At 36.4% G+C, this 71631-nt stretch overlaps 15 protein-coding genes across 15 annotated transcripts in view; 7 read left to right on the top strand and 8 right to left on the bottom strand.

The window, feature by feature from the left end:
- The window catches only part of EV154DRAFT_481893 (uncharacterized protein), a gene marked incomplete at both ends in the record, with an annotated part of 850 nt that extends 309 nt beyond the window's left edge, over positions 1-541 (top strand). Inside the window, 2 exons of the mRNA XM_051598439.1 lie at positions 1-64; positions 456-541. The exon at positions 1-64 is cut by the window's left edge and continues 309 nt beyond it. Of these exons, the coding sequence (XP_051457178.1) occupies positions 1-64; positions 456-541 (150 nt within the window). The remainder of the gene's footprint in view (positions 65-455) is intronic.
- An 8164-nt stretch (positions 542-8705) lies between these two features.
- On the top strand, positions 8706-9236 carry EV154DRAFT_421526 (uncharacterized protein; the record flags this gene model as incomplete). Its single annotated transcript, XM_051596034.1, has 1 exon — positions 8706-9236. A coding segment is annotated over one exon (531 nt), but the record flags the coding sequence as incomplete, so codon positions are not given.
- An 11430-nt stretch (positions 9237-20666) lies between these two features.
- On the top strand, positions 20667-21182 carry EV154DRAFT_564035 (uncharacterized protein; the record flags this gene model as incomplete). The annotated part of the gene is made up of 1 exon (XM_051605817.1): positions 20667-21182. The coding sequence occupies one exon, from the start codon at positions 20667-20669 to the stop codon at positions 21180-21182; it is 516 nt and encodes a 171-aa protein (XP_051457176.1).
- A 594-nt stretch (positions 21183-21776) lies between these two features.
- On the bottom strand, positions 21777-24805 carry EV154DRAFT_481888 (uncharacterized protein; the record flags this gene model as incomplete). The annotated part of the gene is made up of 3 exons (XM_051598438.1): positions 21777-22033; positions 22112-23414; positions 23465-24805. 3 exons carry the CDS (start codon positions 24803-24805, stop codon positions 21777-21779), a joined length of 2901 nt encoding a protein of 966 aa, XP_051457175.1.
- Positions 24806-27975: 3170 nt separating this feature from the next.
- Positions 27976-28627, top strand: EV154DRAFT_481887 (uncharacterized protein; the record flags this gene model as incomplete). The annotated part of the gene is made up of 4 exons (XM_051598437.1): positions 27976-28036; positions 28099-28141; positions 28187-28232; positions 28292-28627. The coding sequence occupies 4 exons, from the start codon at positions 27976-27978 to the stop codon at positions 28625-28627; spliced, it is 486 nt and encodes a 161-aa protein (XP_051457174.1).
- Positions 28628-29822: 1195 nt separating this feature from the next.
- EV154DRAFT_481886 (uncharacterized protein) lies at positions 29823-30361 on the bottom strand (the record flags this gene model as incomplete). Its single annotated transcript, XM_051598436.1, has 2 exons — positions 29823-30135; positions 30279-30361. 2 exons carry the CDS (start codon positions 30359-30361, stop codon positions 29823-29825), a joined length of 396 nt encoding a protein of 131 aa, XP_051457173.1.
- A 4611-nt stretch (positions 30362-34972) lies between these two features.
- On the bottom strand, positions 34973-36399 carry EV154DRAFT_481884 (uncharacterized protein; the record flags this gene model as incomplete). Its single annotated transcript, XM_051598435.1, has 3 exons — positions 34973-35172; positions 35626-36137; positions 36170-36399. The coding sequence occupies 3 exons, from the start codon at positions 36397-36399 to the stop codon at positions 34973-34975; spliced, it is 942 nt and encodes a 313-aa protein (XP_051457172.1).
- A 639-nt stretch (positions 36400-37038) lies between these two features.
- Positions 37039-37626, bottom strand: EV154DRAFT_421538 (uncharacterized protein; the record flags this gene model as incomplete). Its single annotated transcript, XM_051596036.1, has 1 exon — positions 37039-37626. The coding sequence occupies one exon, from the start codon at positions 37624-37626 to the stop codon at positions 37039-37041; it is 588 nt and encodes a 195-aa protein (XP_051457171.1).
- Positions 37627-40764: 3138 nt separating this feature from the next.
- Positions 40765-42329, bottom strand: EV154DRAFT_564025 (uncharacterized protein; the record flags this gene model as incomplete). Its single annotated transcript, XM_051605816.1, has 5 exons — positions 40765-40889; positions 40950-41224; positions 41378-41596; positions 41649-41901; positions 41978-42329. The coding sequence occupies 5 exons, from the start codon at positions 42327-42329 to the stop codon at positions 40765-40767; spliced, it is 1224 nt and encodes a 407-aa protein (XP_051457170.1).
- Positions 42330-42982: 653 nt separating this feature from the next.
- Positions 42983-44409, top strand: EV154DRAFT_481881 (uncharacterized protein; the record flags this gene model as incomplete). Its single annotated transcript, XM_051598434.1, has 4 exons — positions 42983-43084; positions 43339-43412; positions 43589-43698; positions 43874-44409. The coding sequence occupies 4 exons, from the start codon at positions 42983-42985 to the stop codon at positions 44407-44409; spliced, it is 822 nt and encodes a 273-aa protein (XP_051457169.1).
- An 8779-nt stretch (positions 44410-53188) lies between these two features.
- On the bottom strand, positions 53189-53920 carry EV154DRAFT_481880 (uncharacterized protein; the record flags this gene model as incomplete). Its single annotated transcript, XM_051598433.1, has 2 exons — positions 53189-53646; positions 53743-53920. The coding sequence occupies 2 exons, from the start codon at positions 53918-53920 to the stop codon at positions 53189-53191; spliced, it is 636 nt and encodes a 211-aa protein (XP_051457168.1).
- A 2221-nt stretch (positions 53921-56141) lies between these two features.
- On the top strand, positions 56142-56825 carry EV154DRAFT_481879 (uncharacterized protein; the record flags this gene model as incomplete). The annotated part of the gene is made up of 1 exon (XM_051598432.1): positions 56142-56825. One exon carries the CDS (start codon positions 56142-56144, stop codon positions 56823-56825), a length of 684 nt encoding a protein of 227 aa, XP_051457167.1.
- Positions 56826-58568: 1743 nt separating this feature from the next.
- On the bottom strand, positions 58569-59747 carry EV154DRAFT_481878 (uncharacterized protein; the record flags this gene model as incomplete). Its single annotated transcript, XM_051598431.1, has 5 exons — positions 58569-58633; positions 58704-58768; positions 58797-58967; positions 59505-59544; positions 59576-59747. The coding sequence occupies 5 exons, from the start codon at positions 59745-59747 to the stop codon at positions 58569-58571; spliced, it is 513 nt and encodes a 170-aa protein (XP_051457166.1).
- A 2659-nt stretch (positions 59748-62406) lies between these two features.
- Positions 62407-62817, top strand: EV154DRAFT_421545 (uncharacterized protein; the record flags this gene model as incomplete). Its single annotated transcript, XM_051596037.1, has 1 exon — positions 62407-62817. One exon carries the CDS (start codon positions 62407-62409, stop codon positions 62815-62817), a length of 411 nt encoding a protein of 136 aa, XP_051457165.1.
- A 2254-nt stretch (positions 62818-65071) lies between these two features.
- EV154DRAFT_564018 (uncharacterized protein) lies at positions 65072-67400 on the bottom strand (the record flags this gene model as incomplete). Its single annotated transcript, XM_051605815.1, has 3 exons — positions 65072-65145; positions 65208-67309; positions 67372-67400. 3 exons carry the CDS (start codon positions 67398-67400, stop codon positions 65072-65074), a joined length of 2205 nt encoding a protein of 734 aa, XP_051457164.1.
- Between the last annotated feature and the right edge of the window lie 4231 nt (positions 67401-71631).

Genomic DNA, 71631 nt, shown 5'->3' with positions numbered 1-71631 from the left:
ATAAATAAAAGAAAGTCGTCTTCTTCTGTCTCTTTGGAGGCCCAACGCAACAAGAAACAGAAAAGTATGTTTGCTTGCTCTTTCTGCGACTTTGTTTGTAACCGAAAATACAACTTACAAACTCATGTTGTATTACACAATAAAAATCGTATAAAAAAATACCAATGTACCGATTGTTTTCGTGCTTTTGACCGCAAAGCTGACCTCAAGCGGCACAACACAAACGTTCATAAAAAATAATAAAATTTATATTTTATCTATACCAATCCTATGTTTCTTCAATCTTGTGTCTGCATAGTTTTTTGTTCTTTATTTTGTCTTAAACCCAAAAATTCGAGAAGCCATAGCAAAAATAATATCTTCGGTATGTTTCCCTGGGTTTACTTTTCGACGAAAGGCAATGAGTTTTGCCTCTGTTTAAAAAAACTGTTTGAGAGGTTTATGAACAACCATAGATCATATAGAATCAGAAGATAAACAGTACTTAATATGGATATTGGTCGATGTATTGTATTGTTTGCTGTCCCATGCCAATGTCTAAAATATGACGTTCGAGGGAGAACGAATTCAAAGTAAAAAATTTTTGCTTGCTACCATTTCAGAAGATCTTGCAATAAATAAAAATACTAACAATGATATAATGTCATTACTTCGTTAGACAGCCCTTGTTCGGCAATAGGCCAACTTCAAGTTTTATGGCTTTTTTAAAATGATGCTGATTATTCAATGAAAGGTAGGAAAACAAATACAAATGTTCACAATTCTATTCATTGCAATGTGGTAATTTACTAATGATGCCCGGGAATGTTCTTTTCTAAAAGGGTAAGTTAAACGCAGACTGTTTTCACGAAAAATATTAGCGTTATGAAGGGACAGAATTTAAAGCGAATTTAATATTTCCTTTATGGTTTCCTGTCTTAAATATCACAGTTGACCAAAGACGACATTATTGCAAAAGCTCTAATGTCAACATGCTAATTTAAAGGTCATCTATGGATAAACTTATTAGAGCAATTGGAGTTAGATAATATGTGGTATACTTGTATCTCTATAATACTTACGTATGCGGAGTCTACGTGACAAAAGTAACCCCCGGTCCTTTTTTCTTAAAAGGTTTTGCACAACAGTCTCAAGGGAAAGGAATTGGGAAAACAAGTACAATTAACCCATTTAACACTCAAAGAAACTAAAAAACCGACCCAGGGCATTTGGCAAAGGTTGTTCAAAAAAGAAATAACTGTCAGGTAGTGAATAAATTGTTGGGCCTTATAATCGTAATTTTTATTAATGCCCGAATTTACCGTACAAGTTTAAAAAATATCTAGAGTTAACACAAAAACGTTTCTAATGAAAAAAACATTGAAAGCTTCGATTACCTCGATCCCAATGAGTGTTAAAATGCGGTCCAGAATAATTTGAGCTTAGCTAATATTACAGAAGCTGACCTATGACGTTAATTATGAGACACGAGTTAACCCCAGTATGAACGTAAATCTTTTTGAACCTTGGTCCCAAATCATCAAACAGTTACAGACGACGGCCGGAAGGAATTCCATAGCCTTTGCCTTCCTCCTACTTCACTGAGCGGCTATAAATTAGATAAATCAAAGCTTACTTGTTACGAATAAAATACGTTTTATTTTGTGTGTGACTTAAACCTAGGGTTTGTGCGATCTTGCTTGGGAGTCTTGATACTAGGGGAACATCTATTCATTATGACAACAAGATTGGCAGGATTCCAAACCCTAACACAGTAGCTCCAAAGCAACCTTCCGTGCGAACAGATCGGATATATGTAATAGCAGCTAAAATAGCAGTAACACTGCATAGATTGTGGAAGATCCGTCAAGATGCAAGCCACTTAGGAATTTGACGTTGATGGAAGCTTTTTATAAATTGCCTCATATGGCTTTGTGCTCTGAGTAATGTCGATAGCTCTCTTAGAGCTGCCATTTCGCTTCATTAACAATTTCTAATTATGTTTATGCCGATATACCAACTGCGCTACAAATCATGTTTTTCGTAAAATGATTCAGACGTAATGACTTCGTTCTATTGATTTGCTAGTGATGTCTAGCACTGTCTACGGTTAATCTATGACGTTTCAAAAAAATAAATGTTTTGTCTCTTTTCGCGATATCAAACGATGCCATACGTGATGAATACAGTTTGCTTCATAGCTTCAATGCCTTCATCTATACTAGAGCAAGAATCTGAGACTTTTACCAAACTACAAATGATATAGACTTCGGGAAAGGGAGATTCATAGGGGACGAATGACCAATTGGTTAATTTGCCTAAACTTTGCAGATTATCAATGGGAATAATTGTCGAAGTAGGTCTCTTTCCATAACATTTTCTGAACATCCGGATCTTAACATTTGGAGTAGTAGTAGAATGTGACCTCTGAAAAGGCCTAAATACAGCCACATAAAAATTCAAGAGTTTTAAAGAATTAGAGTAAGAAACGAGATTTCATTGAATGAAGATTCGATAACGTACAATTACTCTTCTAGCAAGGCGCGGCATGTTACCTTACTGAAAATTAACATGCTTCTGACCTATTACTCAGGTCATTTGTTTCGTTCGATATGTCTCGACTTTCAATTCGTTGTATAATTAGCGGAAAATAATACGGCTAGACTTTTATTTTGAAAGGCCTTGAGTAATGCTTTGACATGTTGAGTAATTGCTAGAAAACAAATTAAAAGTCAGTGTCTCTTCTCTTCCAATCGGAATGTGATGATTTTTTTCTGTGATGATTGTTAATAAAAGTTAAATTATAGAGCAGTGCTATTTTTCTCACTTTTTTCTTTATTTTTTGTTCAGGATCAGGTAGAATGAGCATAATGGAGAACATTGAACTTTTTCCCAGTAATGCGGCGTTGTCGGAAGAGTTTTTCTAGGAGTCGAGTATGGCAAAAGATTGAATAACTCGATAAGTCTTGCACTTTCGCGTTTGAAACCACCATCCGAGGAAGTCCAGGACCTGTTGGATTATTCAACCGTTCCTGCTTGGTCTCGTGGGGACCCCTCGGACGGTAGCGCATTTGAAGATGATTCAATTTTTGAATTTTTTAACTTGTCTTCCAGAGCTGCTCTGGTAAGAAATTGTGTTGGCATAAGAGAAAGAAACAGCCGTAACATCGGGAAAGATCAGGGATGTAGTGGCCACATCACCTGTTGCCATTAGAGCAACATCAACGGCATTCACCTCCGAAACAGTGAACTCCAGCACAAAGGCTAAAAAATGAAGATCCGATCCTTCTTCCGGACCAGAAGGACCTAAAACAAAAATCAGACAATGGCTATAAATGCCCTCTTTGTCAATGGTTGTTTCAAAAAAAATTTAGTTTAGATACGCACATCAAAACCCACGATGAAAACAGGGTAAAAGACTTCAGTTGTACTGATTACAGTATGTGGCTTGCTAGAAAATCCCACTTAGCAAGACATACAACAGCAGTACACTAGCAAATAAAAAGATACGGCTGCATCCAATGTGGAAGTCAATATACACGGGCCCACAAATTTGCGAAAGCATATCGAGAAGAAGCACGCAAACAATTAGCGCTTTTTTTTCCAACTTTCTTTTCCCCTTTGTTTCGGTTTTTCATTCCTTTTCTTTTTTTTCCAGTTCCCCACCCCTCTTATACTTATCCCTTTTGCTTAAATAAAACTTAAAAAATACCTAAATATATCGTGTTAATCTATCAAGTTTGTCTCTTCTCCTAAAAACAACAACATACCAAAATGTACATACTGTAGTTTTAAGTAATTGGGAATGGGTTGCTATTTTGTCAAATCAAAGGAAGCTCGCGCAAGTTTGCTACGATTGTAATGTACACAAAAATTAGAAAACGAAATTAGGGACATAGACAAAGCAATTTACAAAAGAATTTTTGAATGCAACGCTTTGTTTGGTTTGTGTAATCTCATGACAGAGTTGGTGGGCCAAATATTTAAAATTTAGCTACTTAGCTTGGAGCTCATACAATCGTATCTATACAAACCTGATTTGGCAGTATCCAGGATTATTATCTGAAGGAATCTTATAATTATATTTGGGGTCTAGTACCCAAACCAAAAAGAAATGATTCATCGGTTATTTCTATATTCAAAACAAACCGTATAATAGCAAACATATGAATATGGCTGCCATTAGATTTTGCCTCACCCGCGCATGCTCAATAGAATACAGTTTTGCTACTAAAACAAACAAAAAAAGCATATCCACACCATATTGTTTCCCTAGTATAAAAGAATGGAGAACCAATTGCTGTTCGTGATCTTCTATTAAGAATGGCAAAATATATGCTTAGTTAACGGTACGAACTGACTATAGTGCAAGCTGGAAGAGATATAGCCAATTGGTTTTTTACAGACTGACATCGACTAAAACAATCATCCTTTGATTTTTGAAACTAACCATGGACAAATGTTTCAATAATTTTACGACCAAAAATATTGGTAAATATCGGCAATTACCACGAGCCAGTAACGTTGGTGCATTCCATATCGAACGGCTAGGCCTACCTTGATCGCAAGCTTGGTTGTACTTTTAGATCATAAAACTAGCTGCATTATTGAATCATCCCAGAGGCAACACAGCAATCAGCCATAGTAATACAGTGAGTGGACGAAACTGTTCGAGTGTTTAGAAAGTTTCAGTCCCATCTTTGTCAACAATGTGTAAACTCCTCGAAATAATTTCCAATTTTGACAGACATTAGTGCACGCGTTGCTACACCAGCAATAACGTTTATGGATTTTTTGTGTCACAAGAACAGGGGTTATTCTGGGTTTAAAACTGCCTATCACTCGAACAGTTATGTCCAATGCTGAAATTTATAGAAAACCATAAAAATCTTTGGGAAAAACAGTCATATAAGCCCCAAAAACATTTTTCGGACAGGTTTTGGTGGGTAGTCCAAGTGTTATTTTTTTCTCTTTATTTTCCTAATATAAGACTTTACTCATTAAGATGACCAAAAGCATTTCTTTGACATTAAAAAACAAGATCATTAAATTACTAAACGACCGGCTTTCTTTTCGGGAAATAGCAAAAAAAGTGTCTGTTAGTTTGTCAACCATTGCAAAGATAAAAAAACATGCTAATCTTGACATTCACAAAAAAATTGGTGGAGCACCTCGCAAGATTTCAACATCAACAGGCCGCTCATTGATTAGGGGCTTCAAAACAAATGTGAACAAGACTGTCAATGATGCTGTCGAGGCTCTAAAAAAGGAAGAAGTTTTTGTCTACGGAAGGACTGTTCGTCGCATGTTGAATTCAGCCGGGATGAAAGCTGAACATAAGCATAAAGTACTGCCATTATCACCAAGTCGTAAAAAGGCGAGACTTTCTTGGGCCAAGGTCCACCAAAACTGGACTGTTGATGATTGGAAGAATGTTGTTTTTAGTGACGAAACGAAAATAAACCGTATTGGCTCAGACGGGGCTCAGTGGTTTTGGAATGCCACAGACGAAGAGATCCGAGATTGTCATATCCAACATTTGTACAAGCATGGCGGTGGAAACATAATGTTGTGGGGCTGTTTTCTTTGGGAAGGTCCTGGATACATTGTTCGTATCGATAGTACTATGGACAGAAAGTTATACTGTGATATTTTGAGCGACGATCTAACGGCCAGTGTTAGTTACTACAATGGAAATATCAAGGATGTCTTATTTCAGCAGGATAATGACCCAAAACATACCTCGAAAATGGCAACAAAATGGTTTCAAAACAATAACGTACGCGTGTTAGATTGGCCCTCATATTCCGGAGATCTAAATCCGATCGAGAATCTCTGGGCGATAATAAAAAAACAATCTTGCGCCTACGAAACGGCCCCAAAAAGCTTAATCGAGCTATTCGACCGGATCACCCAGGAATGGGACAAAATTACACCAAAGTTGTGTCAAGACCTTATGATATCTATGCTAAAAAGGATTGAAGCGGTTATCAAGGCCGAAGGAGGAAGAACCAAATATTAGTCGTAAAATTTTCCATTGGACAAAACCGTTCTAGCGTCCATAACATTTTATGTGATTTTTGACACACCAAAAATGGGACTGAGTTTAAATAAAACCAATTTTTATTTGTAATGGTCAATTTACTATTGTACGTAATTTTGGCCGATTTTGTATGCTATTATGATATCAAAATAAGAGGAAATGTAGCTTTTTAAAAACACTCGAACAGTTTTGTCTACTCACTGTAATATTGCCAGTGAATACCATGTTATGTTGGATGGAAGTGTTGCGGGCGTGCTTGGATGTTGATTGTGGTAGTTCCAGGCCTGCATATCCATTTCTAGCAAACATTTCTGCAATACAACGGGTGATTCCACAGTTAACAATGTTGCCAAACTCTGACAAAGTTTTCTGTAGGTCTTCCCTGAGTTCATCAGCTCCTCCTGATGAGCGACCATACTGAAGGGGTAATTAGGAGATTGAAACTTTAATGATTCTCGAATCACTGGATAGTGAGTAAAAGCCCTTGAAGGCTTGGTCAAACGAAGGAAGTTTGAAACCTGATTTAATGAGTGAGTCAGCTGCCACTTTCGCCATGAGAATTCAGCAAAACGCCTTTTGCCTTCAGTTTGTGGTTTGGCTTTCAAAACGCACACATTGTCCCCATTTTTGAACAGGGTCATAAATTCTGTAAAAAACATTTTTTGATTGGTCACAATTGAAATATCTACTAAGATTGTGTTAGGAAAGGTTCCTTTAATGAAAGGATGGCGTGACGAACTTGTAAGAATTTGTTCAATTGATGTTGCTGTTGATAAGACAGATATTTTTGTGGTATCCGTCCCACGTCCGATTGAAGCACATGCACCTGCCTTGATTTGTTTGGATTTTTAACATCGTTAATTGCCTTTTCGGTCGGGTTTAAATTTTATCGGAAAGAGTCATGACACAAAAGAGTGAGCAAGCAAAGCCCGCAAAAATTATGACTTTGTTGTAAATTTGACATTTTGTTCGCAACACTATAACGATATAGCGTTTTCGAATTATTGCTTAGAGCGCATGATTTGCCCCTTCCAAAATTAATTTCGTTAACATGAATATTATCAAAATGTTAAGGACTACCATTGATGATGACGGAAATAAAAAAAATTTAAAACCCTGACAAACCACACAGGCAGACCCTATAATGTCTATCAGTGTTTAGACTGAAATGACTCTGAAATGGCAAAGGAGTGAAAATGTAATTAAAATTCTCTACGCAGTCTATTATGATGTAATAATACTAAAAGTATGGATTCTGGATATGATTTCAAAGACAATAACGAACTGCGTTTTTTTTGCTTCTTTTTTTTTGGTGTAATGATTGAATTATTTAGGGACTATTGTTAGTAAGATATAGAATATACATTGTCTTCATTGAATAAATGTTCCATGTATTGATATTGTTCATAATTCTTAAAAGGCCTAAGTAGGGATGTAATAGTTTAGATATAGTTGTCATAGTAGCTCGCATGGATGGCGTATAGTGATCTTATCTGCAAAATGTTTTATAGCGATAGTAGTTGATATTTGAATTACCACAAACCTGACTTGTTCAACGTTAGAAAGCTCATCCATAACGGCAGCGGGTACCCATGACCGAAGATGATTTACATTGGCGGTTGTTCGGCTCATAGCAACAGAAGTGCCGTGTGCCAAACCACATAACTTAGACGTTGTAAGATCCGGTGATCTAACGTGACTCCGTTTCATCGTACAGACTATCAGCCTCAACTCTAATTCTAAACTTATATAAATAACCCCCCTTTTTTCGTCTTTAATAAAAACTTCAGCAAGCTTTTTAGATCAAAACTAAAACAACCAACAAAATCCAAAAACCCTAATCATAAACCACAACTTCTTAAAACTTTTAGTTCATTTTTGTTTTATTTTTCTTTAATTTATCTTCACTACTTTATACAAGATCATCCTTTTCCTTTGGAAACGGAATAATTCATATAAAACTCAGTTTTTTTGTCACCGAAGCATCTTACAGCTGTTCAGGCTATACGAATACCTCCTCTGAAACACCATTGTCTGTTTATTAAGATCATGTTTAAGCTTATAGCCTAAAGAATAGTTTAATTTATAACTCAACTCTAAAATATATCATCCCCATAACGGAATACCATCTTTAAGTGACTCTGTCAAATATAATACTGTTATCATTCTTTCTTTTTGAACGGAATACCGACCTATTATCTATCCTACTTCGTATATAAGATCATCCTTTTTAATTCATTCAATCCATAAGGAATAGTTTATTTACTCTGTTAATTTTACACATTCGATATAATTTAAAGACTCCGTCCTTAAGAATACCATTGTCTCGTCCTTAAGCTCACTCAATAATCACGTACTCTTCATCATCTGGTACAATAAGTTCAAAGAATATCGAAAGTATATAGGTTTAATCCACTTCACTTCTCTTCCATTCTGCTCTTATATTAAGATCAGACACCGAATTCGCTTAGTTAAAAGCCTTATTTTACTACACATTCGGATCGCAACCTACTGCTTGGTTCTCACTTAAACTACATATTAAATCGCCTTCCATAAACCCCATTACTGTGCACGTGGTGCTCACTAACAGGGACCTTACTATCTAAATGAACACCAAAAATACTGTGCTGGCTCAACCAATGGAGAACTATTCCTCCACGCAGAAACTTATCAACTTCGTACTGAAGGAGAAGACTTTGAATATTTTATCGAATCACTGTATGAATACTTCGGTATCAGAACCATTACAGTAGAAAAGCAAGCCATATTCCACTTAAAATCACTCTTACTTTGCCAAGCAAAGATTATCTTTAACCACTTCTTCACGATGGACCTAGAAACAGGAAGCTACGCTGAAAACGTCGTGGACATGATCAAAATATTACAAGAGGAATTCGTAAACTCTCGTAATCTCACCGTCAAACACTATGTAACATTCAACCGTTTGACACAATGGCCAAGAGAATCCCAGAAGGAATTTGTTGAAAGACTCGTAGAAGCAGCCAGAATAGCTGGTATTACGGACTGTAAGATGGTAAAACCAGGATTTATCATGGGGATGCACCATGAGGTATATGAACTCGGTGTGTCATTAGGAGCTCGAGACCATGCAGAATATTTAAAATATGCGGAAGGTTATTCCAACGCTTTCGACGCTTCATATCCCCCCCGTTATAATTACCCACCCAACAATGAACAACCAACAATTTTTTGAAACAGAAACCGCCAGCACTACCGAAGCTAACCCGAATCCCACTCCTGCGAAAGAACCTACTGTCGTATTTGAGCACGATTCACTTAAGAATAAATAACCAAATCGTTCAGATAGTTAAATTATGAAATAAAAAGAACCTTCAATGTTCCATACCAGCATACACATGCGTACTGCTATACAACCTCTTCTACTACAAGTACATATTTCTATATTAAAGATTACATCACCATGGGAAAATCCAAGTGTTTATAGGTGTGATTCGGGTTATCATTTTAACACTTATTTAAAAACCTAAAGTAAGTGTTTTGCGCCATCTTTTTGAGTGCTTTCCGCCGCTTAAAGAATGGTTAAAATCACTTTAATATCACTTTAATATAACTTAAAGCCACCTATATTACACACCCTAATATCACGTTAATACAACTCATTGTCACCCATACAACTCACACCTTAATATCCCTCTAGATCCACCATAAAATCACTTTAGAACCACTTTAATATCACTTTAGATCCACCTTAATATCACTTTAGATCAACCGTTATATTACTTTAGATCTACCTTTATATCACCTTTGATTTCACTTTAAAACTACCTAAAGATCACTTTAAAATGAACACTTTTACTGTTATAAAAAACTTTATTTGAAGAAAAAAACATTATTTGGAACTGGTGAAAAAGGTACTGTTGTCGATACAGCTATGCAACAGCAAGAATCGCTCACTATCATTGGAGAATATGACATGTTAATAATACTATCCAAATGGTTATATAGTAAGCCTTACATTACATTATTGGTTAGAAGCCGAGTGCCGTCTCTTACGGTTTTTGTTCATTTTTGAGGGAGCCTTGTTTGACCAGCAGCACTGTAACATGAAGTAAATGGCCCAATTATCTTTACAAAAATTGACAATGTCTTTAATGTTTAAAAGATGACCTTCCCTGGAGGCTCTTGATATCAACTCCTTCTTGATAACAACCGATAACGTTTTCCAAGGTACATATTCATCCATGCTTGACCTTAGGACAGAATTGCAAATGGAGTTAATATCCTTGCTTAGCAAACGATACATACATTCTGCTGTTTTGGGCTGGCCAAGAGGATTTAAAAGAAACATTCCGTCATCACTATTCATTAGTATGTCAATGATATCGGTAACATGAATAGTCTCTGGCTTTTTGATCACGTCAATCTGTTCATAATCAAATTGCATTTGGTCTTGAGAAACTTTTTAGAGACTTGTAGTAGCTATCTTATGTAAAATGGTCTCTAATCGATCAAATCTTTCATGAATATTCTTTATAGCTGAAGTTTGCTCTGCGATGATAGTTGCTTCCAACTTCTCCATTCTTTCAAGCAATGCTTTTGCTGATGTAGCTTGTCTAGACATATTGATAGTATCTCTTAACAGGTAATTTTACTGATTTAAAGTAGTTAAAAGAACACATCACCCCCGCTTTCTTTAATAAATTTCATTATTATATTTCTTTTGGAATGCTTATGCTTGGCCTGTTTATTGAGGAATGATACTTTTTAACTAAACCCCATTTTAAACCGGGATAACAGGACATATAGCTTAACGTTTTAAATCTCATCTTTTTTTATCTTTAATCATTTTATATATTCTAAAAAACATGCGTTGCGATACTTGCCCAAACAAACAATGCGTTCGTACTCGTGATATAGAATGTCATAAAAGAAAACACAAAAATATGGAATTGGGAATTGAAATGAAGGTTAATGGCATTAGACGACGACTAAATATAATAGATGACAGCACTGCTGAGTCATGCATCAATGGTTTGCCCGTAGAAGAACCTGCCAATATTCCTGATCTTGGATATGGTTTGACTGACGATAAAATTTTTGATCCCGTTCCCGCTTCTAATATTGCTTTTATGGATATCAAAGACGTAACTGAACTACAAAATCGATATGAAAGTGATAGGGGAAGCGACTCCAACATCATTCTCGAACGTAGTAGTGTTTTAGAGACAGAATACAATAGATACTTGACTGACAGTGAAAGTAATATCGAAATTGATGCTGATGTTCAAGACTCAAATTATGCCAGAAATCAGTTACTATAGTACTCCGAAATGGCAGTCAAAGGTAATCCTGCGGAGCTATCTGCAATTCGTGATTGCAATTTGGAATCATTGGATGATAAAAAAAGTTTTGAATTTCATGCATTGATGGAAAAGTTGAATCTGAAAAGAATTCAAAAAGAAGAGATCATCAGATGGATAAATGACAACTACAATGATATTCATAATAACCAGAGTAAGCTATTTTATGCGTACTCACTACAACAGTACATGATAAATAATTCTTCTGTAAATTCGACGTAGCAGAAAAATTAAAGTGCACTTATTTAAATAAAAAACAAATGAGTGTAAAAGGTGCCGCTGAAAAAAAAAGTTCACGATATGTGTGTGAATGGGTGTCAAATTTTCATCGACGAGGATCAAGAAATGTGTTCTCACTGTGAGGAACCCAGGTTTCAACTAAACGACAACAGCGTGTTAGAAGCTCGTCAAAAAGAAAAGCTTCTGGACATTGACGATTTCATTGCTTCATACTTTGTCTCTGATAAAAGCATGAGATCATTGTTGCACAGATCAGAGAAGGTCCAAACAAGCGACGATATTGTAATGGAAGACTTTTTTGACGGCAAAAAGTACCAAGAGCTTTTAAGAAAAAATTGCTTTCAAAACCAGTATGACATCGCCCTGGCGTTGTATATAGATGGATTTGTTCGTGGCCAAAGAGGAAACCAGAGCCTCACCATTGTCAAAGCTGTGAACATGAACTTAAGTCTCGATGAAAGGTATTTTAAAGATTAAAATAATTCCATCAAAAATACTAATTGTCATTGTCTGTTACAGAGCAAAAAAAGAAAATCAATTTGTTGTCTGCATCATCAAAGGACCCAAAAAACCAAAAGATATCTATAGCTTCTTATATCCTTTATTAATGAAGTTAATTAAAATGGAGTCTGCTGGTGTGATTGTCAAGGCTCACGACAACCAAAAACATCACATCAAGGTGTATACTTGTCTGTTTCTCGGCGATATTCCTGCCATGGCGGATACTTTGTTTCACACTGGCCATACAAGCAAATATGGTTGTAGAATATGTGATATCATGGGCAGTAGTAATGATGGTAAAGGGATGTACTTTAGTCATAAAAATTTGGACAATGCAGTAATTAGAAGCAATGAAAGTTTTAAATCAGTAGACGAGCGGGTATCTGGGGTAAATGCGACGACAATACTAGTATTCGGCCACTATGACTAATATTTAATTTTATTTGATAACATCAGTTTGAAAACAAAGGGCTCACGAAGGTTACTCCTTTGACCGGATTTACCTCGTTTTCGGCAACATTCGCTGGCCTTGACGAGCTTCATTTGATTGGGCATAACGTATCTAAGCAAATTTGGAAATTTATTTCTGATGACGATAGAAAATATGGTAACAATAACCCATTTCTTTTGGCAAAATGTCATAGAAAAACGCTTGGAATAGCCATGGAAAATTTAGGTACAACTTGCAGAACGAACATTTTTGAAGGGGCATTTTTAAGTATGTAATTGAATTACGCCAGTAAAACAAAAATCGCTAAAGGGAATATTGGTCACATAGATTTGAACACTCGTGGTGGGTATGGACGTGCAGTTGACTGGCAAATGTTTATCTTGTTTCTGGTTCCTACCATTGTTTGTGATATGATAAATATGCAGGCTAATGATAATAAGAGGTATCTGAATACTCCTGGTAGTAGCTTGCGCAGAACTCAATCGTTGATTGGTGACAGTTATGAGCAACATAATTTGGAGATTGAAAATCGATGCAGAGATACTGTTAGTGCTCTTAAAAATTTGTCCAGTGCTTGTGCAATTGCTTTGCAATATAAAATCAGTCAAACAGATATCAGCGAACTCAAAAGGTTAGTTACAATTAGATAAAGGTTTAAAAATACTTAAACCCAATTTTTTTAATATTTGACGGTATTCAGTAAGCTGCAGATATGGATGGATTTTGTCGGAAACACAGACAATATGACACCAAACGCAGTAACAATTAGCCAGCATTATCTATCACATATACCATATGTGATTGAGGAGCTTGGTCCTATGCGCTCGTTCAGTTGTCGACCTTTGGAACGCATGATTGGTATAGTTAAGCAGAAGATAGGGTCATTCTCCAAACCAGCGGAGAATGCATACCAAATCATTCGTACTTTGGCAGAGCAATCTTTTTTGTCCAGAAAAACACCAGCTTGCTCCAAAACATCGCTTACTGGAATCGTTATAGACAAAGCTAACTCGGAGCATCGGCGTATTGCTGAATTCAGGCACCTTGGTGCCAACTTCCTTGAACAAGTTGAACTACAAGTTCAATGCGAGGAAATTCGAGTTGTTCAAAGTATCACAATGACGGGAAGAGGGTGCAAGCAGTTTTGTGCATCAACACTAAAAAAAAATTCCAGCATGTTCCTCGCACACTTACCCATTAGTAATTTCGGTGGAACTGAGAAGAAGTACTATGTCGTTCAGCTGGAGTTCATGTTTGTAGCAAAGCCGTTACCAGCTGCGAACATGTTGAACAATGATGTTTTTGCTTGGGCTAGAATATGTTCCAATATTGAGTCAACTGTTGACGGGAATACTGTTTTATTTTATACTACTAGTTCCAACAGCATGCCACTTGCTGCAGAAAGGGATCATATGAGAGTTCTGATTAACACCAATAATATCATCAGTCCCATAACAACAATACCTTCACCAATAGAAGAAAATAAGCACTACCTTGTTTGGCCATCTATGTCATTTAAAAAAGATGTGTGTATAAGCAATACGCCGTTTTGGTTTTAAAAACAAAACGTAACACTCATATATCAGACTTACTAAATAATAATAAAAAAATATTGCAAATGTTAACACTTGTTGGAACACCCCTGAACACCTCAAACGCAAGTGATGAAAACAAGCTCTTAATTTAACACTCATTTGTCACCTTTTACAAAAGCGACCAAAATCTCCACCTATTTAAATACATCTTAACATCTTTCTCTCAAGTGATAAAATTAACGCTTATTTTAACACTTCTTAGAGCATTCCCAACCGTGGATTATATTAATGGATTATATCAGATCTAATACAATTTTTAATTAAAAACATTCCCAACCGTGCATGATTTTTTTATTAGATTTAATTATTTTCTACTTTTCATTACATATTGCTTAAATCTGAAAAATAAGTAATCCAAAAAAAACATTATTTTTCTTTCCACAAATAAATTTTTCAAATTTTACAAGTAAAAATGCTAACTGATTCTTTCAAGCGCAATTCATCACCAAACTGGACTACCAAAGAAGATACAGTAGTCGCTCGATTTAAGGGTATTTTCTATTTATGGGTGGATTTTGGAAAAACAGCTTCCGTCCCCAGCATTAACACCACTAAACCACTGTTCTATTTAGGGGTGAGATTCCAATTCCCCATACCCTTAAATCGAACGATTTGACAGTGTATTTTTGACTTTTTTCTAACTTTTTGATCAAATTTATTGAATGTCCGAATAAAAATAAATATTTCGCAGTAATGATCATATTTCGCGGTTAAAAATGGCGTCATGACTTCTGTTTAAAATAGCCACGCTTTTCGATTTAAGGGTATTTTCTATTTAAGGGTGAGATTTCCGAAATGTTTGGTCACCCTTAAATCGAGCGACTACTGTATGCAGCTGTGTCTATCATGGATTGCCATATCTAAAGATGAAATCGTTGGAACTGGACAAAAAATGGCCACCCTTTGGGCTGGTATCAGGAAAAACTTTCGTGAGAGCTTTGCAAATAATCAAGCCGATGTATTGGTAGATTATGACGACGATAGCGTTTATACCAGATTGAAAAGCATCCAAAAACTGGTTTTAAAGTACACTTCTATCTTTGACCAGGTTCAAAACGGTCCTTCCCCCAGTGGCTCTGGGCCCAACGAAATGGTAAGTAATATCTACTATGATTGTTTATAATGTAAATTTATCGATTACTTACCAGCCAATCAATCAAAATAGATTGACAGAGAAGACGTGCTCTTCGAAAAAGACGTTGGTAAGCGGTTTAATTTGAGCCACTGTTGGAAAATTCTTCGTTCAGAACCAAAGTTCAAGTCGATCCTTGAGGTTTCTGCTATCAAAGCAAAAGGAAAGCGAAAGGCAATAAATTCATCAGCTGTGGAAGATGACGTTGACGAGGTCCGACCCATTGGTCGCAAGAAAGAGAAACGTTTGGCTAGCGGCGAAGGCTTAAAGGCCGCAAGTGAAATTAGAAGTGCCAAGAACATCGAGCTTTTGCTTGAATGCAACAGAGAAAGGATCAGATTGTTACAGATGACACGAAAAGACGAAATTATGAAAAAGGACATATTGTAGAAATCGTTGTAGATTTATAAAAATAAAAACAAGAAAATTATCAAACTTGCAAAAATTAACTAAGGCTTTATTAAACAAATAAAAGGGGGTCTTTATATACACATTATTTCAGACATTGATCACAGATGGGCTGATGACTGTCGTGGGTAGATTCATCCAGATAATACTCGGATGTAATGATCCGATATAGAGAGGCCATATGAGATGTCAATAACAATAACAATAACATTCCTTCTTAAACTGTGTATGTCTTGTAGCACAATATTTAGGGGAAAATGTAGTTCTTAATTCAGATAGCTGTGGCACCTCTATGTGGCTGATGTAACCTTCATATGTTTTCATATCAATGTTATTAATTAAATGTATGTATATAGCCTCGATCACGACACATATACAGCGTAGATGATCTTGACGATCGTGAATTACTGATCGCACAGAAGCAGAGAATTTCGGCTCGGACGTGGGAAGAAGAACGTCGTCTTTAAAAGGAAAGTGAATCATCTTTGCTTAGAGAAGCCGAAAAAGACGAAGATGGGAGTGACGTGGAGGTACCAGAAAAAGTAAGAGAAGAAGTAGAAGTAAGGGGAGAAGAAGTGGGGGAAGAAGAAGAGGTAGACGAAGAGGTAGATTAAGAGTTACAAAATTCGGTATAACATCTATAAAATAAAAATTAGTTTATATATAAAGAAAGAAAATACATTTTGAAGTGGATTAAAAAATCGATTGAACTTTAGAAATATCTACAACTATTATCCAAGATCGAAGGAATGATTGTTCATCCATCGCTTCGCGGATTATTGAGTGGTATAAATACTTAATACTTTTACCAGTGTTTTCAAAATTATATAAAAGTTTGAACTTTGTTCTTTGTTTATTTTCTTTCGTATATGTATATGTATGTATCATGTTTTTATTAATTTACGGCATATGTAACTAAATGTTACCTTTCCTTTGTCATAAATGTTCAATTAAATCTTTTTGTAGTTGGCTGTGGGTATGGGGATCTCAAATCGAGAAGTACTGCTCAACGAATTCATCAAATGTTAACTCTTCCCGAGAAGATGAAGGTGTGGAAGAATGAGGAGTATAAATCAAGTCAAGATCTTGCCCGCCTTCATTTTCCACTATTTTGTTGTGAAGAATGATGCAAGGGTTCATTACAGTTTTGATATCCCTCTTTTTGAACATCCGAGCTGGTCTTTGAACTATGAGGAATCTCGCTTGGAGAACACCAAACGCACGCTCTACATCTTTTCGTGTTGCCTCTTGCCCTGTTGCAAAATACTACGTTAAAATCTTGTGATATATCAAAATAACCAAGTCTAGGTTCAGATAATATATGTGTACCTTCGATTTGGCTGTTTGCGGGTTAGGGATGGGTTTTACCGAAGTTGCGTACTTTGGGTAAATACCATCCGCCAGGTAATACCCCTTGGTGTAGGTATTGTCATTCACCTCAAACCTGACATCTGGGATTACACCTTCTGCCAGGTCTGCAAAGACAGGAGACCGATTGATGACATTAATGTCATTAAGTAACCCAGAGAGTCCGAAGACCGCATGCCCAATCAAGAGGTCATGTGAGGCTACGGCCGCCGGAATTACAGATGGCCTCTTGCTCCTGCCGGTATACTGGCCATGTAAAGCTGTCGGGCAACTCTTTCACTCCCAGTGCATGCAGTCAATTGATCCAAGCATACCGGGGAATCCTCTCTCTTCTCCAACACGCAACAAACGGTCAACATCTTCCTGGTTGGGTGAACGGAGATATTCCTCACCGAATACCTCGACAATCGCCTTGCAGAACCGCTTCGGACATATCATGGCTGTAGAGTCGGCCATACGAAGGTATTCATCAACTGCATCTGCTGCTGATCCATACGCCAACTGTCTTATGGCAGCTGTTACTTTCTGCAATGTGGACAACCCCAAATTGTTTGCTGCATCCACCTTTTGCTCAAAATAGCTATCATGATATTTTATAGCTTCAGCAATTTCCAAAAAGAGGTCGCGCTTCATTCGAAATCTTCTACGGAACATCTCATCGGAATAGACCAGAGTCTCATAAAAGTAATCTCTCACAATAGTATCGTGGCCTTCAATGTGTCCACGATCGATATAAGTGCGTCCCATAACGGAACCTTTCTGGGGTTGTACTTCCTCTTCTACTTCGACTGTATTCAACTCTTCGAACAAAACGTCTTCCATCATAGCATCCAATAATTCGCCTTCTAAATATTCTGAGCAGTTGTACATTTTAAATAAGATAAATGTAAAAAAATTCAGACAAGTTACAGAAAATAATAAAATATAAACATTTTTTTGGTTAATTAAACGTTTATGTGGGATTTATTAAAAAAAATCCTTTTATTAATCCACGATTGGGTGTAAAAACATTACGCACATCTAAACCTTAAAAATTGAGCCAGATTTAATTAAAAAAAAATTCCTCGGTTGGGAATGCTCTTAGTCACCTTTGCCAGAAGTGACAAAAATTAACACTTATTTTAACACCTTTTAATAGCTTCATTCTGAGTGTTAGAAATTAACACTTATTTGTCACCTTTATTTAAAGTGATGTCGAAAAACACACGAAGTCACTCTAAGTCACTTATTTATTAATTTCATCACTTATTTAATCCCGTGGTGCATGATTGGCCTAAGTATGATATACGATTGACAGTTGGATACATAAAGCTATAACGCTGAGTTACGATATTACCGATCGAGAAGAGAATCTTCTCAGATAAAATCAAGAATTATAAGAAAGAGAAACGTAATATTCATAGTTCTATCAATGGCTTAGCTACCCATAGAGAGAATATAACAGCTATTACTGTAAATGGTTCATTTACGTATATGTTAATATAATTATACTGCCTATAAAGAATATAAAGAAAAAGTGTACGAACTAATCGATACCTATCCTCTACAACCAAATACACAAATTTCGATAAGATATTCTATATTTGGGATCGAATTTTATGAGTTAGAAAATTATTGCACAAATGATCAATTATAACTATTATGTTCTACTAACAATTACACTTGACAAACAAGTATGTATCTTTTAACAGTTTCCGTTAAACGATCTTACAAAGAAGTGTGCCACTGCACCAAGTATTTCTCAGAATACTCGTGTTCCCGTTTCACACATCTGGGACAACGTTACGTTTAATCAATTCTAACTAGTAGAGTTCAGATAACACAAGATGGAAGACCAAAATATATATTTATTCCAAAACCAGAAAGGTCGACTCATCATAAATCCAGGAGATTTGCAATATAAAAAGGATTGATTATTTCATAATAGCAGAGTTCTTCAGTCTATTTTTACCCTAATAAAAATATTCGTTTTATCTCATTATTTTTTACGTGCCATTTTATCAAATATCACACCTACCCCCTCGTTAACGCCAGAAGAGCTACTAAATGCTATAAGGACTAGAGTGCATCTGGACTTCAATGTGCCAAAAAAAAAAATTAAGCAGAGAGAAACGTTAAAATTGGACTCCAACACTTTCCTCATATCTAAGGTTCAATATTTGTGGACATATATCATTTTAATCTTGATTAAAATGAGAATATGAACTTTTTACTCTAAAAAAAAAAGTGGGTCCGGAGTTTTTACAACTCGATTTTAGGTGTGGGGGGAATTTTTGTCACAAGCAGGTTCAAAATTTTAAATTTTACTTTTCCGACCAATAGTATTGTCCCGCGTATAGTATTTGCCGCCTTCGGACCATGAAATGCTTACTGCCTGTACTCTCAATTTGAGTACCCGCATGCGTAGTATCTCAGCCTATTAAATCAAAGTCTGAAGACATTTACTGCCAACCCTGTGAAACACAAAAAGAATAAACCAAACTTTATGTATTAAGTAGAAACGCTTCATATTTAACAGATATAGTTTAGAGTATTTTGAAAATAGATCCAACTAGTTGTTTATTTAATTTATGTATTTGAAGGGTCGTATTCGTTAGATAAAGTACACAGTGCCACAAGACGTTATATCAGAGTCTGAGATCAAATATGATCAACACTGTAAGGCACCAAAAGGATAAAACAAACTTTATGTACTAAGTTGAAACACTTCATATTCAAAAGATTTAATTTAGAGTATTTTGAATATAGATCCAACTGGTTGTTTATTTAATATATGTACTTGAAAGGTCATATTCATTAGATAAAGTACTCAGTGCCATAAGCCGTTATATCTAAAATGAGATCAAATATGATCAACGCTGTAAGAAACAAAAAGGATAAACCAAACTTTATGTATTAAGTAGAAACGCTTCATATGTAAAAGATATAATTTAGAGTATTTTGAAAATAAATCCAATTAGTTCTTTAATTAATTTATATATTTGAAAGGTCATATTCGTTAGATAAAGTAAACTGTACCATAACTTCTAAAATCTAAACCGAGATCAAATATGGTAAAGTGTAAAGCACAAAAAAGATTTAAGATATCGTAGATATACATTAAGTTAGAACGTCTACAATATGAAAACTTTGTTTACTTCAGTAATATTAGATGGAACGTTCTTTAAAATTACAAACGCATCAAAGGGGTTACTGTTTTTGAGCGTATTACTTCACGGGAGCTTTAAAAATGACAAATAGAACTGTGAATTTAGAAGTTTGGTTTATTTTTGCACTCTTCTAAAAAAATTTTGCATAAAAAAAATGCCCTAAAAAAATAAAAAAACCTCCCCACATTAAAAAAATCTGGCTATGAATACATTTTCTTTTATATTACTTGTACTAGTCGGAGATGAATGCTAAAAAATGTCACATATTACGTTTTGGCAAATTAAAATGAAGATGCACTCTACCGGTCCGTATTATATACATCAAGTATTCTCGAACAGGACATATATTATCAAATCCACAACAAGAGAGTTGGTGCCACGACACATCCATGGCAACAAATTGAAGATATATAAAGTTCCGTCATTGCCCACCTTCATATAAGAAACTAACAAATCCAATGAATCCAATAACCCAGAATCAAAAATTCCTCGACCAATTCCTGGTCGAGTCTCCCCCAAGCAGCCCCCCTCAAACCTTGTCAGAAACTCCCCCTCTCCCTCCTATCCTCTTAGGTGGCGGTACTACTACCCTTCTGATGGCTACCCCCATTCTGGACCCTCTAAACCAGCCGGACCAAATTGAACTATTGGAATGCCTCTATAAAACACAGAAACGAGTACAGCGGCTAATTAACAAACAAATATCTAAAGTCGCCAAATTAACCCACAAAAACATAAAAAAAGATGGATTTTCAATCCTGTACAACAAAGAATACCAAGAAGCTCATCGAAGTGTCTTCACTTCCAAGAAAATGATCGAGAAAGTATCTCAAAAGGCTCAACAATTCCACAATCAAACGCCAAAGCAAACTGCTAGAATACACAAGCAGAAATATCAACCAAAATCCCAACCCAACTCGATTCATTACATACCAAGGAAAGGGCCCAAGCCTAGTGCAAACAACAAACCCTGAGACCAATCAAAACATTCAAATTTCCTTTTTTTTATTTTTATATTTTTATTTTTGTTTTTATATTTTTATTTTTTTTCTTTCATCTCTCTTCTTTTCTTTTCTTATTCCTTTTCTTTTTCTTTTTCTTCTTTATTTCTTTACACTACCCCTTTTCTTTTCCTCAGTAGGATACCTACTCTTAGTGGGGAGGAGCGTATGTAAGATCCAGTGATCTTACGTGACTCCGTTTCATCGTACTGACTTTCAGCCTGAACTCTAATTTAAAACCCATATAAATAACCTCCTTTTTTTTCCTTTAATAAAAACTTCAGCAATTGTTTTACCTCAAAACTAAAACAACCAGCAAAATCTAAAAATCAAAACTATCAAACACAACTTTATAAAACTTTTATTTCATTTCTTATATTCACCACCGCGGATTTTTTAGTCGATTACAAGTAAATGTTTGTGTCCTCATGATCTGATTGGCTAAAAAATAAAAAAATAGAAAATAATAAAAAAGCTAAAAATACAATGGTCGTGTGCAACTCGAATACTCAAACATAGGTGTGTTTGTTGCACGAAATGCCTGTCTTTGAAATATTTGGATGTTCTTTATTTAAGCTGTGTCAGGAGCATAGTTGTGTTAAATTTATATGGGTTGATAATCTTGTTTTCATTGACATCTTTTTTGAACATATCAAGAGCACCATTTGGAATAAGTTTATCTGCCTCCATTTCGATAAACCCATCAGTTGTGCAGCTAATAGGCTGTCCAGTTCTACCAGTAACATCAGGTTGAAATCGCTGCAAAGTAACCAATTTACCATTGTTTTTGGTGATCTCACCTACAAATACTGATGTGTTGTTATCTATGCAGACAGAAACCAAACCACAAACACCCACTGAAAAGGTATTTACCCCCGAGTAGTTGTTATCGGCAAACTAACGGGAGCTACCAAACATTTCCAAGAAAAAGTCATCACCTGCCATATCAATATAATTTTTGAGCTTCGAGCCGTACTGGACCCTCTTTATATCTTTGCTCACCCAAGACCCTCCATCGACAATATGTCTAAGTAGCTCTTGCTTACCAACTTTCAGCGCAAGGCTTTTGGACGTATCTTTTCTGTTGGTGTGGAATAGATGTTCACGTAAACATTTGTTGAATTGCTCACCTTTTTCTGTTTCATAATGTAAAGCGCACCCAAAATTGATCAGATCATCACGAAGATGATGCAAGAGGTGCATCTTAGGTTTACATGAATATGGCGTGGGGTTTGAGATTGCAAGATCAAAGGCATGGATTCTCTTCGTTAACTCATGTATGACTTCATGCACATCATTCACATACTTATTAAACCCCATGTGCACACGACGGACAAAAACTAATGAGCACAGCTCACCCAACTTGCTTAGAGGCTTGTTAAGTTCGATGATTTTAGCATCACGAACTCGATCGGCAAATAATTGAGAAATGATCAATGGCAGAATTTGAAGCAATTGTTTATAATCTCGGCCAAGAAACGATCCAAAATGTTTTAGCTGTCTTGAGAAATTACGGCTGTAATTTTTGCAGAATTCATAGCGGTTCACTGCAGTTATCAAGATCGTCATAACCGATTTGTTCTTGAAAATTGTGACCTTTATCAAATGGTTTACGAGATACCTACCAATATCAAGCAAAATTGTGTGAAGAATTTCCACTGGTGTATCTTCTGCAGGATTATAACTGGCCAATTCTAGTAATCTTTCACTCCCATCAAGATTTCGATAGCTCAGAAGCTTTGCTCCAACAGGGAATTCTTCAGCATTGGCGATGACTGCATTGTGATCCAAAGCGAGAACATAGTCGTCTTTGGTTCTAACAATATATTTGGCGAGTAACTGTTCAGGAGTCACTGCGTAAATTTCGTTTTTGCGCTTTTTAATGTTACGGAAGTAACATTTTCTGCACGGAAAAACTGTTGTCATCCCAAGTATGCCGCAGATGTCTGAATGTGCTGGGTTATCGGCCATAATGCACATTAATGGCGCAGTTACTAAAACCATTTCTTTTTCTTCTGCTGAATACATTAGTACACCCTTCTCAAGTACCTTTAAGTCATCAACAATGAAAGGAATGATATTTAAGGCATTAATTCCATCTGTCTTGGGCGCCGTCCAAATGAAGCAGGCGTTTTCCCTTTTCGATCTGTCTTCAAAAAGCAATCCAGCAGAGTTCATAAACCAACTTTCGTAGGGATTGTACTGCTTTGAGATATTTCCTGAATGTGATCAGAAAATAAAATAATTCGCGTTACCTTGACTTTATAATACTGATTCTGAACAATGTTTCCATTGCTGTCACACTTGTTACGTTTCAAAGGAGATTTGCTAAGAACTAAAGATTGATGCAAATAATCCAGTCCTTGACCATCACCATCCAAAGAAAAGCATTTGCTACCGCATACATTCGATTCGTAATGTCCTCCTAATTGGAGCCAGGGAATCTCCATAGTAATTGTTGAAATACCAAAGAAATCGTCTTGCTCAAGAACACGGTAGCCTGCAGCGAGTCGAATTTGAATCTTTGTGTGAAACGACTTGACCAAGAAAAGGTCTTTATTTCTCAAGTAGACAAAGTCTCCAAACCAGTAATCTTTTCCGATTTCAGTTACCATAGGGTGTTGGAATGAAGGGTTTTCTTTCCACTTTTTACCTTGATGAAGATCAAGCGATTGATCAGTTGTATGATCGGAAAGCTTGGTAATTTTACTGGCCTTCGTTGGGTTCAATGTTGTTAGTCTGATATGCTCAGAAGGCAGATTCAAGAAGATTTTTCTTTCGACCATTTCATCTTTATTTTGGAGCTTATTAAAGGCTTTGCCAGTGGTAGTTTCTGTATCCGTTTTAAAAACAGGGATATTATTGCCTTTGCGAGATTGAAAATTCCAAAGGTTGTCCAGAGCCGGAAGTTCAAAACTTCTGTTATCTTCTACAGCATTATCTTTCAATTTGAGCAACAAGTTCATGGTGTAAATCATTTTCTTTGATTGTCTTCTGGATAACTGGTCGTCGTCTCCATTTACAAGAGCTTGCAAAACAAATTTTTGGGTAGTGTTGAAAGGATAGTGTGATTGAACGAAGTTGTTCCATTCAACACCAGAGGAGGCTTCCCAAATGGGTACCATACCATTAAATGTATTAATATCGTTGGTTGCATCTTCAGTATTAGCTTCGTTCTGAACTGCACTAAATCTTCCAACAAAAAATTCGGTAGCAGAGTCGTTGAGTGTGCTTTCATTGATTTCCTCTTTTTCTGACTCTAATTCATCATCAGAATCATTATCATCGTTTTCACTAGAAATTTCAATATCTTCCTCGTTATACTGATCCTCAATACTGTTCAATAACAGATCTTCGGATACTTGAATGTTTTCATCTGATAATTCAACAATTAATTCGGGGTCGTTATCTTCAGAAATGGAAATGTTACTGGGAGTTATAGGAGTGACGTTTGCTGACATTGCTTTTTGTTGACCAGTAGTACGACAGTGACGCTTGATGTTCTGTGAAACTATTGTTTTTCGGCATTCAGCACAATAAATTGTTTGGCGAGCCTTTTCAGTTTTCTTGATTCGACGGAATGTATGTTCGAACATCTTTAATTAAGAAAAAGGAACGGCTTCTCTTCTTGACCTTTAACCTTTCAAATACTCTTAATGGTGACTGTTTTTGGCATAAAGGCAAACTTTTTTTATTAAGTTTTCTTTAATAACCTTCATTCATTTTTTGTTTTTTTTTTACATTGATTGATCTTAGAGCATCCCCAGCAGTGCCCGATAAAAAACTCTTAAGTTTGTGTTTTTTTTTAAATTCAGCAATAAAAGTTTTGTCAACCCCAGCAGTTTAAAAAAAACTCTTAAATAACTGACCTCAAAAACCTTAATTAATTAAATGTACCTGAAAAAAAAAGTGTCAAGATCTTTTTACTCAATCCCAAATTTTTTAAGATGGAACAACTCGCAGCCATGGCACTCCTGAATCTCAGAAAGCGTGCAAATAATAATGTCCTTCATATACTGAACATCAAAATACTTAAGGATGAAATGGACAGTCAGTCAATGACAGGTGGTTCAGTCGAGAGACGCAGAGTCATGGACAGAGACAGTGAATCCGGCTATCAACGTCTATTAAATGATTACTTTGTCGAAAACCCGGTTTACGGCGAAAAAGAATTTCGTCGTCGATTCAGAATGCGTAAGAATGTTTTTCTTCGAATTGTGGAAGCTATCACCGAGCATGATCCGTATTTCCAAAGAACGCCAAATGCTGCTGGAAAAATGGGCCTTCATCCGTTGCAGAAGGCTACTGCTGCATTACGTCAGCTATGCTACGGCGTCAGCGCTGATACGGTAGACGAGTATTTGCGTTTGGGTGAAAGTACTGCCTTGTTAAGTATGAAGAAATTCTGCGCTGCTGTCGTTGAGTTTTTTGGAGAGGAGTATCTTAGAAGACCCAACGAAGAAGATACCGAGAGACTCCTCGAAGAGAACAAAAAACGTGGATTCCCAGGTATGCTCGGGGCTCTCGATTGCAAGCACTGGACTTGGAAAAACTGTCCAACAGCATACCATGGTCAGTATACCGGCAAGGAAAAGAAGCCGACATTGATTTTGGAAGCAGTGTCTTCGTATGACCTGTGGATCTGGCATGCCCATTTTGGCTTACCAGGTTCATTGAATGACATTAATGTTCTTGACAGATCGGATTTGTTCGATGAATATACGAACGGCAGCAGCGTGGTTGTGAAGTTTGACGTCGGTGACCAGGAGTTTACCATGGGGTATTATCTTGCCGATGGGATATACCTCAACGTTGCCAATATGGTAAAGACATTTTCTGTTTCAAAACCTGGTGCCGAGGCAGTAAATATCGTTTCTAAAATATTAAAATATATATGCTAGCTATTAATCATGACTTCTTGAAATATAGAACTTCGCTAAACAACAAGAAGTATGCCGTAAGGATGTCGAGAGGTCTTTTGGCGTATTACAGGCTCGATTTGCTATAATTAGTTGTCCTGCAAGATTGTGGAAAAGAAAAGATCTCGGTATGATCATGAAGGCGTGCATAATTATGCATAATATGATAGTCGAAGACGAGCGGGATGAGAGCGGCAGCCTTCCAAACAATCACTTTAAGTCTCATCCTGCCAACCCTTCTGATGCTGCAGACATTTCTCGCGATCCTTCGTTCTATAGCTTTTCTAGCTATTTAGCGCGCCACGGAAACATCATTGATGCATCTGAACATTTCAGATTGAAGAAGGCCTTGGTCGGGCATCTCTGGCATAGAAAAGGATATGGAATTGTTTAGACTTCACTTCTAAATAAAATTCACTCAAAAGTATAGGTCTATCTAGTTTTAAAAAATATAAATAATTTTGAGATGGAACAGAGGATTAAACATATTTATTGTTCACCATTAAGATCTTCTGTACGAAGTATTTCGTTCTCAAACTCAGCTTGGAGGCGCTCCAAAGCTTGTTTGCGACAAAGCTTATAGAAACGCAAAGTCTCTTCATCATCCTTGAACGTCTCCAAGTCAACGCTGAACAATCTCTCATCCAACAACTTTTGATTGACTGCCAAAAGCTTTTGGTTGACAGCCAATTACTCCTGCTTAATGGCGTTCGCTATATCCATCTTCTTCATCATCTCAGAGTATTCGTCTGCTAGCTGTTGCTGGTTTGTTTCCCAGTTAACCAAGGTATCAGTGATCTTCTTGTCCACGGAAGCCTGATTCGTGCTCTTTTTGCGTCCATTAGGACGCGCAATGATGGGTCCATCACTTTCACCATTTTCATCCTCAGCAATCACTGTTGACGTCCCAACCTCAGTAGCAGCAGAGCTACCAGGAGCACAAGAAGCGGTAATCGTTCTCTTGGAACCTGCCTTTACCGCCTGTTTTCTCACGATCGTGGCGTCTCTTCTTGCCGTCTTATCATTCCACTTTGGACTATTACGACGTACCAAAAAACAATCGTAAAAAGCGAAATGAACACGGTATTTTGTTTGAAACGAATTGAAAGCATCCCCCAACTATTTGTTAAATTATTTGATTTAAACTATTATATCCTTTTATCGATAGTTATATGATAATTACTTCATCTGCAGCAGCATTACCGCTTTTTTTGCGTCGCTGGATTGCTGCGACACAGCCGCAGTACTTGCTGACAGCAGCCGAAATGTTCCCCCAATGGTTTTTGAAAGCCTTCTCGTTTCTTTCTGGCCAGTCGAGCTCCCTCTCCGCCTTAAAGTCGTTCATAATTAACTTCCAGAACACTTCCGCCTTCATCAAATTACAATGGACTGCCTGCTCCGAGATGCGCAACCATGACTTGTACACCTGGACATTCTCCTCGTGTGTCCAGCGGAAACGCTTCAACTTGCTGGTATCGGAAGGACCAGCATCCTCATTGCCACTTTGCTCGTAGTCGTCAATTCCATGGACATTACCATCATCACTGGCATTGTTACTAGAATAGTTGCCGTTGTCGAAGTCAGAATCGTTGTTATTGCTCATTTGTATTAAAAAAAGTTATAGAGATAAAAAGGGGTATTTTTTATTGATGTTTTTTTCCTATAAAAAAACACTTCGGATTGGGAAAAGTTATGGGAAATTTTGATTTCCCAAAGTTAAGGGTTTTTTATCGGGCACTGCCGGGGATGCTCTAATTACGAGGTATTTAGAGCAACTACTGCTACAGAATATATAGATTAACATATTCATAGCTTCCGATCAATATTAGAAGAATGTCAGAAAATACATGTTCATTTATAAAGTCCAATGTCGTTTTACCCGTAGATATCATAACCTGCGATTAATTGGTATGTAAATATGAATAATCTGTCTAAGTAATGTGTTTTCTTATTGTTATTTTACACTATAGAGAATCACGTTCGTGTTTGGCCCATGACTAAATGGTTTATAAGGTATTTTATGACATGTAATCGCTCAGAGTGAAAATTTTCTAATAGAAATTTGATTACTGTAGACGAGCAAGATAACATAACCATCGTGGTGGTATGTAGGATAATATAATCGTTTGTCATGATCGCTAATTTCTCCTATTTGTTTTATAGAACATTCAATTTGCCCTATACGTTATCGTCTGGATTGTGGAATCCAATTTCAGTGTTTTCTTAGTGGGATGTAAGCCGTATTGCTTGGTTCTGCAACCGTCTGTCTGCCTGGTCAAAGCTTGTATAGTTTTTATTTGCCAATCAATGTACCTGTCATTGTATCTGGTTTCTGAATCTATCAAATGGCACAATTGGTGTCTGGCTGCCCAACTGGTTAGAATAGTCCCCGTTTGCCTAGTATCCGAGCTGGTAGCATCCTGGAGAACCGGGCTACCTATCGGTACGGCCATACGAGCTGGTAGCAACCTGGAGAACCCGGCTACCTGCCAATACTAGCACTGAAATTCTAATATTTTATTTTTAAAAACATAATTTATTTAAAAATAAACCGTTACACTATAATTCTTTATAAGCCAATTTTTCATCCTCCCTTACACAAACGTTCAAATTAAGAAATTTTACTCATCACTGAAAAAATCTGCGGTGGTGTTGTCCTTTAATTTTTCTTCACTACTTTATACGAGATCATCCTTTTCCTTTGGAAACGGAATAATTCATATAAAACTCACTTCTTTGTCAAGGAATCATCTTACAGCTGTCAAGCCATAAGAATAACTCCTCTCAAACCACATTGTCTATTTGTTCAGATCATCTTTAAGCTCATAGCCTAAAGAATAGTTTAATTTATAACTTAACTCTTAAAGATATCATCCCGATAACGGAATACCATCTTTAAGTGCTCTGCCAAATATGATATTGTTATCATCCTTTCTTTTTGAAAGGAAGAACGGCTATTATGTATCCTACTTCGTATATAAAATCATCCTTTTGAATTCATTATATCCATAAGGAATAGTTTATTTACTCTGTTAATTTTACACATTCGATATCATCTACAGACTCTGTCCTTAAGAATACCATTGTCTCGTCTTTAATTTCACTCAATAATCACATACTCTTTATCATCTTGTACAATTAGTACCAAGAATATCGAAAGTATATAAGATCAATCCACTTCATTTGTCTTCGATTCTGCTCCTATATGAAGATAAGAACCCACTATCGCTTAGTTAAAAGCCTCATTTTATTACACACTCGGATGGCAACCTACTGCGTGGTACTCACTTAAACTATATATTAAATCGCCTTCTATAAACCTCATTACTCTACAACCTAATAAATGTAGAGTTAATTGACATAAATAGAAATAGTCTATATCACAGATCTATTGGTGAAAAACCTAACAAGATCCAGTAACATTGAAAGAATCTAAATATATTCATTCTGACATAAGATCACAAACTTTACTTGTATATTGGACAGCCAAAAAACAGATTTATTGATGACTAATTACTGTCAAATATGAAATTAGTTTCCAGCAGTCGTTTAGTATAAATATATACCAAATTATTATCTTAACATCCTGATCAATAAATTTATAAAGAAATTCTAAACGTACTCATATAGTTTGTTTTGTTTTTTATTTTTGTTTAATCAGACTACGGAATTTATTACATACCTTTTTTTTGAATCACCCAAGCAGTACACTCTTCGTTGTTCGTAGCCAGAATATGCTAGGAAGCAGATTAACTCTGTTTAGGAAAAGCCATTTGCTTTCTAATTTACGTCTCTTCATTAAGTATCGAACATGATAGACATACTTGACTTTGCCAGAAGGATCATAAAACGACTTTTGTCTAGTTTGAACTTCACTGGCCTTTGAGAGAGCATCAGCATGTAAATCGGGGAGATGTTGATTTAAATATAACAACCATCTTTCACTTTCAAAAGTCTTTGGTTCCAAAGCCTTAATGTCAGCACCAATAGAAACATCCGGAGTGAAACTATATAACAACTCAAAAGAAGACTATCCAGCAGACGTATGTTTGCTATTATTGTAAGCATACCTTAAAAAGGGCAAATATCATCCCAAGTTAAAGGATCATCATGGACATAGGTTGCTAATCCATCATTTGTTCTATTGAACCTTTCAACTAGGCTATCGGTACTTGGATGTTGTACAATTGTTAGCGAGCGTTTAATATATAAACGAGAACAAACAATATTCATGACAGTTGATACAAAATTTGAGCCTTTATCCGTGATAAGTGTGCGTAATGTACCAAACTTAAGAACGTTTTTAAATAAGAGAACTTGCGCCACATAATCAAAATAGACAGAACCAAGTGTTATTATAAATTGGTAGTTGTTTTAATGTGGTTTATGTAGGAATTTGTAAAGTTTGTAGTGAGCACCAAATCAAGTTATTAGGTTTGATTACGCCTTTTTATGAGTAGTAAATAAGGTAGGCTTTAGGAAGGTAGTAATACTGTTTGAACGTTTACGTCAAGTTGAGTATAACGATAAGAAATCAATAGTTTTGATTTAGGATGATAGATATATTATGTCTTCAAAAGTAGAAGAATAATATATAAGAGTTAAGGGATGGTTTACTTAGACTGTTTGAAGTATGTATGTTTCTTTTATCAGATGTCTACTATACAAGGTCTAACAATTTATAGAACGTTTTGTTTGACAGAGGTTTTCTTATAAATTAGAATAAACAAAATAGATGGAGAAACTTAATCTCGACTGTTTAAAGTATGTAGGTCTCTTATTACAGAGGTTTACTTTACATGATCGAATATTATACTGAAGGTTTCTTATTACAGAGGTTTTCTAGTATATATGCATTTAAGTTTTTATGCAGTGAAGTTTTTATTACGACTGATTGAAGTATGTAGGTTTCTTATTACAGAGGTTTACTATACAAGATCGTGCTATATATTGAAGGTTTCTTGTTACAGATGTTTTCTAATATATAAATAAAAGAGAAGAAGAAAAAAAGGAAGAAAAGAAGGAAAAAAAGAAGGTAAAAAATAAAGAGCGATAAAGGACTCTGAAAAAATAGATGTTAAATTGAGATAAGAGAAGTCTGAATTTTATTATTTGAATTTTGGAAGGATATTTATATTTGTTATAAGGGCTTGTGTGACCACGTGCTGTTTTTGATAAGGGATTTAAAGGGTGTTACAAAGTCACAGACTGGATCTTTACACGTCCTTCCCCTTAGAAGAGACAGGTCTCCTATGTTTATAATGTTTCTTGACAGCCAAGGCTCTTAAGTGTTTGAATAGTATAAGGTTGTTAAAGCTGCTTCTATATTTGTCGGTGTAGTAATGATGATATTTGAGTGATAATTGTGAATCGGGGTCAACGGTAGTGTCAATAAATAATTTAGTTGTTTTTTGTGAATGTCTTTTGAGGATGGTGAGTAATCTTTCTGTTTTTTCTAATTCTAATACCAGTCGCTAGATTTTGTTAGGTAATTCAGTTGCCTCTTTGTTCAGACGCATTTCTACTATATCAAGGACCATGGATATACTCTCGGAAGTGGTAAGTGGTTTGAGATGGAGGAAGGGCGTGATTTCTAAGGTGTGTTGTATGGGATTCATTGTGTGTATTAAGAGTAGAATTGAAAAAAGAAGGATTAAATATGACTTTAGGATTTTTTAAATCTTCAATTTGTTGCCATGCACATGTCGAGACTGAATTTCTCCGTCTATCTTTTTGAGTAGATATGTAGAGTTCGGGAAACATTTGTGTATGATGTAGGGTCCTTGATATCTATCTTCTAGCTTTGCTGATATGTTGTTCGCAATGATTTCATGATATTTTAATACGAGATCGCCGAGCTGATACGGTGGTTTATTGGTTTTCTCATTTGAAAGTATCCATTTATTCACCATCTTAAGTTGATTTTCCTGGGCTTTGTTAATGTTGGTTACTGCAGTTTGTTGTACTTGAATAAACTTTTCTTTAAATAAGTTAAAGTTGTTGAGAATCATCTCTTCAGTAAACTCTTCATCAAAGACATCCGGATTTCCCATAAAATTATCAAACGGTGTTCGGGGTTGCCTGCCGTACAACAATTCGAATGGTGATAGCTTAGTACTTGCTTGGATTATGCATCGATATGAAAATAAGATAACAGGTAGGTATAAGTGCCAATCCGGTTTTTCTTCCACTGATAGTTTTCGTAGACATGATCCGAAAGTTCGATTAAATCGTTCCACCAGTTCATTTCCTTGAGGATGATAAGCCGAACTAAATTTGTGCTTTATCCCGAAATCATTACATAGGGTGTTTATCAATAAGTTTGAAAAGGGGTTACCGTTATCTGTTATAAGTATACTTGGTGTTGAATGTCGCGAGATTACATCTTCCACAAAGAAAATCATAACTTCAATTGAAGTTGCATGTGTCAAAGCTTTGGCTTCTACCCATATATTGAAATAGTCAATAGCTACAATAATATATCTAGGGCCTCCTCGTGATGATTGCACATGTTTTATATCCATCGACACCTGTTGAAATGGTCCAAGAGGTACAGGTATGACATGAGGTTAATCTAGTTCAATTTCCTTTCCTTTTTGTTGACATCGTTCACAAGAAGATACCCAATCTTTGATATTCTGAATCATTCCATCCCAGTAATACTTGGCCGATATTTTTGAATATGTATTTTTGAAAGCGTAGTGTCCTCCCATTGGATGGTTGTGATACATTTGAAAAGTATTGATAGCGTCTGGTAATGGTAACACGAGCCTGAGAGGTGTCTTTCTGTAAAGGTTGTGTTCCTGAGAAAAATAGTGTTTAAAATTTACTCGTAGATAATTGGCTTCTTGAGGTGTGGCTGAAATCAGATATTCTAAAGTTTCAAGATAGTAAAGTAATTGTTCGTATCTTGTGTTATCCATGTTGTAATAGTGTAAATAAGTTGATAATAATTGTGTTCCAATAAAATAAATGTAGAAGTGAAGAAAAGATAGTTGAAATATTTACAAGTTGAAACATAAAGGGGTTTATATACATATTTTTAGTCTTGGTGAATGAGACTGGGATTTATTGCCGGTATTCCATTAGTATGTTGAAGTTGTGGTACAAAAAGCCTTGGTTGTGCAAGTTTTATGGCATTACGGGTCATTGATTTTAATATCCAAGTCGGGAGAAGAAATCTGCATTTTCGTTTACTCTTCCGGGACGATAGATGATATCAAATTCATATTCTTTGAGGATAGCAACCCACCGAGCGAGAATACCCGTGTATTCCGTGGTACTGTTGAGGATTCCTCTTAGACTAGACTGATCTGTGAGTACCGTAAATTTCGAGCCAAGAAGATATGGTCGTAATATCTCCACACACCAATTCAGTGCTAGCAATTCTAATTTGGACACTCCATAGTTTTCTTCCGATTGTTTCAAGCCTCGACTAAGATATAGTATCACACGCTCTTTTTCTTCGTCGTCATATTGACTGAGAACACCACCAATACCAGTACGTGAAGCGTCTGTCATCAAGGTAAATGGCGTGTCAAAGTTGGGTCGAATACGTATAGCAGCTTCGGTTAGGACTTTCTTAAGAGCTTCAAACGCTTTAGTGGCTTTTTTATTCCATACGTTCGGTACTCATTTCTTGATTTTTGTTAAATCATGTACAGGTCTAGCTATACTGGCAAAGGCGGGTACGTATCTCCGGTAATAAGATGCTAAGGCAACGAAACTTTTGATTTCTCTAACTGTAGTAGGTTGTTGGTAATTCAAGAGTATTTCTACTTTAGCAGGGTTTGTTGAAACACCTTCTTTGGAAACTACAAAGCCCAAAAATTCGAGAGAGTCCTTAAAGAAATTGCACTTGGATGGATTCAATACCAATTTTGCTCTTCGAATGCACTGGAATACTTTTTCAATGTCCAATATATGTTGTTCGTGAGATTTAGAATATATATTTTGATCATCCAAATACGAAATAACACATTGACTAAATAAATCTCTGAATGTAAGCATCATCAATCGACTAAAGCTGTAAGGACTGTTAGATAAACCCATTGGCATACAATTATATTCGTAAGTTCCAAATTTGGTAACAAAGGCTGTTTTTTCTTTACTATAAGGATCCATAGGAATCTGATGGAAGGCCGTTCGCATATCTAAAGCAGAGAACACTGTTGCTGTTCCTAACCGATCCAGTAAAACATGGATCCTTGGTAATGGAAAGGCATCCTTCTTTGTTATATCATTCGATTTTTGGTAATTAATCACCACCCGATAGCTTTTTGTATCCTTCTTTTTCACCAAAATGATAGGCGCAGCGTAAGGGCTCGTTGATGGTCGTATGATTCCTAACGCACAGTGTTTATCAAGTTCTTCTTTTAATGCAACGGATTCTTCGGGAGAGATTCTGTAAGGTCTTGTCCGTATGGGAATTTTATCTTCAGTAATAATTTTATGATATACCAAGTCTGTTTGTCCCAGAGTTTTACCATCCCTGTCAAAGATATCTTTAAAATTATTTATCAGTTTCAAAAAATCAGCCTTCAACTCCTCCGAAGTTTCTCCTATTTGGGTCTGATCCAATTGTTCTTCTGATAAAGTAGAGTCTTCGGTCACGCGGATGTTTTCACTTTCCTCTTCAGACAGTGGTTTGATTTCATATGTGGCTAAAACCTCAAATTCTGCAATCATGGCAATAACAGTATCTTGATACAACGTTATGGAATCTTCGGTCATGTTTTGTAATTGGGCCCGAAATTTATATTCATGTGGTTCCAAAATAAGTTTAGACAAGGTTATATATGGTTCAAGAGAGGGATTTATTTCAAAATATTGCATGTTGGATTTTTAAGGCAAGTTTAAGTTTATAGGAACATTGGATTTTGCAAGTATAATAAGGTTTCCGCCTTTCTTGATTTGTATACGACTATCCTTGTTTTGTACTTGGCTATCCTCCTTGGTGGTAATACAATGAAAATCATTGGTGATAGTCATCAATTCAGCTTCCTCTTCGGATTCATCCTCGACTTCAGATTCTTCTTCGGATTCTTAGCTCGTATCATCCTCTGATTCGGATTCTTCATATTCGGGTAACAGAAAATTCAGTGCCGTGTTTTTCTTATTCATCATATTAGTCACAGGTTCTTGTGTTTCTTTATTGAAGAAAATGTCAATCTTGGTCAGTTGCTTCTTATAAGTTATCGTCATTTGTGGGAGTTCGTAGTTGATAATAGCTTTAGTTCGCTGTAACCAATTGTTTCCGATGATTAAAGGGTAAGGCATGCTGGGTAACACTTCCACCGTGATAGGTACAATTAATCCATTAACATCGATAGGTACATCATATATAACCCCTAGAGAAGCATATTCCTTGTTGTTTCCTAGAACAAATTTTTTAGTGGATGCTGCATCGATTGAATATCCTAATACATCGGCTAAACCCTTCGTAATGATGATTTTTGAAGCTCCACAATCGATTAAGGTTTCTATCTTGGCTTGACCAATTTGCATTAAACAGCGTAAGGCAGTAATTCCCTCATCTTCATTTTGATTTAGATTTGCAAATGAATGTGGATGTGCGGTAGCGGAGATTACGAATTGTTTAATTTTATTTTTTCTGTCTTTGTTGAAACGGGTTTGCAATGAAGGAATGACGTTAAAGAGTTGCTTAAAACTTATCCCTGCTGTTCTGTCGAGCATATCAGATGCAATATCATATCCAGATTCGTTGATTCGTTGACGAATGGTTCGTTTTAGTGATGTACTTTTAGGTTTTACTCGGTCCTCGATCATTGGTTCTTCAGCTAAAATTGGTGGAATGTTGAGGTTGGGTTCAATAGTGGTGACAGGTGGAGCTGGAGGTTTGGCTGATGATCTTGTTTTTGATGATTTTATTATAATTTTTCTTGATATCCCATATGGAGCAGCGGGTAAAACTTGGGTAACTTCAGTTTTTTCGGCTGGCATGAGAGTGTTTTGTGATATAGGATTTGGAATATTAGGGATCGATGGCCTATAATCTATCGACTTAAACAGTTTTTTGACTGTTCAGATGGTTTGCTATAATGTTGTACAGGCATCAAGACTTGTTGTGAATGATTTGGGATGTAGACCAATTGTCCATTAAATATTTGAGTACTGTATCCTTGTCCATAATTGGTTTGATTTTCCATTATCTGAGGCTGATGCCATTGATTGGGCATAACATTACTAGGCATGGCAAGATGTCCATGGTTCATTATAGCTGCCTGCATATTTCCTTGTTGAGGTTCCATAATTGTCAAGGATTGAGGGGCTTGTCTACTTCCATTTGATGGTTCCGTGTTGGGCTACTGATTTCCTTGGCTCTGATTATTATTGGAGTAGGTATTGTAATTATTGCTGCGACTATTGTAAAATTGACCTTAATTGTTATATGATCCGCCGTTTGTATTATTATTACGATGATTACTGTTACAGTTACCAGGTTGATTATTTTGTTGTTATTCTAATATCCATTATTAGCATAAAGATTGGCTTCAGTATTGCGTCAATAATTATTCCCATTGCGATTATTAGAGTGATTATTGTTGTTATTGATATTATTGTAATTATGATTTGTATTGCCATTGTTGTTATGATAATTGTTATTAAAGTTGCCGTTGTTATTATTTTTGTAGTTGTTTTTGTATTTTTGTTGTCGTTGTTCATAACTGTCTTGTATAGCTTTGGCGGTTTCAGAGCGGATCAATTCTGTAAGTTGAGATGGTGTAATGGGAGCTTCTGTAGAAGAAGTTACCATAGGTTGCAAAGTTTCTATGGGACTTGTCGGTACAGAGTTAGAGACAATAGGAGAGGCGGTGGTAGAACTAACTGAGTCTCTTCCTTGAAACAGCTCGTTGCTTCGAGAAAAGGTGGCAATTTGTTGGAATGGGTTACGGAGGTTTGACTTGAGGAACTCCATGGTGTACGGGATAGCCATTCCAATATCCTTGTGCTAATCGCACACAGTCTTCATGTGTTCCCGCACCTGTGCATACGCAATGTTCTTGTATGGCAAATAACAGTCCATATTTAAACCTTGAGCTTATGGTGGTTTCATCGGTGATTCCCGCAACAACAGCAGCTTCGGTTAATCGATTTAAAAAATTGATGGGAGACTCATCTTCTAATTGACTGATTCCGTTAAATGCATCTTTTCTTTGTTCTTGCATTTCTTCTGTAAAATATTTGCTTGTAAAAACTCCAATGACCGATTGGTAAGCATGACTAATTGCTTCTTCAGCACTTGGGTACAAGGTGTCCAAGTCGGCTCGAGCCTTTCCAGTTAATAATGCCTTGAATGACATAACCTTTTGTCTATCCTCAGTTATATTCTTGAGTGCAAAATAATCTTCCAGATTGTTTTTAAATTTGATAAAGTCTTCACCGTCATAACCGCGGAATTGATATAGTCTTTTGTTAATGTTGAAGGGTTCAGTGGATGAGTATGATGACGCCAACACAGTGGATCTTTGCGACATGTTAATAGGTAGTCTTTGGTCCATTTCGAATAATTTTTGATGATAATTTCCCCTGTTAGTGAGCACCACGTATCATAAATTGGTAGTTGGTTTAATGTGGTTTAGGTAGCAGTTTGTAAAGTTTGTCGTGAGCACCAAATCAAGTTATTAGGTTTGATTACGCCTTTTTATGAGTAGTAAATAAGGTAGGCTTTAGGAAGGTAGTAATACTGTTTGAACTTTTGCGTCAAATTGAGTATAACGATAAAAAATCAATAGTATTGATTTAGGATGATAGTTATATTATGTCTTTAAAAGTAGAAGAATAATATATAAGAGTTAAGGGATGGTTTACTTAGACTGTTTGAAGTATGTACAGTAGTGCTAAAAACTGTCTCACAAAACTTACATCGACGATAACATCCGCCTTAACTACAGTATTCAAAAAATTAAAAATGCTCCTAGAAGAGGGATGTTATTTACACGTTACGCAGTAGTTAGACGTTTTTGCCGGCGTTGCATGCACTACAAACATAGAAAACGTCTTTTTCACATTAAATTGTTTCTGTTTATGGCGTTATACGGACACTTTTTTCGGCTTCCAAATAAGGGCTTTGCCCCAAACTTTTTTTGTCATGCCATTGGGACTTCGATAGCCATTTGCTATAAAAATCCCATCTAAAAAACTTGTTTTTCCCAGAACAATGTTTTACTGTTATTTTCGTATTATTTATACTTGCAATGCCTAAAAAACTTAGCCAAGACACCCGAAACAACGTGAAGTCCCTTATTGCTTGTGGAAAAACAACTAAGCAAATAGTTGAAACAGGAGTATCCCGAGCTCAAGTTATTCGAAAGAAAAATGTGAATGGTCCTGATCTCGAGCAATGTAATGGTGGCCGACCAAGTTTGATTCCTAAGAGAACTAAACAAGTAGTTAGTTTTCAAGTTTGAAGGGGTTATTTAGCTACAGCTAAGGATGTTCAGAAGTATTTGCAAGAGATCGGTTACAATTACGGCTATTCTTAGATCACTTACTTAATGAGATCTCTTGTTCTTAAATCATCATTCAAGAAAAAAAAACCACTCATTAGCAATGTCAATAGAAAAAAAAGATTTCGTTGGGCTAAAAAACATAAAGACTGGCCCGTAGATGACTGGAAAAAGGTTGTCTACTCGGACGAGACAAAAGTAAACAGATGGGGATCTAATGGAGCTCAAATTACTTGGAAACTTAAAGATGACTCATTGCAGCCTCATAATATTCAAACAAGATTGAAAGGTGCTGGCGGCTCTATAATGGTCTGGGGATGTATGACATCACTTGGAATAGGCTATGCATGCCGCATAGTGGAGTACCCAATTAATTCCGAGCTGTATACTCACATTCTGGGCACAACATACAAGGACACACTTGATTATTACGGATTAAGCGGTACGGATGTGATTTTCCAACAAGACGGAGATCCCAAGCACACCTCCAAATTTACAAAGCAATCGTTGGAAACAAATAAAATCAACTATATTCGAGACTGGCTACCCAATAGTCCCGACTTGAAACCCATCGAACACCTTTGGTATCACATAAAAGTTAAGTTAGACAGCTATTCGACTAAGCCAAGGAATACCGATGAATTGTGGGACCGCTTCAAAAAGGAATGAAATGGTTTCACTTTGGAGGATATGCAAAGGTATTACGAAAGTATTCCCAAAAGAATCGAGGGAGCTATTAAAGGAAAAGGTGGTTATACAAAATATTAAAATAAACATCGTCCCTCTTCTTTTGACCTAAAAGTAACCTTTTTGTGATTGTTTATATGTTGCCTTAAATAGCATAACTCCAATTACCAAAATAAATAATTAACTGTCATTAACAACTCCTCTTTAAAATTTGGAATCCGTATCATTGTTTTTCGCCATATGATATTAATTTTTAGTTTTTGTTAGACAGTTTTTAGCACTACTGTATGTCAGCTGCCGAAATTGCACCAACAGAAGTACGAGTGATAGTTTGGAAAGGTAGAGTCGCATTGTTAGTATCTCTCTTGTACATTTGACACTTCGAACAACCAAGAATCCGATTCCTCACATATTCTGTCATGGACCGCCACAATCCCACTTGCTTCACCTTAGACATAGTCTTGTCAAAACCAAAATGACTACCAGTCAGAAAATTATACATTATCCACAATATCTACGCTATCAATTTGCGTGGTAACACTGGAACATTCATCTTCCAGAATGCATTATTGTTGTAAGAGAATAATTTAGTAGTTGACTCTAGCTTTTCTTTTCCCTTTTAAAGAGCGGAGAAGATATGATCTTCTTTTTGTAAGGTCAACAACGACGGAACCTCCACATCTGGAACATTTGAGCTAGACAAAGACGCTTGTACCTGTTGATGTTGTCGACTCAACACATCAACATCAATGTTGTGTACACTTCCTCTGTGTACAATCATAAAACGATAACTTTTGATAGTCATGTTCTAACGGGGAATTCGACAACGAGGCATTTCTGTTGTCAAAATCAATTTTAAACCAATGTTATACGTAAAAATGTTAAATTCAGAAGATTAATGTAACAATAAAGGTAGTCTAGTGACCACACTATCACCAAACACGCTTCAATTGTACTATAGTTTTGCTCGGAAACTTTCAAAGAACGACTCGCAAACGCAACAGGTCTATCATGCTGAACTAACACCGCACAAATACCGAGCTAACTTCAATCTGTATATAGACTGAACGGAGCTTGTGGATCCGGGAAAGCCATATTGGTCAGGTTACACACAGTCTGTTTAAATTAATCAAAGATAAAAGACGTTCCTTGGTCCAAGTAAAATCGTCATCTTTCTTCAGCAACTATATAAGAGAGCTGCAATCATTGCCAAATTCTTAATAAATTCGTGATAAAACAATATATACCAAAAACATTGTAGCGCTTAAATTAATGGCGGTAAGGGTCAATCACCGATATTCGTTGTTTTGTCCGTATTTGCACGAATTCCACGCGCACAGAAGAGAAAACCAAGAAATTTGACTTCTGGCTGAAACCATTAGCATTTTTTTGGAGAAATCCTAAGGTTGAAATCTTGCAATCTAGCTAACACAAATTCTTAACTTGCAAAATGATCTAAAATGTGTTATCAAAGCGAATTTAATCATCCAAGTACATCATTATATTCTTCAGACCAGTAATTAAATCAATTGTAGTGAAATAAATATGACGGTTCAACTGATCTACCAATTGGGAAACTCTAAGAATTGGGTACTTGTCGGCAACTGTCATGCGGTTTAAGTCTCAGTAATCGACGTAAAAAAGCTTTGTATCAGCAGGCTTACTCAATAACTCCACAGGAGACAAGCAAGGGCTATCACTAGGCTCAATTACACGTTTCTGCAGATACTCGATCACCATTTCATCAATCAACCCAATTTCCGCTAGGGGTCTGCGATAATCACGAGTAGCAACAGGATTAAAACCGCCAGTTTCAATACGATGCTTGTACGGAGCGTTAGTTAAAGCTTGTTGTTCGTCAACTGCAGTGATTCCACGAAATTCACTTGACAGATCCTGCGTAATCTGCGCTAAATCCTGAGAAGAATTGATATGAGCACTATTTACTTTAAACAATTTTTTAAATGGTTGATTAACCAAATCTCCTCAGATTCCATCCAATCCATGCCAAAGATCATCTTCTTATGCAGATCCGCAACAAATATACCTGTGCTACAGTAGACATAATAACTTCGGTATTGAACTCCAAAACGCTAAACTATCGGTATGTTGGATCGTGCCATTACCATACGCGATGTCAAAGCCAGGGCAGGAAGTTACTAGCAATCCAAATTCCTGTGCTTTTACCAAATCAATGGAGCAAATCATAGATCCAATGTCGACGAATACTTTCGGCAATTGTCTTCCATTCGGCATAAGAGCGTCAACATAAGAATGGCCCTTTGCTCGGCCCACGGTCGCTAAGTTCATCCTAGACCTGCAAAAATAGAAGGAAATACTTCTTTAACAAGATCCTCTGTTACCTAACTTTTCTGTTATCTAGAATAGTTTCGGAAATGATCATCATTTGTACGAGAGTTGTTACCCGAATCACCGTAGTTTCCATCGATATCACGGCTAATTCCACCATTATCACGGTTATTTCCACCATTATCACGGTAATTTCCACCACTGGGTTTAATTCGACAATCTTTCTTGAGATGGCCAGGTTTCTTGCACCGATAACATACTCTTGTTTCCCGAGGTTGTTGAACGTTCTAAGACGTAGGATACAAACTAGGAGTTATCAAAGCAACAGGTAACACGGAAGTGGAGTTGCCATTTCCGGCTATATTCAGATGAATTTCCTTACGAGAACAAATAAGAATTGCTTCATCGAATGATTCGGAACTTTTCATTATCAAAATCTCGCCAAACGTGCGAGAACGTTCTCCGCGCAAATTATGTAACTGCAGATAAAGGGCAAAACCGTTAGCTCGTTTAAATAAACTGATTATGTAATTTATACCGAATTCATAGATCGGCATGGCGTCTCTGGACAAGTTTTTCAGTCCTTGCAAAGCAGCTTCATTTGTACTAAAACCACCGGTATACTGCTTCAAAAAACCACCAGAGAATAGATCCAACGACCGTTGGGTCGGATCGGGCAAAGCCACAAACCCGGTGAACGCTGTATGATATAAATAATTACCAAGGTCCTTCATTCTTGGTACCTCTGACACACCATCATACTTCGTATACCACTAGTATTTTGGAGGCACCTCGACACTAGCAGCGATATTACCACATTGTAACGTTTTTTTGCATTAGAGGCAAAAACAGCCACTGTAACATCCACTTAAACAATAAGTAGATGGAACTCGTTTTCTTGAAGAGGATCAGGGAAGATTAAAAATATTAAGATGGTGATCGATCGATCTCCTTGAATGTTTATTTTTTTGTAAAAATCCTCCTTGCATTAATATCGTTTGACTAACGATCAAGACGTGGCTAAATTGTACCAGAGGCAGGTTTATTATTTTGAGTGTGATCGCAACCACGACTAGACTGGCATAAAAACGAATTTCACAGTCATATAAATTGTTGTTACATACCTACTTGAGTATATTCTTCCGTCCTTATTAATGGTATTCTTTTGATTCACACATATTTTCGTTGTAATGAGAAACAAGATTGAACATAAATAAGTATTGCGGGAGGATGTAGTTTCTTACTTCAGTTATTTTTCTTCTTATCGTAATACATCCAACTTTCAATAAGTTCTATTTATCTTGTCTATAGCGTCTATATACGGACTTCCCATAGCAAACGTAACTAATTTTTTCGTGTATAGACTAGTTAGTTATTCAATGAAGTAATGTTGTACTATCTGCGTTTCGACTCCAAAAAGACTATTAGAGAACTATTTACGCCCAATTACAAACTGCCTGGCAATAGCCGGCGTGTTACTTATAAAGTAGTAAGTGAGAAACCAATTTTTGCACACCTGCTATGACATTATGCCTACTAAAATGTCAAATAGTTCATATTTTAACTTGAAGCTTTTCAGGAATTATAAAGTTTTATCTGTAACCGTAGGACAATGTTAGACAATATACGAAAACTTGCTTTAGTTGTAACATACTTATAATATAGATACATTTTGTAATACCCATTTTTAAGACAAAGTCCGCTTATTATTGAAGCGTTATTTTAAATGGTGATAATAATCAGGAATTACTACGACCTATTTGTGATATATGGATTAGTTTGCAAACTCCGGTTTTAGACATCCTGTCAACTGTATCGTAATGACGTTTCAGGACATTGAAGTTGCAAGGACAAAATTGTTCTTGCTTGGATCCAATTTCGTACCAAACGTTTCTCTGACATACAGTGACAACAACTAATGCTGAAAATGTTGTACCTCGCATTGACCTGCAGACTCAAAGAAAATAAGAAAGACTTAACTTGCTTATGATAGTCTACTCAGCGTATTTCAACTGAATAGCAAAATTGTGATTATATTAATTCTTAAACAACGACCAGTAGTTGTGGGGGATTCAGTCAAGACATGCGAATGGGATCTGCATGGTACAGATTCCTCTATACTTCCTTCACTATTTCCCAAAAAAGAGTCTAGTGCTTTAATTCAGACAGCGATTTCTTATCGGCCAATCGGAATTGGCTGATCTTTAAATATCGTTCTGGACTAGAAACAAAACACGAAAATTTTCCCGTCCTCTTTTTTTCCCTTTTCTCCCTAAAGTTTTTGCAATGAACAATAACAGTGAAATCTACTTTTCTGAAAATCAATTTGACATTAGTAAGGAGTTGTTCTGTAACGGCGAGTTTGGACATGGCCTGGATCAGTCAACTGTTCATGAGTTGCAACTATTGGATATTTCCATAGTTAATACTCTTGAGCAGTTGGCTGGTACAGCCATGCCTGCTCTGCCCGTTGCAGACAACTCCTGTACCGCAACATTGCCTACAGCAACAAAATCGTCTTCTGTAGCATCAGCAGATACAACAACAACAACGGTAGCAGTAGTTACCCGTAAAACGAACAAAAGAAAAGCATCTTGTTCTGTTTCCTCGGAAACCAAACAGAAAAAAAAACAAAAAAAAGAATTTGCTTGTCCTTTTTGCGACTTCTCGTGTAATCGCAAATACAATTTGCAAACCCATATGATATTACACAATCCTCATCGTGTAAAAAAACATCAATGTGCCGATTGTGATCGCGGTTTCGACCGAAAAGCAGATCTTAAGCGACATAATACCAATGTCCATAAAAAATAAAGCTTTTTTTATCTAGTCCTTGCTCACTATTTATTCATGTTTCTGTCTTTCTCACTTTTTATTAATTTTTGGGTTAAAACAAACATAAACAATAAAATAAGAAAAAGAGCATCAGCTACGATTTGTTTTATATTTCATCTACTCCAGGGAGAAATTCGTATCAAGGACATGTTTTCTGTAGATCGTAGCACTGGGGTTTTAAAAAAAAACCTGTATAACCTATGATTCAGGTTGTAAAATATCGCAGTATAAGGATGTAACAAAACTTGAGTCGTCGTCCATCATACCGACCAGTTATGTGAATAACATCTGTTAGAAGCTATAAACAAAAAGAATTGATATTAGAGCATCCCCAGCGGTTGATTAAATTTTTCATTAAATATAATCATTTTTTTTGTGACCAAATTTGCTAAATTGAGATTTCTCCAGCTGTTGAGTAAAAAAAAATTAAAACTCGGTGCCTGTCATTTTCTCCTGAAAAACTTTTGTTACTTTTTTTATAAAACTTTAACTGTCCTAATGTCAGACTACTATTTAACATCAAGTGATGAGGATGAAGAAGAACCTTACATGCATAATCTTACAGTGAAGACTTTGAAAATTTTGAAAGCAGAGTTACCCAAAAAAAAAAGAGACGTCTTGTCAAAAAACGTAATATTATTTGGAGAAAACGGGACGAAGGTCATCAATCCCTTATGAGAGACTACTTCTCGGAGACGCCTATCTATTCAGACAAAATGTTTCGTAGAAGATACAGAATGAGACGAAGTCTATTTCTACGAATTGCCAAGGAAGTGGAGGCTCACGACGACTACTTCGAGCAAAAGGTCAACGCAGCCAACTGCTTGGGGTTATCGCCTCTCCAAAAGATGACCGCAGCCATGCGTCAGTTAGCTTATGGTCTCGGATCCGACGCAATCGATGAATATCTTCGTATGGGCGAATCAACTGCAATGGAAAGTCTCAAAAGATTCTGTTACGCCATTGTGGATGTTTTTGGGAAAGAGTACATGCGAACCCCCACACAAGAGGACGTCGACCGCCTTTTGGACGTTGGAGAGAAGAGAGGTTTCCCGGGCATGCTTGGATCTATAGATTGTATGCACTGGGATTGGAAGAACTGTCCAACGGCATTCCATGGACAGTTCACCGGGAAAAGCGGCAGACCAACTGTGATTTTGGAAGCAGTAGCTTCCCAGGACCTATGGATCTGGCATTCCTTTTTTGGTACTCCTGGTGCTCTCAATGACATTAACGTCATCCACCGCTCCCCCATTTTTTCAACTTTGGCTAAAGGTGATATGCCTGGAGTTACCTTTACGGTCAATGGTAATAGCTATGACAAGGGCTATTATTTGGCAGATGGGATTTATCCAAAGTATGCCACTTTAGTCAAGACCTTACCTAACCCCCAGTCTCAAAAAAGAAAGGTAATTCGTAAAATCGTGTGAGATGTATTGATGCCAATGTGTTATATAATAGAACTTTGCAAAGGCTCAAGAGGCTGCGAGAAAGGATATTGAACGTGCTTTTGGTGTCTTGCAAGCACGCTTTGCTATGGTACAAAGACCTTGCCGGCTCTTTAAGCAAGACGATCTGCATGCAGTCATGACGGCATGCATCATATTACATAATATGATTATTGAGGATGAGCGTGAACTAGATCTTGATCTTGTTTACGAACCCCATTCTGCTCCTCCTCAATCATCTCGTTGTACTATTTCCTTTGGTGAGTTTGTTGCTAACTTTTTCAGTGTTAGAAATGCTGATATGCACGATCAGCTTCAATCTGATTTAATTGATCACTTATGGGATAGACGAGGCGACATGTAGATATCTACAGAATTCTAAATAAAATAGTTTTTTAAAGAGAAAAAGAAGTTTTTATTTATCTCAATTGTTTATCATCCTCAACCAAAAGAGGCTCGCCGTCTTCCACCAAAACAGGTTCCTTATCCTCAACCAAAAGAGGCCCTTCTTTGCCCAAAGATTGTTGATCATCATCATCGGTGATCAAAGATGGTTGATCAGGATCATACAAAGAATTGTCATTCTCTTCCACATTCTTTGCCAAGGAGCGTTTACGGGCCTCCTCTTCCTCCGCCTCCTCCTCCGCCATGATACGATCCATGATGATACGTTGTTTATTCTCAACGTATCTTCTGTATCTTCCATAACTGATGACAGTGGTATCCGTCATCAAGATATCTTTCTCAATCTTACGTTTTTCTTGAGACTTGGCGTAAAGCAATTTCTCCTTGGCAAATGCCATCTTCTCCTTGGTTATCTCGATGTAGGCATTGTAAGATGATGCCAATTCCTTGACTTCTTCCTTGTTGTTTTGCTCTTCGAGCTTCGCCTTCTTACGTCCCATAGGACGTACCTCGTCCGAAGTATCCTCAGCTGAAAGGCTCAATGCCGCTTTCTTTCCCTTGCCTTTGGCTCTTACTTCAGCGATCTCAAGTCTGCTTTTCCATTTTTCACAACTTTCAAGAATCTTGTACAAATGCAAGAATTGGAAACCTTTCTTTTCACTTGGGTCGGCTCTATACATCTCCATGGCTCTATGTATCTTTTATTTCCATAAATATTATGTAAGTTTTTATGTGTTTTAAACGATTTTGAGTATTAATGTATACCATGTCCTCGGGACCTGAGCCACTGGGAGAGGGACCGTTCATACAAGTTTGGAAAAAACCACTAAACTTGCTAACGGACTTCGCAATGGCCGTGAACCGAACCCGGTGAGACGACCAACACCTTTCCCTGGGAGGCGTTTTATACCTCTTGACATAGTTAATGTCGAAGTCATCGGCAATGTTTTGCCAAAAGTCAGGGCCAGTTTGGTCATTACCCTTAATAGGATCGTTACTCATTGAGGACCACGAATGGCACAACTGAACGTCCTCTTCCTCGGTGTAATTAAACCCACGAGTACGCTTGTCAGCTTTAGGGTCTTGTTGCGTTTTAGTCATTGTTTATTCGAAAAATATCAAGAAAGAAAAAAAAAATCGAGAAGTTAAAATTTTTTAAAAAAAATGTGTAATTTCGTAGATCTGTGCAATTTGAGATAAAAAATAAAGTTTATGTAAATTTACTTCAAATTTTAATCAACCGCTGGGGAATCATTTTTTAAATTTTTTTTTTAGATTTACGAAAAGCGCCAATTTAATCAACTGCTGGGGATGCTCTTAGCAGTTACGCATTAAATAGTATCCGTGATAAAAAGGAAAGTCGTGACCAGCATATTCTGTAATTAATTGGCCAAATAATTTAAGTTTCCCATAAGACTAACTTGTCGCTTCGTTATCCCTACAATTGGTACAAAAAATGTAATAGTAGCATTCAAGAAAGTCACATTGTAAATAATAGCCTTCATTGCCACGTCCTAATTAACTGTAGGAGTCGTGGCAATTGTCCTTTCTTAAATGGTGAAAAAAATGAAGATCATCTCTACAAAGCATAATAACTAAATTAATAGATACAAACAATAGAACTACATGAGTTCCGCTCATTCTCTTTTGATTTAACAATCACAATGGCCGATTACGACATTATTGCAAGAACTCAAATGAAAGCAGAGTAATTACGAGATAAACTTAGGGCCTAAAATGCGAAGAGTAACTCGAGTTTGTTATAAGGCGCACATCCTTTAATTATGTAATATTCTCAAAGACAACATCAAAAATGACTATGTAGACTGGCCGTTTTTGGCAGATTCAGACATCCCTTTAAGATCTGCTAATGAAATGTTCAGCGAGACCTAATGTGAGCCAGAAACATGCATATGTAGTTCATGTTAATACAACATTGCGAACCATAGTTGTAACCCTTCTAATTGAGCCAGAGAAAATAAGATAAACCAAACATGTTGTTTAGACAATGTTTTATAATACCATTCTTCCTTTTTGCAAAGGTGACAAGGTACGAACATACATTTTCAAAAAATACTGAGAATCTTATAAAAAACATTTTGTCAAGTAGGAAAACATTCATTTTTTCAATTTGAGGGGAGTCATATTGTGCGATTAAAAAAGCATTATGATGATACGAGTTTCAACGTGAATAAGAAGAAATATATGTGGAACGTATTTCATGATTTGATGATCATAGAAAAGATATTTGACTTCATAGTCCTCTGTCGGGTAAAGGGCCATCGATCCGAAAAAAGATATTTGATTTATTTGCAATGAGTTATGCCGGTGTAAAAAACGCTTCCCGTCTGTGGATAGTATAATTGAGGTAGATTTTGATTCAAAGAAATACAGAGAAGAAACATTTCCGAATGCCTTGCTTACTAATATTTAGACTGCATAAAAATTCGAAAATCACGCAAAACAGGGATATTTATTAAGACGCTTGACATTATACATATAGACAGGAGAGTCCTGAAAACAGCCCAAAATCACAGATGCCCATTTACTACCGTTACATTAGCACTGTCAGAGTTTTAAAACATCTCGTTCTGCTACCGATCCATTGTTAAAGAACATATGTATCGAATATTACACTCCGTGTATTTTGTACCGAACCCACATACAAACGTATGATTTTACCATTGGTGACTAGGGAAAATATTAGGTCAGATAATCGAAGACCAAACAAGTGTAGTAGCATATTAGACATCTGAAGATATAAAAAGTAAAAAAAAAAATTCGTCGAACGACAAGCCAAACAAACTAGCATTAATGACAGAAACAATAAATGATAAAACGTGTGACTTGAATGAATAAATGACAAACAAACGTTTATTTTCCATTACCGACTCAATTTAAAGGGCATTAAAATATTAGATTATAGCAGAATTCCCTCTTTCATTCCAAGCAATTAGATACTATCTTTCATGTCGTTCAAACTAGGTACGTTTTTCTGCTTTTAATAAACAAGCAAAAGAAAGGATATCCCTGACTTTCACCTCATTCTAATTATACTAATATTAACAATATTTGGTTTCCATAGCTTTTTTTCTGAGATCGTTTTCAAAAAAAAAAAAAAAAACACTGATTGCAACAAACGATAAAAAGATATTATAATACTAAGGAAGATGATAAATTGATACATGACAACAGTAATTGCTCAGTTTATAAATGGCCATTGTATCATGACTGGTACATCTTTAACATAACAAAGTTAAATGCAATTTGTATTATTTATTCCAGTTTATTGTGCAATCACTAAACATGCGCTTATTTCATATGCTCAAAACTACATTGACTAGCTTAACATCATTTAATCGTTACGATACCTATTTGGAACGACCTGTTTTTTGATGGATACTTATCCAAATGTTATATATATATCAGCGAAAAACCGATTTTGAAACGTTTTTTAAAGTGACGTAAAGGTAGTGGTAGCCGTGTGTCAATAACTTGTCATTTAAGCATTGTCTTTGGGGTAACAAATACGTTACCCTTTCTATTTAATAACTACCATAAAATCCCTTTTATGCAATGCAACGTCTGTGATATATCGGTAGATGAAATCGCCGAAATATCTTGTCTTGCAATAAGCAAAAAAAGGCAAACGTATTATCTCTACTTCTATTCTTTTCTCAACTTTTTAGTTCTATTGCTTTTTTTCCTTTCCTTTTTTACCTTTTTTCCTTTTCTCTTCGGTTCCATTTTTTTTTAATTTTCCATATTTCCTCTTTTTTTGTCGGTTTTCGGCAAAATGTCTTCGCTGTACCCTAACGAAATTTTGTACGTTATTGACTTTGCAATAAAAAAAAAAGAAAGACGCTGATCTACAGCTGCAGGTTTGAATTTCATCTTTGGCAGTCGAATTATATAATCTCCATTTATGGATTCTACATCTGTAGTAGCTCCTTATTAGTTGGCCATCACAGCCATGAATTTTATCACGACTGTAAAAACTCTCGTTGCCGCTGCAATCTTGGTTGAAATCCCAGTATTACCAGTCTCACCCTCATACAGAGCTTAAATAGCATGCAAGAAAAATGATACGGACATTCTTTCATTTAAAGCAACTTCAAAAAAGCGAAAGAGAAATTTCTTCTTCTGGTCGTGTTTAGAGCAGAAAAAATAACAGAAAAAAAAATTAAAAAGCATTACCCTGCCAGTTGGAAAAACGCCTTTTTTCTTCAAAAACTGATACGCTGTCGCATGCCTTGAATAACAATTCTGAAGTTGCGAAAACGTTCAAATGGGCGTTGGCCATATTGAAACAGATTTCTCACAGAATAATAATAATGTACACAAATAAACTAACTTTTGTGTGTCTTCTTTTTCTCGGTTACTACATATCCTGCTGTGCCGTTTCGTTGCTTTTCCTTTTTCCCACTATGCATTTTTATAACAGTTCTTTTTCTCTGTCATCATCGCAGCACGTAGATGCATTAATTTAGATAATTCTTTGTCAGCACCGGGTCATCTACGTGTTAGGCATCAATCATCAAATCTGTTATAAAAAAGTGATGACTTACTAAACGTTTTCAGTGCTTATTTTAAGCTAAATAAATATGCAATCATTTTACTGTAAATAAAGTAGAACGTTCCCTCTCCTTTCTTTCCCTTCAACATGTATATTATGTAATAACCCTCTATCATCTTTTATTTGTTCTCTCTCTCTCTCTCTCTCTCTCTCTCTCTCTTTTATAATAAATATAATATTTATCGTTTAACTCTTTGTCCTTGTAAGCAGACATTCTAGTATCTGTCCTGTCCGTCTGTCTACTCCTGACATTCTCTGTCAATCGTTGATCTGACGTTCAATTCTTTTGCCGCTCTTTTTTCCCGCCGTATCTTTTCGTCGTCGCTCTTTTCCCATGCGGTTCCCTTTCCTGAACATTACTTTTGAATGACATTTGGTTTTTTAAGCTGTTCATCTTATGTCTTTTCTTTTTTCGGTTTCCCTGTTTTTTCTATTAGGCTAAACCTGCCTACTACTAACCTTATTCGGTATGATTAAAAATTTAGTTTAAGAACTCTATCAACAAAAAGGTGCCCAGACCTATTTATTTTACGAACTGGCTTCAAAATGCGGATTTGAATTCCATTGTAAGACTTACAATTAGAGAATTTTCAATATTGTTGTTTCTTCTGCATCACTGCATTTTTTAAAGATACATAGTAACTTCATAGGATTCAATGAATGCAAAAAATATCATTTCTGTTTGGCTGTGAACTGGTTTTATAAAAGTTGTTTCTATTTTAGACATATTGGTAGTTCGAAAATATTGTGTTTTCAGAGAGTGTTTTTAATTTTTCGATGACGTTATACGCAAATGAATAGGTACCATCGTGATTGGTCAATTAAAAGTATCCGAAATGTCGTAGCAATTGGTGAATTACCGGGAACTTTAAAGGCATCAGACACGATGGTAATCTATAGTGATGGCCAAGGCAGTCATCGCTAATGTTTAATACTGTGTTCCGATTGGACCGTGACCAAAAATATAGTGAGCAAGATTCTACATTGATGGTTAATGAGTAAAACAAAAATATGCCCGCTTGATTCAATTATTGAGTATGTCCCTAAGACCAACTGAGTTTCTTACGAAAACCACCATAATATTTTCTTTCTTTTATAGACCAATAGGAATGGATTAATTTCATTTGCGCCTGACAGGCTAATAAAAGGCAGACTTCCAGCGAGGTTATTTTTGCCCTTTTTTTTTATTTATTTGGAACAATATGAATGAGTGGCATAAATGACATTGAACTTTTTCTATGTAATGTTCTGTTGTCGGAGGAACTGTTTCCGGGAGTCGCGTATGGCAAAGGGTTTAATGACTCAATTGGTCTTCCGCTTTCTCATTTGATTCCACCAACCGATGAGGCTCAGGAGCTGTTGCATTGTTCGACTTTGACTCCTTGGTCTCCTAGAGAGAACTTTGACAGCTGCTCATTACAGGAAGATGCATGTTTTAAGCATTTGGATTGAAGTTCCTCCCCCGCTCCGTTAACCATTTCTCTGGTAAAAGAAACCAAAACAGGACCATCACCCACTGAAATGACGGCCGCATTTCATTCAGTAGGGTCATCAGCTGCAGCAAAATTCAGATTTATCAACTGCTGAAAGCCTACTTCGTCTACAACAACCATTGAAAGAAAAAACATTTCTTCTTCCGGAACGGAGAAAAAATCAACGAAAGTTACAATTGCTGATCTTGTGAATGGGTGTTGGCACAAAAATATAACTTCAACACACATTTGCAAACCGATTTCTAATGTCGATTAATACCTTTCGCTTGCAATGATTTCGACATGTCTTCTAATCGCAAGTCACAACTGACAAGACTTATGAAAATAATCCATCAGCAATCAAAAAATCATTTCTGCAACTACTGCGCTGCTCCGTTCATCAAAGCTGAAAATCATAGAAAGCTCGTTAAAAAGAAGGATGCGAATAACTAATTGACTTTTTTTGTTCTCTTGTTGCCCCTTTTTTTTCTTTGTCGGTTCCCTGCTTTTTTCCACTACACTATATACCCCGTCCGTTTCTCCTTTTTTTAAAATTGTATTTATATCCTCATTGCATAATTAAAAGTCTATAAAAACACCGTACGGATTACGTTTATCCTTTTTTTTTTGTTAGAAATTCTTATAGAGCACATACGCTAAGAATTAGTCTGATTTTGGAAAAACTTAGTCACATGTTAATTTTCAATTTGTCGTTTTTTAAGCTTCCATTGGTCAATTTTTGTTTTTCATTTGGAAACTTTTCTGAAAATCACTCGGTCACTTTTCTGAACTTCAATTAATTCCTTTTTTGAACCTCAATTAGCGACTTATTACAATCCCTGAGTTTTTTTTATGGTTTAAATTATGGTTTCGTGCTCTGGCAGGGGTGAAAACAAATACTCAACAAGCTTAAACACTTCCATCCATGATAGGCAATTATTAAAAGTATTTGGAACAACCCCATGACGCACTTCCGTTTGGATGTAATCGCCAATGTTCTTCTTGTCTATTTTTGTGGTTGATAGAGTAATTATGGTGCATACACACTGCAGAGATAATGATAAAACTGTACAAAGATTCGAAAAAGAACCAGCAGCGCGACAGCGTACGAATACATTTAAAACATCAATGTATGAAGGCCAAGATTTGCCCGTATTCTCCTGACCGTAATCAATATTTTTCTTGGCGATATTTCTGTTCAATCTTTCCATGATGAGACGACTATATCCATTCATGTCGTAGCCTAGACCGTCGTGATACTTAGCAGTAGCACTTCGCTTCGATAAATTAGGATCGATTGTAAATTCAACGTGTTCTTTGACAGGAATTTCACACCATTGCTGACCAAGTAGTTACCTATGGTCATCGTAACAGTGAAGTAATGGGATAATTGTAACAATCCAACACGTACCTTCATACGTTAACCGGTAGTACGCATGACGTTGGCTTTCCCTACAAACATCGGTTAAAACAAACTTAATGACTTTCATCAAGATAGTGATGTGGGCTGTAATATCATCAGGCTGTGCGAACGAACAAGGGAAACGAGGCAATTTCGGCAATTCCACATCGAAGGCCTGATTTTGCATGTTATACGCGGTTTGATATTGTTTCAAAGACACCTTGATGGCTTGATCCACAATTTGCTGTCTTGCAAGTGGTTCTGCTCTGGCAATAAATCCTCATTGTAAAAATTGATTATGGTTGAAACAGGTGACAATGTCAGAAAATTTTCGCGTGAAATTTTGGGCCCTATGGTTGATGTAACGCTGTAGACGCATCCCGAAAGAAAAAGTCGACTTTTTTGTTCTAGTACAAATGCTAGCTACAGTCCTTTGCGTTTTGTGAAAAGACATATGCACCTTCAACCTTTTCAAATCAGAATCGAATTTTCACCAAGGCGACCAAGCACAATGCGAAACAGCATTTGGTGCGTTCTCATTCACAATGACTAATCCAATTAATGACTTTGAGTTGTTGCTGTCTGCCTCTTTAGGCGGCATTTACTTGTTCTGGATGGTTGAAATATGGCGACGTAAATTAAACAAACTATTGAATTATTTCAGACATACGTGACTGGCGTGTTTCGTATGGGGAAGCATCATGGTTCACAACAAGCGTTTTGAATTGTCACAAAAATCTCACAACAAAAAGAAACAATTGTCGACCTTATTCCTTTTTTCTTTTTTATTTCTAATCAAAATAATGCTCAAATACGATTTGAGTAAATTGGACATAAATCAAGGTCAATCGTTTTACAGATACACCTTCTATATTACATCCCCGCAACAGAATTCAAAACACACACACACAGAGTAAACTGTGGTGTCCCAGAGACATAACTCCTTTTCACAGTAGTCAGACTTCACACTATAAAATAATATTGTCATAATTTATGCATGAATGATGATGAGTTATTGTAGTGAACTAAGTCTCTATATGTCACATCATATATTATCAACCCATGTTACAATATTGTTTCTCCTGCTATAGCAAGCTATTTAAAAAGAGTAATTTGTCTATCTTTTAATAAAGTAATCAATTCACAGTCTGGTCCTTTTACAAAGTTAAAAATTTGATTTTTTAATTAACTTTTTGATGCGAAATAATCACGGATTCTTCACAAACAATTTTTTTTGGAACGGTCAAAAGTGTAGCCGATAAATAAATAGAGATTATTGAACTATCAATTTTTTTGCTCCCCCAAACCCTCCATCACCCATTCCTGTAGGTGAATGTTTTGATCCGGCTTTGTGTACAAAAAAATCTACAAAAACACCTTTGGGTGTGTACCACCCGTAATTATGGCGGACACATAGATGACAAGGTGCTGACAAAGAATTGGATGATTGACTGCATGAACGCTTTTTTTAAGTTCCAGCAATAAATCAGCAGCTAATTATGAATCTATTTTCGTAGTATGCGTTGACCATGGTTGGGCATACCCGACATGTCTCCAAAATAGCACTATTTAATCCTCCCTTAATGCATTTCTAGATTATTTGGTCGCTTATATCAGTTACCCTGGGCGTCCTAAATCGCGGTTTATATAAATGTTTTGGGTTGTTCGTAGCGATTACGGTTATATAAACAGCATTGTTATGTACAGAACACTACGTGCTTTAAAGTTCCAAATAAACAGTTCCTTGTCAAATACATGCTTTGTCAATACTTCACTAACATCTGATGTACGTCCTTTTCTCTTTTGGCTGTCTTTCTTTTCAGTGTATTTGTTTCATCACATTCATGAGTAATTAGAAAACTGCTAACGCAAAGCCTCTAAAAGGTCGACTTTTATCCAGGCTTATTTCTAAATATTCGGTTTATCGAACAATACGAATCTTTGTAGCATTGCGTTAGAAATTGCAGAGATTAACAATATTCAATATACAGACATACATATTACAAGGACGACTACAACACAATTAACAAAAGACAATTCCCATGTTATATTCTAAATCGACCATTGTTTTCTCTCCTCTTAAAATGACATTGCAACATTTCACATTAATAAAACAGATTTGCTCGTTAAATATGCGAATGCTCATTCCACAGCCCGGCTCAGCAAAAAAAACTTGGTTTAGCATTAACAGGGTCTTTAAATTGAATCCCTTAAATTCTACTTAAATCCTCAAAAAATCACAAGCACATACGCCTCGGAGGAAACATAGATATGACGTAACAAAATATTTCTTATCGGCCAATAGAAACAGATTAATTTTATTTTAACGTGATAGGCAGTATATTCTCTAATATATTTGTTTACCCGCGGGGGCTTTTTTTTTTCTTTTTTCTTCAGGAATATTCAAAATGAGCATTAACGACATTAACGTTTTTCCTTGCAATGCGGAATTGGTGGATGAGTTGTTTCCAGGAGTCGAGTACGGCAAAGGGTTGAATACTTCAATAGGTCTCGCGCCTTCTCGTATGGAACTTCCATCCGAGGAGGTGCAGGATCTATTGGAATATTCTTCCCTTCCTGCTTGGTCTCCTGGAGACCTCTCTGAAACCAGTTCAATGCGCGATGAATCAATTTTTGATTTTTTTAACCCCTCTTTGTCACCTGTGCCAGAGTCAAACTCCTTGGCAATTAACAACATTGACGATACTGCAAAAAACATCCCGGAAGAATCCGAAGAGCCGGCAGCAACATCAACCTCCATCGGAAACAAAAGAAGAGCGATTTCGTCTTTGGGTACACCGGAAAACAAAAAGCAAAAAACAGCAACTGGTTTCGAATGCCCTGTTTGTCAGCATGTGTTATCCAAAAAATACAATTTGGATACACACTTAAAGACACATGACACAAACAGAGGCAAAGACCATCATTGCACAGATTGTAATATGTCTTTCAACCGCAGCGCACACTTAAAAAGACATAAACAAACAGTGCATGAACAATTAAAGGAACATAGCTGCAATCAATGCCAGTCAAAGTACACACGGGTAGACAACCTAAGAAAACACATTGCAAAAAAGCACATGAATAATTAGTTTTTTTATTTCCCCCTCTCCCGCTCTCACACAAGCCATTTAATAAAAAGCCTTTTTTATAGTACTTTTTTACAAACTCAAGCGTCTGATTTTCTTCTTTTATTTTAGTATCAATATAAAAAAATTTATTAAGAATACCATGATCACAATATTTTCAGCACAGATATTAATGCAAACTACAATGAAAGTCACCGGCCCGTATATATATGGTAGTAGAGGTCTGTCATTCGATTATTAACCAGATCTTAAGTTTTTAAATATTCTCCTTTTTTTTTTTGCAAAACTACAACGTCTGATTTGCGATATTGCTAGTATTATTCATTCTACTTTTTAGCGTTGTACTAAAAGGCGATGATGTAATCCTTACGCAATTTTGGTCGGTTTTCTGTCGACTCTGACATTGATTATACGAAAGAATTTGGAAATATCCCTTCACGGTATAAATCACATCCTCCATAGTGACCCACGGTAAAATAAAGTACACAAACCAAATAAGGCCACCAGTGCAACACTTAAATGTCCGTTTGTTTAGGAACCACAACTTGTTATAGCACAACGCTTAACAACTTCTCCAATTTGATCGTCGGATTATTCAAAGTATATACCCATAATAAAATCTTAATGGAATATATTGACGTTATGCCCATTTTGATAAAGATGTTATTTTACATCATATATCTATTTGCAGACATGCTATTACCAAAACGACCAATTCATTGTAACGGTTGACTACCAATTCGCTACTGTTGACCAGCAAGTAATCCGGGATGTTTTGAGAAAATAGAAGTTGATCAAAACAGAAGAAAAAAGAATTAAAGAAATGACTCTCTGTTAATCCTTTAGTACAGTTATGGAGATAAGGTCATCGCAAAAGGGAGGACGCTTTTTATATCAAAACAACTAGGGGATTGAATCTGGTAAAGAATATATAGTGGCTTATTTCTATCTTCTGAAACATGTCAATTAGATTTATACGGTTTCACGTCAATCAATACTTTATCATATTGATTGGTCCGAATTATGAAGTGGAAATTTCTCATTTACTGATAGTTTAGTAACAGATTAAAGTCAGTCATAACAACCAATGATAACATAATTCCCAATATATAATCTGTAACGAGATTGTACGGGTAATATGAGAGTAACACTCGAATATTTTAATTTAACCATATTGAAGGTCATTCTATACGATCTTTATTGGAGAAAATACGACATAATCTATCCAGAACTCAGTTATAATTCGTATAAGCTTATCGGATTAAACTTCTGCATAGTAGTAGGATTTACATATCCTGTAGTATCTTCTCCGAAACATTAAATATTCCACCTAATCGATTCCTTTACCATACGTCCGAAATTAAATTACAAAAATATAAAATAAGCAATAAGTGAAATCACAAATCTGTTGGTGCCTCAAATTGTATACTGCACATGCAAAATTGGTAACATTCTTTTTCACTCAATTGGATAAATGTCGGTATTCAATTGGACTAGTCACAAACTAATAAGACACTATTGCAACATGTTTGCAATTGTGAGCACAACATCTCTTCTTCAGTTGGAAAAAAAAAGCAGACAGCGGTATTCTTTATGCAGTTATTATTTAGGTAATGACTTGGACCGGAAACGAGGAAAATTGAGTTTTTAATATATTCATTTACCAAGCCAAGGGATTGGTTCATTTTTTAATTCTGCAAATCATCGCATTTGTTGTCTACCAATTCAGATTTAATTTCATAATTTTCAGTCTTTGACTACCAAACCAAAGTTTTCTGTCCTCACTTTCCTTAGACAATATGAACCTCGAGCTACAATAGATTATACATAATTGCGAAAGCAACTAAAAGCTTGCCAATTGAGTTTCTCAGGGACACGTACAGACGTCAAGTACTATCCGCATAATTCTGGAATTATTGCTATCGACGATTCTCTCATTGCAAGTTCTAAAACATTTCATAGGACCCCGCATACTTTTTTGCTACGAGGCATTGGGCAACTGTGTTGTCCGACGCTGTAACGGCAGCAGTAACAGCAACATTGAAATACATAACTATGATGGTATATGTAGCAACGGTGATATTTGCAAAAACAGTGAGCATTGCCACTTCTTCGGCTGCTTTAGAGACTTGCGAATACGAAGGGCTAAAAATAAGTTTACTTGCTCAACCAGTGATTACAAATGTACTAAGAGATACAAAATGTAGAGCAATGTTAAGACAACGTTCCCAAAACTGAAAAAAATATCAAATAACATTTATTTATGCTGTTCTTCTTAGAAACCTTGGGTTGCAACCCTACAACAATAATGCGGTTTCGAAACACAAGCTCTTTCTGTTTTGGTTCTGTTCTTATCATTTGATATCCCGACTATTATTGTACGCTTTTTAGGTCATCATAAAAAAAATGTATTGAAATTCAATTAAATATCAGATCCTGGCCTGTTAATCTTCTTACGATCATTAATCATATCAGGTCATACGTTGTTTTAGATCACGTTTAGTATGCAATTGATTGTTGAGTATTTACGGTTTTGTCTGATGGATTGAAATAAATAATTGATGGAAACTGCTCAATGGAATTCTAAATCCCATAAACCCATGAATAGATACTTGGTGGAAAATGAACAACAAAAATAGAGACTCTCGAGAGCAGTTAAAAGATTATTGGATTAGTTTTTACGATATGACTGCCAATCCATTTACAACTAGTCTAGTAACCTCTGTTACAAATAATAGCTTGTGATTAAATACCTTTATCTACTGATATTGCGTTAGCATGTCGAACCACAAGAAAAAAATGATATGCAATTAACCGCCTTCCAACGGTCTTTTCTTTACGCTTAATCCCCTGTGTGACCATATCAAAAAAATATTTAAAGGCTGTCAAATTGCATTGACTAAGGCGACGTAATACAATCTTCATCCAGTTTTACTTTTTTGTAACCTACTGTTCACTGCAAAAAAAAAGAACTGAAAGGATTCATTAAATAGTTTGCCTAGTCGTAATTCTGCCAGCCAAGCCGTTTATGAGGAGAGGAAGACACAATTTGTATGGCGATACGCACTAAAATTATACAGTAGTGCTAAAAACTGTCTCACAAAACTTACATCGACGATAAAATCCGCAATAATTACAGTATTCAAAAAATTAAAAATGCTCATAGAAGAGGGATGTTAATGACACGTTACACAGTAGTTAGACGTTTTTTGCCGGTGTTACATGCACTACAAACATAGAAAACGTCTTTTTCACATGAAATTGTTTCTGTTTATGGCGTTTTACGGACACTTTTTTCGACTTCCAAATAAGGGCTTTGCCCCAAACTTTTTTTGTCATCCAATTGGGACTTCGATAACCATACACTATAAAAATCCCATCTAAAAAACGTGTTTTTCCCACAACAATGTTCTACTGTTATTTTCGTATTATTTCTACTTGCAATGCCTAAAAAACTTAGCCAAGACACCCGAAACAACGTGAAGTCCCTTATTGCTAGTGGAAAAACAACTAAGCAAATAGTAGAAACAACAGGAGTATCCCGAGCTCAAGTTATTCGAATGAAAAATGTGAATGATCCTGATCGCGAGCAATGTAATGGTGGCCGACCAAGTCTGATTCCTAAGAGAACTACACAAGTAGTTAGTTTTAAAGTTCGAAGGGGTTATCTAGCTACAGCTAAGGATGTTCAGAAGTATTTGCAAGAGATTGGTTACAATTACGGCTATTCTTCGACCACTTACTTAATGAGATCTCTTGATCTTAAATCATCATTCAAGAAAAAAAAACCACTCATTAGCAATGTCAATAGAAAAAAAAGATTTCTTTGTGCTAAAAAACATAAAGACTGGACCGTAGATGACTGGAAAAAAGTTATTTACTCGGACGAGACAAAAGTAAACAGATGGGGATCTGATGGAGCTCAAATTACTTGGAAACATAAAGATGACTCATTGCAGCCTCATAATATTCTAACAAGATTGAAAGGTGCTGGCGGCTCTATAATGGTCTGGGGATGTATGATATCACTTGGAGTAGGCTACGCATGCCGCATAGTGGAGTACCCAATGAATTCCGAGTTGTATACTCACATTCTGGGCACAACATACAAGGACACACTTGATTATTACGGATTAAGCGGTACGGATGTGATTTTCCAACAAGACGGAGATCCCAAGCACACCTCCAAATTTACAAAGCAATGGTTGGAAACAAATAAAATCAACTATATTCGAGACTGGCTACCCAATAGTCCCGACTTGAACCCCATCGAACACCTTTGGCACCACATAAAAGTTAAGTTAGACAGCTATTCGACTAAGCCAAGGAATATAGATGAATTGTGGGACCGCTTCGAAAAGGAATGGAATGGTTTCACTTTGGAGGATATGCAGAGGTATTACGAAAGTATTCCCAAAAGAATTGAGGCAGTTATTAAAGCAAAAGGTGGTTATACAAAATATTAAAATAAACATCGTCCCTCTTCTTTTGACCTAAAAGTAACATTTTTGTGATTGTTTACATGTTGCCTTAAATAGCATAGCTCCAATTACCAAAATAAATAATTAACTGTCATTAACAACTCCTCTTTAAAATTTGGAGCCCGTATCATTGTTTTTCGCCATATGATATTAATTTTAGTTTTTGTGAGACAGTTTTTAGCACTACTGTAAACGTTACAAAAATATCAAAAGCGGGGCTTTCCTTCGCTATGATAAATAGGTTTCAAACAATGTCTCTTTAATAATAAACGCGTCACACTTAGAGGCCGGCGTACGATGTCATAAAAAAACAAGAAAATGACTCATACAAAATAAACATTGAAGGAATCAAGTCATGCAAAAGACATTGCGGTTGGCATTTATGGCAATCGACGACAAATTACATTTTAAATTGAATGGCGATCCGGACAATGCCCAATTCTTCTCCGAGCATGACATGACACCATTCTCCAATAAACAGTTAACATGTTCTGATGGGTTGTCGCGATTACTTCTTTCATGCCTATTATGCCCAATTTTACTTAACTTTAACACTGACATAAAAAACCAAGAATGCTTTTATAACTTTTGAGTCATATGGCAGTATGAATACTACAATCGATTATGATGTAAACACCAAAAGAACTTGAAACTTAGTTTCTCTTATCAACCAATAGGAATGTATTTAATTTTTTCTTAATACTGATAGGTAATAAAAACAAAAATTAGTAGAGAAGCGTGCTTCTTTTTGCTTTTTCTTTTTTTTGCCAACCAACATTAAGAATGAGCTGCATGAACGACATTGACCTTTTTCCCTGTAATGTTGCCTTGTCGGAGGAACTATTTCCAGGAGTGGAGTATGGCAAAGGGCTGAATGACTCGATAGGTATTGCGCTTTCTCGTTTGGATCCTCCATCCGAGGAGGCTCAAGACCTATTGGATTGTTCAACTCTGCCTGCTTGTTCTCCTGGAGACCCCTATGACAGTAGCTCATTACAGGAAGATTCAATTTTTGAATTCTTTAACACCACTACGGACGTCTTCCAATAAAAAAATTGTTGATAGAAGCGGAAGAAACAGGACCATCACAACAACAAAATTCTATGGTATTCGAATCAGTTGCATCAGCCACTGCAGAAACTTCAATAACAGAAACTACCGAGCCTGCCACAACCACAGGAGCAGCGATAAAAAGAAAACCACTTTCCGCTTCCGGCACAAAAGAGACAAAAAAGCAAAAAAGAAGCGAAGTATATGAATGTCCCATTTGTAAATGGGTATTCAAAAAAAAATTCAACTTGGATACGCATGTAAAAACACATGATAGAATCCGTATGGGAAACTTTAGTTGTCCAGATTGCACAAAGTCTTTTGCTCGAAAGCTACATCTAACCAGACACATCAAAACAGTGCACCAGAAAATAAAAGAACATGTCTGCGGTTTTTGCGGCACTCAATATACCCGAGCAGACAATCTCAAAAAGCATGTCGAAAAAAAGCATCCGAACAATTAGTTTTTTCTGTTTTTCCCCGTTTCCTTCGTTTCCTCCGTTTTTTTTTTGCTCCCCTTTTGTCCGCCTCCCCTTCTTCACTACATTCACCATAGTCTCCACCTATTGTCATTAGTATATATAGCCTCTTTGCAAACATCAAAATTTGAAAAACTTACGTATCAGCTGCTTTAATGATATTGGTGGTCGTATATTCTAGCACCTATAAGTATTTCGCAATAGTTTTATCAATTTGATAAATTTTCTACTTGTTGAAATGATTTCCCGTCTACTCAAATCAGGTAGCTTTTACACTAATTAATTAATAATCTGTAAAAATGAACTACTGTACATTCACATCCTAAAAGAAAATAAAACAAGTGTCTTCCTCGGAAACACTATCCAACAAAAAGCCGAAAACCAGTGTGGGTCAAAAATACGCAAACTGCCAACATGTTTTCTCTAAGAAATTTAATTTAGATAAACATTTGAGAACAACCAACACAAACAGAATCAAATATCACCAGTGTTCACATTGCAATATATCTTTCGATCGCAGGACGCATTTAAAAAGACTTAACGAGATTGTACATCCACAGCTAAAAGCACACAATTGCACTCATTGCGAATCAAAGTATATTCGGGCAGAAATTTTTAAAAAGCATGCTGATAATTAGTTCTTATATTTTTCTGTCTTCCCTATACCCTTTCGTTTTCTCTTTTAAATATTTTTTTATAAACGAATTTTTTAGAAAGGTTAAAACATAGTCATTATGTCCTGTCCTAAAAACGTAGTAGGGAGACCAAAATTAAAATAAGAGGGAAGTCGGTCGTTAAAGTGATACCAGATGATTGGTTGATAGTTTATAGAGATAGGAAATTGTAGTTAAGTTCCTTCGTAGCTAAACTTATTAACGAGACTTTTTGATGAAAATAAAGATAATGTTTTATTGTATTTTTGTGTAGGTTTTTTATATGAATTGAATATTATACTATATTAGTTTCTAACTAATGTCAACGCTAAGTTATACTAATTTGGCGTCGGCTTCTCTGATCTGTCTAATTTAGTATGTGTTAAGTTATAATACCGATTAATCAAGTGATGACATCTAGGCTCACGACAAAATATTACTACGTAGACAATCACAACCCTATTAGTCGTTATAAATTTCACTGTCTTCACCCTATAAATTAAACAATCCTGAAAACGTTTTATTAATTCATCAAAAGTATCTATTTTTCCTAGTAGCATAGATAGCAGTAGTCCTATGTTCGATTTTTTCGTTGCTCGACGTATACTTTCTACACAGTTTAAATTACACATCAATCAGTTATAGGAGTTGTTCAAATTTTATGGCTATCAAAACATAATGGTAGAAGGAAGAGTCAAAAAAGAAACCCGTAGCATATGTTCATTTTTAAATAATCTCCCAATTCGACCATGGTATGTATGACATGAGGTTACTGTCAGCATATTTAAAAAATGTATAGTTTTAGGCGAGCTGAAGGACAAGATCATGTAACTACTAGGTAATTTCACAATGGAGAACGTGTTGTCAGCGACATACTTCCGCGCTGTAGCAGCATTAGAGACTATGATCGCAACATAATTATTCAACGGAGGGTGATATTTTCGTGTCGCCAGTTGGATCATAATTCGTAATTAATGAGTATATAAGGGATTCATACAAGAACTTCCGCGTGTTTAAAAAAACTACTAATTTCGACATTAGACTATTTTGTTTTTATAAAAAAATAACGGTAAAATCCAATTATGAAAACATTTACGTAAAAAAACAAGAGCAATGTTAAAGTCAACTATTTTACCTAATGACTAGTTTTTATTTATTTCAATGTTGAAAAAGTTAAAAAAAAATAGCATCACCATCTAGTGAATTAAAACTTCGCTTTACGAAGTAGATTAGGAATGACAAAGATAGAAATGACGTCGGAACAAAATTCGTTTATGGAATGTATTTTCTGAAACTTTTTAGATAATTACAGACCTTCTACTATAGTTGAGTACGCCAGTCGAATGAACTTCTCTTCCGCCATTGGTCCATTTTTCTTTAAATTATAAAAACTAACATGCCCAAGAGAAGCGTAACCGTGGGTTAATATTTCTCAAAAATTTCTGTTCTTCAAATTACCACCATCTTTGAATTTAATAGTAATATTCCTAAGATTATGTCAATAACTTTCGCATTCTCTTTCCCAATGGCCACCGAAATCATTAAAATAGAAATAAAAGAGTCAAAATTGAGATAAAATAAAAAGTTTATTTTTTGAGCAGACGCTCACGAACGGATAAGGGCTTTTTACCCTCGTTCTCCTGGATCAAGAGTTCTTCCTCTATGAACATACAAAAAATTAGTCAAAACAGAATTAAAAGATATCGATACTAGTATACGTACCTTCCTCCTCCAAGGTGTCGAAAAAGTCCTTCAACTCTCGACGATCCCGTACCCGGTTGACTCGTGCAACACTAGGTTGACGAGTCATGCGGGAGAGGCTCGCGAGAGAAGAAGGACCAGCTTTCGGTTCACCTTGGGGTTCGGAATCGGGATCATTACCCATACCAGAAGAACGACGGGCAGATTTTCTTCTGGCTCCCGCCATTTGAAATCCCAAAGAAGAAGAACCTCTCAACACAGCAGCACCAGACGTCTTCCTTCTCTTATCATCGGTTTCAAGGTCCGAAGAACCGAAACCCACCTCAGACAACTTCCTTTTCCCGAGGTTTTGGGAAGCCCCCAGAGAAACCAACAAGCCAGAACTACCTCCAGAACAACCAGAAAATCCAAAGTCTGCCCCGACAGGCACGACAGAATCAAACTCGGCGTAATGTGGCTCGTCCGCCGCCCAAAAAAAAGAGGAGTCAGACCAGAAGCCACACAAACCATCTCGAGCAGCAACAGGATCACGCGAACAACCCAAAGCAGAGACAGGTTCAACCTCGTCAAAATCCATATCATCTGCCAAAGAAGGCTCGACAGGAGGCGGAGACAAAGACAAGGAACCAGACAACAAAGCGCCACCAGCAGCAAATGGCGCAAGGGCCCGAGCAACAGCAGCGGAAGGAGAAACGTCATTGTCTTGTTCCAAGAGAGGAAACAAGAAAGAACACGACGAAAAGGTCAAAGACCAGAAAGAGCCAACTCCAGACACAACAGGATCAATTTCCATATTGTCACCTCCCAAAGAAGAACAAGAGAGAGACGAAGGCGAAACAGGAACAACGAAAGCAACGTCAGAAACAGGCACAAAAGGAGCAACAGGAGCAACCGCACTACCTACAGCAGAGACATGGTTGACCTCCTCAAGATCAATTTCACCTGTCAAAGCAAGCTCCGTTGCACAAGGAGACAAAGGAACAGAACGGGACAACAAAGAGTCACCAGCAGCAAAAGGCGCAAGTGCCTGAGCAACAACAACAGAAGGCGAAACCTCATAGTCTTGTTCCAAGAGAGGAAACAAGAAAGAAGACGACGAAAAGGTCAAAGACCAAAAAGACCCAACACCAGCCACAACAGAATCAATTTCCATATCGTCTGTTCCCAAAGACGGACAAGAAAAAGACGAAGGCAAACTTTCTGTGGAAGGAGGCGAAACAGGAGCAACAAAAGCAACGGGAGAAACAGACACATCGGGACCAACAGGACAGACAGGCACAACGGGAGCAGCAGGAGAAAAATGTGCAAGAGGAGCAACAAAAGAAAAAGGCAAAGGGGGAGCGACGGGAGAAAAAGGCGCAACGGGAGCGACGTAAGCACCGGGAGCAACAAACGCAACAGGGGCAACGGGAGCAACGACGGGAGCAGCGACGGGAGCAACCCAGATATTTTCAGCTGCTCTGACTTCTACCAGAACCGAACAACCGACAGACAAAGAATTCTTGTACAACCAAGCCTTGGTGATGGTTTGACACACCAAAGCCCAGCGGTCAACAGCAACACTACCTGTTTTTAATTCCGGTGCCAGGGTTACAACACAAGAGGTCCAAAGGAACGAACCAACCGTACTCCTACCTCTTTCTTGTTGGGGTGAGGCGACGAGCGAATACCCCAGAGCAGTGCACGGAGCACCCAAAGAACAAGCGCGGTCCAAAGACAAACAAACGGTGCTCATACGGAATGGAGAGAGGGGGACAGGGGCTGGAAGAAGGGAGAAAACCCAATTTCCAGTTTGCTCTACCACAGAAGGAGCACTGGCGGGGACAGGACAAAGAGGAGCCCAGCCAACGTGATCATTGCTTTTTTGGTTGTTGATGTTGATCTTTTTGTTGTTGGTATTGTTGTTATTGTTGTTGCTGTTGTCTTTATTATTGTCCTTGTTGTTGTTATTGTTGTCGCTTTTTTTCTGGATATTGTTGCCTTTCTTGTGGATTGCAACGGAAGGAAGACCGCGAATTAAAAAAGCAAGTACTTTTTCCCGCAAGAACAAGTTAATGGCTTGCATCACGAAGCAGACAACGCAAGACAAGAAGAAGACAAAGTTTGACATTTCAAGCGTAATTCTGTGAATGGTGAAATTAGAATTCATGATCATGTCATCACTTTCAATTTATTTATTACTTACTGGTCTGCGAAATGGTGGTAATCAGTCATTTTAAAATAAAAAAAGCAGATAAAGAAAGGTTAAAAAAAATTGTTTTCCAAAATCTAAACAACTAAAAAAAAAAGTGACGGTTTTCATAGAAAAGCCGCTCAAACATATTAGTCACAAAATCATAGTTTACAATAAAATACGCCTAAATATAAGCCACAACAAGATACACTTAAATATAAGCCACAAGAAACTCTTCCCCTAAAATTCTAATATTCTTCGAGTAAACGTATTTATTTCTGATAACACTCGTACTTTTTTACATACCGCTTCGACCGGTTATGACTGTGTAAATATTTAAATTTACGGATCATAACCGGAATCCGTTTAATAAACAAATAACTGGGACTCCAGCGGTGGCCACTCAATTATTATAATGCGGGTGTCAGTTCATTCCTTCTATTAATTTAACAACCATACCGTCAATTTGCTGTAATAACTTAAAAAACTGTACTATCTTCATTCAGTAATTAATTTATTAGCCTGCCTTTTTTAGACTGATTAATACCATTATGTACGGAAGTATAGTATGGTGTCATTTAACTAAAATCTACCGATGGGGATACCATAGTGGCTACGTCTTTGACAATTCAGATTATAGCTCTACTATGACTGTATTGATATTCGCTATATGCTATGAAAGATCCAACATCATTCGCTTTGCTAAAATAAAGGTGATGTTGAATTCTTTTTTATTACTGGATTAATTGAAGCATATATTCGGATATGCTGTACAATCATGGGATGAAATTAGGGAAAACGATGCATTCAAATGGATTTAATATTAGGATTTCTGCGATGAAAACGTTTTTATTTTGTAACAAAAAAACGTATACAAACGAGATATAATTACACATTTCAAATAATAACCTTAAATTTTCCTGTGATTGTTGGGGATCCTGTAATTATCAGGGGAAGTGAAGAAGTATATTGTTTTCTTACCATGGTATTCACTTTAACTACACTACACAAATAAAAAGCAGCGTTGCAATGATATGCTTACTAAAAAACGCAAATTTGGTGTTGAAGATAGTGGGACAGAGTATCAGTAAGACGATTAAAAAACTAACAATCTGAAGACTAGCATACGCTTATTATTTATGGCTGCCAGCGGATATACAGTTGTGGACTACGGTGATAATGAAACAGAATGCAAAATGGGGTGTGAAGATGAGTGATAGCTCGACAATTTATTTTTAGGACAATACGTTATTTAAGCAAAAAAAGCTTACCCTGAATAAAATCAAAAAGTAGCCAAAACAGGCTGTTTTACTATCATTAAATAGGCGAGATCTATGATAGAAGCTGTAAAGTATGGGCAATTAATAACAAACAATTAATATGATATACAAATGCATTGTGCATATTCTTTAACCATATCAGGCTGTAAAATGATGAGCATTGTTTGGCTCAGTACATACAGCGTCCTGAGAGCCTAAAACCTTCCTTCGTTACTAGCTTTTTTATTGTTACGAATTGTCATGCAGACGTACCGTTTTATTTTGGCGGTGTATTAGGCAACTAAGGAACGGCCAGTCGTGCCTAAACTACTGCTGTAACCAGAATCTTTTAGGCATTTATAAAATATGCTTGTCAGTCTTTAAAAGTTTTAAGACGGATTGCTTATCTTACTAGTTTGTATATAATAACAAAACTTACTTTGGAAGAATGAAAAAAATCTGGTGTACTGATGCAAGTAAAAAAGATGTAGATCATTTTGTAAAGAGAGAATCATTAAACGGGATAAAAACTAAGAAATAAGTGACAATGTGTTGTGCCAACGTAGAGAAAAGATGACTTCTCATGAAAAAAAAGGCACGAACCGATTAGTACGGATTGGGAGGGGTGGCCTTTTTTAAGATTTTTACTGTAGGGTCATATATGGGGTTGGGCTGATCACTTCTTCCAAATAAGCACGATACACGAGTAATAGTAGCTGGCATGGAACTGCCCTTCAATGAATGATTATCAATCCAAAAAAAAACCAGGGAATTGAAAAAGAATGTAAAATAAATGTAATAAAATAACGAAGGATGAAAGGATTAAATGTTTTTTTTACTGTGACCAGATCATTGTGTGCAATAAATAGTCTAATTATGACCAGGGAGCCAAATTGAAACAAAATTGTTTTGTACGCTTTTTGTGATCACAACATGACAAATTACTTGAAAAGTAACTCAACATTCCGTGACTGCCAATTGAAACCAGCCCAACCATATTTTTTACTAAACATCAATCATAACCGATCCTTTTCGATTGCATTTTTATCCCAACTTTACTAAATAAAAGTTGTTACAAATAACCGAATCATAAACTAAATTATTAATACTAGTCCTAATGAACTTGGCCCTATTGAATATGGACGTTTATTCGGTGCATGGAAGTGGGGAGGATTGTTTGCGGAGATTGGCCGTCAGTTTGGTATCCCCAAAGATACCGTTAGGGATGCTTTAAATTGGTATACTAAAACCAACTCCACGTTAGCATCCATGAGAAAGGGGGCTCAGAAAAAGATTTTTATCGAACAGGATACTAATTTAAGACTTGCAATCCGTCGCAATCCAGTTAACAGCTATACTGATAATTGAAAGGCCGCGGTCACGTCAGGTTTGGAGTTATCTTAGGCGTCATACCGCAAATGCATCAAGAAAAGATGGTTCCAGCAATGTAACATCACTGAAGTACCATTTCGGACGGATGTCCAAAAGAAAAAGAGGGTTTTGTGATGTAAGGATATGGTGAATTGGTCTTCTGATTAGTGGCATTCTTTTATTTGGTCTGATGAGTTGATGTTTAGACTTGCAAGAGATGCTGATGGTGTCACGGTCATTAGAAAGCCTGGAAAAGGTCTGCAAGAGATGTATTGAGTTGGAACTTTTGAAATTAGGAAATGGATTGTTAATGATGTAGGGTTTCTTTTAAGCAAACATTTTGGGATTGCTCGTCATTCTGAGAGGAATAATTGACCAAGATAAGTACATCACAATGCTGTGAAATTATGCCATTTCTTAAATTGAAATTTAATGTTATATCTATAACAGAGCCTTTATATGTCAGGCAAACGATGCGCCAATCCACAAGGACAATTATGCCAAGTGGTATAAACAAAAGAACATGGTAACCAGATTTGAAACATGGCCACCAAATAGCCCTGATTTAAACCCTACTGAGTATATATGGGGATACCTCAAACTTCGTGTCAATAAGCGCTCAATAGGTGTTACAAATAATTCTAAGTTTGAGGATATGGTTCTAGACGAATGGTCGAAAAATGACAATGGATAGCTGGAGGCTTTAGTTTCTTCAACGCCCGCCGATTCAAGACTGTCATCGAAGCCAAAGGAGGCAACACCAGATATTAATTTTTTTTATTACACTTTTATACATTGTACTACACATTTTAAAGTATGTTATATAAAGTTTTGAAAGCACGTTGCCACAGTAAGTTTTTCACTAGAGCCCATTTTATTGGGATTTACTTTTGGGATATCCAAAAACCGAAAATTTTGGGCGGGTTTCAATTGTCAGTAACGGTATGTAAGTTACATCTGTAAGCAACGTTTTACAGAAATCGTATTAGCTGTTAAGCGTAAAATTATATGTAGGACAAAAGGAAAGTCCTGACTGTAATAAGCCACAATCGATGGGCTAAATAAATCCAGTTTCCCATAAGACAAACTTGTAATTCAATTTTTTCTGCATTCCGTAAAAACAACATCATATTAACAATCAAGACTCACATTTTAAATAGTAACAGTCATTGGCGCGTCGTAATTAACAAATGGGTCGCGGTATTTGTTTTTTCTTAAGAGGTGAGTGAAATGTAGATCATCTATACAAAGAATTACAACTAATTTAACCGACTTAAGCGGAAAACGTTCGGTCAGTTGCGCTCATTCTGTTTCGATTTAACGATTGCAATGGTTGAATGGGACATCATTGCAAGAATTCAAATGAAGTAGCACGAATTCTGAGATTCGAAGACGGTCTAAAGTAAGAGGTTTAACTCGGGTTGGTTATAAACAGTACCTTCTTTAAGTATGTAATAATTCAAACTAAAACGTGTGAAAGGACAACGTAATAACATTCTTCCTGTTACATTCCGCCATCCCTTCAAGTTCCGCGAAAAAAATGTCCAGCGAGGATTAATCAGAGCCACAAGAATTGGAAATGCAGAAGATCTTACGAGTACGACATCGCAAACCATAGTATATACACTTTTAATATGAGCCA

This window comes from Mucor mucedo (genome assembly GCF_025094135.1).
Source record: "Mucor mucedo strain NRRL 3635 chromosome Unknown EV154scaffold_51, whole genome shotgun sequence".
NCBI classification, from domain to species: Eukaryota; Fungi; Mucoromycota; class Mucoromycetes; order Mucorales; family Mucoraceae; genus Mucor; species Mucor mucedo.
Note: the sequence above shows the minus strand (reverse complement) of the source record. Positions and strands in the feature narration are given on the sequence as shown.